This window comes from Oncorhynchus keta, chromosome 36 (assembly GCF_023373465.1).
Source record: "Oncorhynchus keta strain PuntledgeMale-10-30-2019 chromosome 36, Oket_V2, whole genome shotgun sequence".
NCBI lineage: Eukaryota > Metazoa > Chordata > Actinopteri > Salmoniformes > Salmonidae > Oncorhynchus > Oncorhynchus keta.
This window is the reverse complement of record NC_068456.1, coordinates 19241409-19302356: the sequence shown is the minus strand read 5'-3', so window position 1 is coordinate 19302356 and position 60948 is coordinate 19241409. Positions and strand designations below refer to the sequence as shown.

Here is a 60948-nt window from a genome sequence, read left to right as displayed (position 1 = left end):
ATCTGGATCACATTGGTTGACCATTCTCCTCCCTGTGAGGTCAGCCTACAGCCAGGGCCCCTGGCCCAACTGCCACACCAGGCCAGTATCACACCCTTATGGAGGCAGTACAACTAAATTAAAAAAAACAGCCCCACATCAACTTTGTCTTCCTCGTGAGTGTGTGTGTCATGGCAAAGCTCATACTCACTCAAATAAAATATTGTAAACCTAATCTCAGTCCGGATGCAGTCCATCACAGTGTGTGTAAATGAGAGAGATACAGAGAAAAAGAGAGAGAGAGTGCTTGAAAAAGATTGTCAATGAGAGACGTAAGCACTGCATGTTGATCCTTACACTTCCAACATTAAAATTATGATCATAAAACGCAGTTACAAGTCTTTATTATCTTCTTCGTAAATGTCATCGACAAACAAACCATAAAACTACAGTACTTAGGTAAGGAATTTAGAAAACAATAATTGCACAACTCGCCCAGAGCTGCTCTCCACATTGTTTTAGATTGCCATGGTGGGCCTCCATCTGAACAATCAGTCAGTATAAAACAACAAAACAGGCAGATCACAACAGGTCAACTGGCTTGTGTTTAACAGTAAACAGTAGTAGAAGCGTATAATAATATAAGTGTAATACACATGGATGAGGAATTACAACTCTGCTGAGATGCTCTATACAAGCGTTCCTTTCCAAGGCGGTCTTAACCTGGCTGGACGCATGGCGCCATAAAACCCTAAAGGCCACAGTTACTCCAAGGGGTGTGATTAAAAGCACACGTCCACATAAGGTCTATTGGTGATGGTAATGAGCACCAACTCATTGGTGGGGCTGGGGGGGGGTCAGGGGTCGATCTCCATGGGAGTGATGGTGATGATGGTGTCCTCGTTACCACGGCGAACCACCACCTGCAGCGTGGTGTCCTTCTTGATGATGGTGCTGACGTCAGTTGCAGAGGTGATCTGCTGGCCATTGATGGAGATGATCACATCATGCTCTTTCAGACCGCCACTAAGAAGAGAAGGTCACATCATAATGAGAACTACAGAAAGAAACATGCTGGATGGAGCGGTTAAGTATAATGCTGGGCGATATGGACAAAATATCAAATCAGAATATTTTTCACAGTAATTTATGTTTTTTAATAATAAAAGTTCTAAATATTCTTTATGAGTAGTTCATTACCCAAGACCCAAGAGTGGCAACATAAATTATATGTGATTTCAATTGGGTTCTCCAATCTAATTGTTTCATTACTGTTCAATCCAACTTCAAACCCCACAAATATTTTCAGCAGTTTAAATCCATTTCTTGCACTTTTGTCGTCATTTCCTCAATGTGCACGACATTTTTAAAATAGAAAAACTAAATGTACAATGTTTAAACCACATCAGGAGACCACTTTTAAAGTTGGAAAAAACATTAAACATGTTTTTGATTTTTGAGTTTAAATGGCTACTTGATTGATGCAAATAATCATGGTATAATTCTGTCCGGTAGGGATAGGCTACTTTGTAGCTAGTTAACCGTATTAAATGTTTTGGGGAAAGCCTTTCAATCCACCAGAAGACGGTTAGGTCTATCATTAGCACTGCTATATTTTTCCGGTTCCTTCATTGTTTGAAAGCTGGATGTTTAACTTCATAGTAACGTTAGCCTATAAACAAAAATCGCACCATAGAAAGGTGGAGGCAATTATTTTGTATGATTTATATGCGTTCTCCTGTTCTATTGGTTTTCTTTCATTGTCTAGCAGTCAATGGCATTATCCTAGTCATATTAGCAACCCATGATAGTTCTAATGGATTTCAGATTTACATCTCTGTCCATGAAACCACTTGCATGTGCGGTGTGCATTTTAGAACACTGTTTTCCTGCTATTTGTATTTTGGAACATTTGCAGATTGGCCTACCACTGTGAACCTTGCTGCAGTGAAAATGTGTAGAAATAATAGTTTATCAACATTTTAAGCGAAACATTCTGAAATATTCCATCAGACGTATTAATTCATATGGCCCATACGTACCTCTACTACACTACATTGATACGCACCGTGGTAAGAAGTGAGCGTATGGGTATAATGCGTACACCATTCCCTACAACACTGCTCTTAGTACTGTACATTTAGCAACCTAGCTAGCCAGCAAACTAGCATTTGGCATTGGCAGCTAACAAGCTTTATTTCAGCCACAACTTGCTAAGAAAAGACAAACATAAAAGTGTAATTATAGAATGCTTGTAGAAAGCAGCATGTCACCAACATCTGACCACGCAGAGTGAACAGCAAGAAAGTACTCGTGACTCCATGGTTGGGCAACTGCTCTCTCCTTGAGTGACAGGGGGTTCAAACCAAACATTGAAATACCGTTATAGAAGGTTACTGAAAACCCAAACTGGTCCATGCATCAATACCGGTATATAGTAGGCTATCGCATCTTTAGACCAATTGGAAAATAATATGTTAATTGTGGATAATCCTTTAAGAAAACCAATGGTCCAAACCTCATGTCTATCATAATCAGTTCAACCTTTATTGGTGTTTTTACCCTTGTAGGATTGTCAAAATTAAGGTGACTAAATGGGGGCCAGAGGAAAAAAAGTAGTAAATAATAAAAAAAATAATCAGGAAACTAGCATCGCGTCAGCTAGGCTGGATGCTGTGCGAGAATATATGGTGCTTTCAAGACAACTGGGAACTAGCTGAAATCATGATTTCAGTGATCTTCAGATCGGAAAGTCTGAGCCAGAGTTTCCAACTTGGAAATCCGAACTGGATGACCGTTCATAACTATTTTTCCCAGTCGGAGCTTGTTTATTTCTGAGTTCCCAGTTGTATTGAACGGTTTATATACTCGTCATATTTATTCTCAAAACCGGAGGACATATGCCACGTTCAAAACAACTGGGGACAACTGAGAACTCGGAAATCTCTGACTTCCGACTGCAGTGCTTTCAAGATAATGGGGAACAACTGGACAAACTAGCTCTGAAGGGGGAAAAATAGTTTGAACTGTCATCCAACTTGGAAAATCTGCATTGTTCTAGAGCTCTGACTTTCTGACCTGAAGACCACTGATGTCATGATTTGACTTCATTCTTTTCCGAGTTCTCAGTTGTCTTGAAATCACCATTAAAACAATATGGATAAGATAGATGTCGAATTTGAGACATGATGTAGTATTCTCATATTTTAGTATACACCGTTCATATTCATTTGAAGTTCCTGTTCTTTTTCAAAGACTTCTCACAAAACAAGTGCATCTCTGTGAAATGTAAATGGAGCACTGAGCGTCCCGCAAGCTCTTTATTTTCAAAGCCTTCTACATTTAATTCATCTTGTGTCATGCTAATTTTGCTATTTGCGACCTGCGGAAACAACTTGGAAGATGGCGACCACAAAATGTAAAATACTCAAATGCGTCGGCAAGAAAGCTGTGTCGCTCTGTCAACAAAGCTAGGTGCTTATTATGGGATGTATTAGGTTATGAAATCCGACTTTTTGGATATAATCGTAATGTTAGAGGAAGACCCCACTGAACGAATCCAAACATATTTGTCTTGGTAAAATGTATTACATAACATAAGGAAGGAAAATGTCATCACCAAAGCACATATTCAACCAATCAGAGCAGAGTTGGTGGACACCCTATATATAGTAAAATGCAATATACCACTCAGTCCTAGCTATAAGATAATCATTTTAAGGTAGACTCAATATTGGTCTTTATTGCACTGACAATCAGCTAAGAATGGATTCCATTGGCCTTGTTGCCTTCCACACATTCTATGATGCCTTACTTTATAGTGCTACAATGAACACAAATTGACCCCTTTCACGTATCCTTCATCAAGACCACAATAATTACAGTAAGTCAGGTGGAGACTGCTTTGTGCAACACACTCCCATAGACCAAACACACCCAGAATAGAAATCTAGTAAAACTAAATTGCACAAAGACTGGAGCGGTTACCAGAAGTGATATCAATGCCTCCAATTTGCACACAACTACTCTCTAATCACACATGTGAACAGTGGCCGCCACCACCACTTATAATACAGCCACACTTCCACATTCTCCCTCAGGAAAACACGACTAACACTTATACCTCCAATGAAACACAGAGAGTGTACTAGGGTTGGGTGAGTGGTCCCAGGAAAACCACAGCATAACCCTTGCTGCTTGAGGGAGGAAGGGGATGGCTGACCTCAGTGTCCCCCAACCCCCAACCCCTCTCTGGTAGAACTGTGGTCGGGAGGGGATTCTTGAGTGGGGGAACAAGAATTTTAAAGTGAGTCTCAGCAATGTTTTAGTAAGGGGGTTGTGTGTGTGTGTGTGTGTGTGTGCGCACATGAAAACTGGAGAGAGAGTGTGAATGTGAGTGAGTTTGTGTGGGGAGAGTTGGGCGTTGAGGGTCTATATAAATTTGAAACATGTGTACAGTCAGCGGAAGGAGCCAAAGCAAATATCCCTTAGCACAGAAAAAGTCAGACAACTTGTCCTCACACATAAGAAACCCCCACTGTTGGTGAGACAGAGTGAGTTTCTACTATCCCTGTTAGTTTGTACTTACGCCGCGGCCGGCGTTTTAGATATCACCTCCATGACGTACGCTCCAGAGGTGACATCGGGGAAGTCTTTGTGTCGAACCTTCAGCTCCTTGGTTAACCTACAGAGTGAAGGGGAAGAGGTGCTCCGTTTTAAGAAGAAGTCCTCTGTTTTCCGTATCAAACTGAAATGCAGTTCACCATGTCCAGTTCAAATACATTCTTTTTGACAGCTTTGAATAACTGCATTTTCCAGTTTAGTGTACACATTCAGTCTCAAATCTTTCTTTGCACTTATCGGGAGTTGACGGTCCTAGAGAGGAAAAGTACCATCTTTATCCATTTCATTGCAAGTATAACCAGTGACTAAGGATCTACTTACGCTGGGGTGAGTGTCATCATCCTCACACCAATGTATCTCTTCTTTGTCACAGCTCTTCCTACGGAAACACAATAAGAAGAAAACCACCAGGTTTGCAATGGGGTTTACCTTTTGACTTGGAAAATGTTTGAGTGATTCTGAACCTAGGCCATGGGTTAAGATTAGTTATAAAGGGGCTTGAATCAAAACGTCTGGAAGTGTTTATGGTTATCCTCAAAACATGTGGATAAGAGTGTTGACAGGACCTTACACTAAGGGGACATATTTAATGTTACACACAGGATGACCATAGGGATTTAACGTCCTACCCCGGGACAGTCTGTCGTAGGATTCAGTCAGGAACTCTTGGATCTTGTCGGAGGGGATGGCGAATGAGATACCAGCCGTCACTTTCAGAGTGTTGATCCCGATCACCTCACCATCCTTCAATAACACAGTCAATAATAAAGTCATTCATGTAGTGTCTGAACCAGACTGACCAGAATCACTCATGATCAAACAAAGTGACATATTAATAACACCGTAACTGTAGGGGGGTGCGTACTGGCGGCAGAGATGTCAGGCGCAGGAGAGCAGAAACTGATTTACAACGGTGCAGTTTAATAAACAAAACCACCGTAAACAGAACAATAAATCAATGGGTAAACAAAACTCGTTTACACACCAGCAGTGTACAAGCACTACAATAAACAATTCCGGACAAGGACATGGGAACAGAGGGTTAAATACACAACATGTAATGATGGAATTGAAACCAGGTGTGTGGGAAGACAAGACAAAACATATGGAAAATGAAAGGTGGATCGGCGATGGCTAGAAGACAGGTGACGTCGAACGCCGCCCGAACAAAGAGAGCGACCGACTTTGGCGGAAGTCGTGACAGTAACATGCAATCACACAGTTGCATACAGTCTCCAAATATTATGTGCCATCATTCAGACACATTATCTGCTGTCTATTAGACATGTACAAAAACTGTTTAGCTGTCAATAAACAAACAGTATTCTCACCAGATTCACCAGAGGGCCTCCTGAATTACCATACTGTAAACAGAAAAGAAGATTACTTCAGTTCTCAGTTCACAATCCTTTGTGATGTGTGTGTATGTGCGTGCATGTGTTCACAGACTCACGTTGATAATAGCATCTGTCTGAATGTATTCCATTTCAGAGTTGCGTAGGCCCAGCTCCTTGCCCCCTCGTTGGGTTGTGCTGACTATCCCTGTGGTAACTGTGTTCTGTAGGGAGAAGGGGCTTCCGATGGCCACCACAAACTCCCCAGGCCTCAGGTCTGACGAACGCCCCAACATCAGCACAGGAAGCTTGATCTGTAGAGGGGACAGGTTAGGGGGAGATATTTAATAGGTACACATCCCTCAGTAACATTGATAAGCAGCAGCACTAGAAACTGTGGGCCGTAAAGCTATCCTTCCCCACATACATACCATTAGAGGCTCCTCAGAGGAGGAATGGAAGGACCATCCTCAGTGAATGCCATAAAAACGTCAATAGTAAAACATTGAAGTTATCCTTTTTAGATAAAACTGTACTAAATATATTAATTTCACCAAATAGTCTATAGTAGCCTCAATAGCACTGTAATGAGTGCGCTGAGAGTCAGGAAGCAAGTACAGGGAGTGAGTGTTTTAGTAAATAAATAAAACAGTAAACATGAAACACAAACAATGCACCGACATGAAATAGAGTCAATAACACCTGAGGAAAGAACCAAGGGGAGTGACAGATATAGGGAAGATAATCAAGGAGGTGATGGAGTCCAGGTGAGTGTCATGAGACAGAGTCAATAACACCTGAGGAAAGAACCAAGGGGAGTGACAGATATAGGGAAGATAATCAAGGAGGTGATGGAGTCCAGGTGAGTGTCATGAGACAGAGTCAATAACACCTGAGGAAAGAACCAAGGGGAGTGACAGATATAGGGAAGATAATCAAGGAGGTGATGGAGTCCAGGTGAGTGTCATGAGACAGAGTCAATAACACCTGAGGAAAGAACCAAGGGGAGTGACAGATATAGGGAAGATAATCAAGGAGGTGATGGAGTCCAGGTGAGTGTCATGAGACAGAGTCAATAACACCTGAGGAAAGAACCAAGGGGAGTGACAGATATAGGGAAGATAATCAAGGAGGTGATGGAGTCCAGGTGAGTGTCATGAGGCGCTGGTGCGCTTGCCGATGGTGACAGGTGTACGGGATAATCAGCAGCGGGCTAATGACCTAGAGGCTGGAGAGGTAGTATATGTGACAAGCACTCTATAGGGTAGCACCATGGTATAGCCGGAGGACAGCTAGCTTCCGTCCTCCTCTTGGTACATTGACTTCAATACAAAACCTAGGAGGATGAAACATAAAACTTTGGGGCAAAAAAAAGGACAACAAGTTAGTTGCTTTGCCAAATCTTATACAGTATTACTTTCGTGCCTTGTTGTAAACATGATGGGATGCATGCTTTTGAATATTTTTATTCTGTACAGGCGTCCTTATTTTCAGTCTGTCAATTTGGTTAGTATTGTGGAGTAACTACAATGTTTTTTTTATCCATCCTCATATCACAGTGCATCTCTTTTATTAGTGGCCACTGGCTAGTACCTCATAAAACAGTACAAATCCATTCACGTTAAACTCTTCAACGACTGAGACGCCATGGTAAGGAAACCATGAGCCAGAAACAGTGCCTAGACAGACAGAGGGTATATTTATCCATCCACAGTTTCCCTGTCTGCATGAAATCATCTCCCTTCTGTCCAGTCATAGCCAATGAGTGTATGGTCATAGCCTACGCGTCGCCACATCAAGTTGAGTGTGTGGTTCCCAACACACCACCCAACAAACTCCCGACAACAGCACAATCTTGAGACCTTTCCCGGTTGTTCCCCTGTATCCATTTTGTTTACCCTGGGTTATAAATAGAGTCACAGTGTGTAAGCTAAGGTAACTGAGACTGACTGGCCAACAAGCCAAAGATACACACAGACAAAAGTCTCTGTATGCAAACACAGAAACAAGTCCTGTAATCAACTACCCAGGGATATTCATAGTGGAGTGCCGTCATAAAATATGATAACACTACATTTTCCTTTCCAATATGGTGTACACACTTGGTTATTACATGGTGATTGTCAACTCTGCGGAGTGACGACACAACATAAGGGCCACTTTTGACTGCTGACCGTTGCCAACAATAGCGGAATAGGTCTTTATACAGTATTAAATCCATCTAACACTATAAGACGCCATTTTAGCTTTTTGGGTTGCGGGAACTGAGTGCAAACTTGACCCCTGAGGTGTAGCCTAGGTATTAATAGAAGATGACAGTTAGAAGATGAAAGTGCATAACCCCATCACCCCTCCCTCTAATTTCTTTCATCCAGACTTGACACCAGAATAGCAGTCTGTGAACTGCTATCCAGTCTGGACTCCCCACCCTCACACACCTCACACACACACCCTCACACACACACACACACACACACACACACACACACACACACACACACACACACACACACACACACACACACACACACACACACACACACACCACCCCGTACCTTGACCCCACCGAGTTAAAGGGATAAGCAGATGGAGGGAGGAAGTGAGAGAAGTCAGCCCGATTTGAATCCCTAACACTGAGACGGTCCACCAACCGCTTGCTGTGGTGATACTGGTAATAACAGCATGATCATTATAAAATCGTCCTGTCGCTTATTGAAATGTTTCAGCCCAGTGAATAATGAAAAACACAACTTGACACACACCTGCACATATCCATCTGCTTACACACAATGTGGCCACTGATTTGTGGGTGGTACTTGTGGTATTTGTGGGTGTACACACATTAACTCATACACTGTGGATGCCAAGGCTAGCTGATATGAGCCCTTGAGGGTGGGAGTGTCTAGGTGTGAATAGGAATATAACAAACATCAAATGGCATGACTATTCATGTGTGAGGACTGTCAGTCTAGCTATCACCTACTAACCACTTGTACTCAGCTACTTTTTGATACCGAGTCGAATACTGTATATGTAATTTTGGTGGTTTTGACTTTCTCTTGACCATAAGTGACTCACCAGGTTATTTTGGACCATGGGCTGGCCTTAAGGCATTAACACTCATCCAGAGTTCTATACTTACTTTTTCCACTGGTGGCACTGTTGCACCAAACTTTTTCAGTTGGTGTCACCAGCACATGATTTGGTCTGACATTTTTTTCAAAATTACAAACAATGAGAATTGACATTTACATTACATTTAAGTCATTTAGCAGACGCTCTTATCCAGAGCGACTTACAAATTGGTGCATTCAAATGACAGCTTTGGCTGTTTGGAATCACTTAAAAACCCATTGCTTTTATGACTTGATCCCAGGTGCAAACTTGTTTTTTGTCAAGCCTCACGCTTTGATGGACTGTCGCTAATAAATTCAAAGGCGTATGCAAACCTGAGAAAAAAGGGTTACATTTACATCAACCCGAACAAAAAAACAACTGTAAACAGCACAGAGGCATGCCAGTGAAACACACACACCCTCTGTTTGGTGATTAAACCTATAACCACTTCTAGAGTCTTTGCTGTGATCACTACTGTGCTTTTCTTATAGGGGACTTCAAGGCAATACGCAAATTGTAGTGTATTCAAGGTTTTAAAAAATATTTCTAAAGTTACTAATTTCCGCTTAAAAATGTCAGGACTTGATTTGCGGTAACAAAACATTTATCTAATAATGTATCAACCCCTACAAAATGTATTATAATCCACATAATAATTCACATTTCCTTTTACTGTAGGATTATTTTCCTGCTGTGAGAAGCAGGGTCAAATTAAGACAGCGCATCTGTAGGTATTATATTAACTTTTTAGTCCTATGCTACCATGCATACATATCATGGGGCCACTATCAAATGGTGTGACCGTGTGTGGGTGAATGCAACTTTGGCTACACATAAACTTTGTCCCAAGGGATGTGCCTCAGTGGATAAAGAGGGGCTTGATCCAACATGATAATACCTGCAGAACCATCAGCTCTGGGGATCAATATGGTGCACATGTTGTTGTAAATGCCACAGCCAACACAACAGCAAACACATGGTCGTAAGATCCCTCTGTGTTCCCAGCATGATTTACAGACACCCTGGAAGACTGGATGGCATCTCACCAACGGGCGGCTAGACACCACACGCCTTTAATCTGTGGGCCATGCAGATCTGATAAGATGCGGTTCTGGATATATGGGTCTCTCTTCCACTGCATCGCTGGCCTGGGAAACCATCTACAAACTAGGCCTTGTCTGGAGCATCGAATAAAAGAGCAAGGCCAGTCTGCTTCCCTTGGCCCTCGTCCCGATACGCTGCTTCCGCAAGCATGGAAGCAATTGTGGGAGAGCGAGTGAAATGAAGGATGAGACGAGGATGTGATTAATTTTCCCTCTGCTTCTTCCTGAAGGATGCCACTCTTTCCACTGAGAAACAGAGCATGTCCTGGATGTCTCCTTAACAGGGACCAATAAGAGCCGTGGTCGGTCTAGCCAGCACTAGTCATCCTACCACCCTTTAGGAGGTGGACGACCTGGGGAGCATACAGACCAACATTGTGCTTGAGTACTGAGACACATATACTCACTGTATTTATTGATGAGGATGTGGTGTCTTTATTTGGTTGGGTGTGTTTAACTGTCCTCAGTCTGTTGACATGACTTCCATGAACAAAATCATCTCAAATATTCTAAACTGAGGACACCGACAGTGCGCTACTTTGCACCACAGACAGTTGAGGAAGTGAGTGAGGGAGTGGATAGGGTTAACAAGCTGCTCTTTCCCCCGCATGATGACTTCTAGCTTTATCTTCCCAGCGTCACATCACACAGCCATTTCATTAGCCTATTAGATCACTTAGCTTTGCAGACATATGGATCCGTTTTCCAGGCCACATTCCCTCTGTCTTTGTCTGCCTCTCCATCACATTCTCTCTCTGTCAGAAATGAATGTAGCATTTTTCCCCTTTCCCCTTCCCATCCTCTGAAGTCCCAACTTCTGCAGACAGACTCATGTAGCTGCAGACGTGTAATGTCTTCCCCAGAGACGAAGGTACACCACACAAGAACGGACCGACCCAGCCTCCAATAAACTCTGCTTCGCATGAAGCACCGAGGGGGAAGAGAGGGTATTCTACATTCAGTCAACTTTCAAAGCTCACAGTCATAAACATGTGATTGATTCTCTCTCAGTGTGCTGATATGAAATACAAAGTTTGACAGAAGTCACCCGTACTCATGACGCACACTTGAGGCAAGAGAGGGACAGATGGAGGGAGAGTGAGGAAAAGAGGGAAATAAATACATACTTAAAAGAGTACAGACCTGAAGCCCTGAGGCTGGAACTGTGACAACTTACTGTATTTTTCATACAAATGAGGAAATTCAAACTTTTCCTTTATTTTGGCCTTTAATTATCTCCCTCTCTCTTTCATCCTCTAATTACTCTCTCACTGACACTTTCCATCTCTAGTCGACTCTTTCCCTCACATCCACCCTCCCCTGCCGTACCCACTGTCTCATTAGCTGGGGTATCATGAGTCAGACCTCCTCCCCTCTCCCACTAGCCCATAGCCTCTGTCCTGTCCCACTGTGGGGGTTAGTCGTGGAACTGGGACTGTGCCCACTGGGCAGACTGGGTAGACACTTTCTCACACAGGAGAGAAAACTGGGGCAAAGATTTCAACAGCTGTCTTAGCTATGTAGCCAGAGTGGGGCACGGGGTATATGGTCAATCTACAGTCAGGTACTGGGCTGTCATGGTCAACCAGTAGTTGGATGGTAGTCTTACCACAGGGCACAAATCATTCAACTTTTCAGTGTCTTGAAACAGTTTTTTGAGAAGTAATGATGCTGTATTTTCCATCCAAAATCTTTTCTTCAGACGTCCATGGATCACTGCTTTGGGTCTGATATCACCTTCCAGTTGTGTAGTATGTGTATTGAATGTAGACCAGAGTGTATAGCACAGTAGTCTTCCAGGGCCAGTTTGGGGAGCCACTGTAGGCCGCATAAAAGAAAACATAACCTTGTGCTTGTCTTGGCGTTTTGGACGATACTGTGTGCAGCCCTGTCCTTGTCGTGAGTGTCTTTTCAGCTGTGCATTGAAGCGAGGGAATGCTCTGCGAGCCATTCTGCGGTGCAGTTACTCCTAGCCTGTGGCTTTGACTGGGTGCCAGACATTCCTTCATATGGCTGTCGAATATGATTAATGTGGGATGTGTATCCCACTAGTCCACAAAGCAACAATCTCTCTATGTTACTGTACGCTGCCTCTGCAAAAACCTTGCATGGCCTGCCTTCATGCCATTTATGAGCAGAACTTTTGCTATCAAAACTATTTGCTCATTGGAGCATGACATGGGTTTTCATCTGCTGGTAATGAGTCTTTGCAGAATGTATTCCAAGTTTATTTCAGAGAATCGTTTCCTAATGACTGTTGTCTCTGAAGTATTTTTATCTGAATGCCATTGCCAACATTAACTATGTGTTGAATGCCAGCGTTTACAAGGACCACTTCGTTGCACATGCTGCACCTCTCAAACAAGCTGTGTTATCAAGCTGAACAACAACTTTCTACCAATAACATCTTCCTTCATCTTGTAATTCTGACTCCGCTGATGTTTAATAGGGAATAATATTAAGTCATTGTTATTGTTCAATTGTTGCTCACATTTGCTAGTGGTGTCGAGATTTGCAGTTGTAAGATATTGGAAAGTACTGCACCAAGATGGCTGCTGTTGGCCTGAAAGGCTGTACTTAAAATCCAATCTGCCTCCTGGGAGTTGAAACTCTCAATGTCATTCCCACTCACGCTCATAGGCAGGGATTAAATAGCATGGGAGCTACTGTGTAAAGTCACACTCCTCAAACCCTCTTATTTATGCCACTTATAATATTCCATAAAGTTTCAATTTGAAGGAATATTGTGAAGATTGGCAGTTACTAACCTCAATTCCGGCTTTAACTTTGACTCATCTTGCCCTGGGCTCTTTCTTCAATTCCGGGCTGCCCATGAGAAAATGTCGGCAACAAAACAGGCAGGAGAGGGGGAGTCCAGGCGAGGTTAAGACAAAGGGAAAACCGGCCACCTCTTCTCTCCATTCTATTGGCCAATGACTTGGTAATAAGATGGACATCCGATTGTGATTTTGCTATCAATGTGAAGCTCGTAACTGCAATATTCTCTGCTTTTCTGAAACATGGCGTTCAGACAAGATGCCCCCCATGGCTATCCAACTCAATGGATTCTCCATTCACCGAGCGGACATGACAATGAATTCAGGGACATCGAGAGGGAGAGGATTATAACTCTTCACCAACAGCAAATGGTATGCTGAAGTTTCGACCCATTGTTCACCCGTCTTGGAATACCTTATGGTCAAATGCTGACCCTTCTGCCTTCTGAGAGCTTTTCAGCTGTTAGCATGACTGCTGTATATATTCCACCTCAGGACAAGAAATACAACGAGCTGGCGCTTAACAAACTGTACCGGAGCAATAAGTCTAACACCAACAGGCTCCTGAACAGCTTCTATCCCAAATCAAATCAAAATCAAATCAAATGTTATTTGTCACATACACATGGTTAGCAGATGTTAATGCGAGTGTAGCGAAATGCTTGTGCTTCTAGTTCCGACAATGCAGTGATAACCAACAAGTAATCTAACTAACAATTCCAAAACTACTGTCTTATACACAGTGTAAGGGGATAAAGAATATGTACATAAGGATATATGAATTGGTGATGGTACAGAGCAGCATACAGTAGATGGTATCGAGTACAGTATATACATATGAGATGAGTATGTAGATGAGTATGTAGACAAAGTAAACAAAGTGGCATAGTTAAAGTGGCTAGTGATACATGTATTACATAAGGATGCAGTCGATGATGTAGAGTACAGTATATACGTATGCATATGAGATGAATAATGTAGGGTAAGTAACATTATATACGGTAGCATTGTTTAAAGTGGCTAGTGATATATTTACATCATTTCCCATCAAGCCATAAGACCGCTAAATAGCTAACAAAATGGCAACAGGGACTGTCTGCATTTATCCTTTCATTTATTTTTTATTTTTTATTTTTGTACTCACTCACACACAATCACATTGACACTCACACACTTAATTTGCTCACACACATAACATACACACACATTCATACTGTCTCTACACAAGCACACACACTCACATATAATCATAGTATACGCTGCTGCAACTGTTTATCATATACCCTGATGGCTAGCCACCTTACCCCTATATCTACCCCTACCACTCCAGTATACCTGCAAATTGTTAATATGGTATTGGCACTGACCCACTGTTTCATATAAAGACTGCGCCGAAGAACATGGCTGACGTTCTACATTCTCCCAACCAATTGTGCAATTTCGTTATTTTTTGTGGCGTTTTGTTTAACTTTGAAAAAAACTTAGTGTACATAATGTTGCTGCTAACGTCTCTTATGACCGAAAATAACTTCTGGACATCAGAATATCGATTACTCACTGCAGACTGAAAGAAACTTTTTCCTTTAATGAGTCCGTGGAGAAGGATATCGTGCTTTCACTGGAACAGGCCCAGGTCCCCGCCTTTTGCGTGAAGAAAAGACGCCCGGAAAGGGGACGCAGAAGCCAGAGGCGAGCAAGTAAACTCCCACTGCCTTCCATTCTCCTTGCTAATGTGCAATCATTAGAAAATAAAATTGATGACCTACTATTAAGATTATCCTACCAACGGGACATTAAAAACTGTAACATCGTATGTCTCACCAAGACGTGGCTAAACGAAGAAATGGACAATATAGAGCGAGCAGGATTTTCTATGCACCGGCAGAACAGAGACGCTACCTCTGGTAAGACAAGGGGTGGAGGTGTGTGTCTTTTTGTCAATAACAGCTGGTGCGCTATGTCTAATATTAAATAAGTATCGAGGTGTTGCTCACCTGAGGTAGAGTACCTTATGATAAGCTGTCGACCACACTATCTACCAAGAGAGTTCTCATCTGTATTATTCGTAGCCATCTATTTACCACCACAAAGTGGAGCTAGCACTAAGACCGCTCTCAACAAACTCTATAAGGCCATAAGCAAAGACGAAAATGCTCACCCAGAAGTGGCGCTCCTAGCGGCCCGGGGACTTTAATGCAGGAAAACTTAAATCAGTTTTACCATTTATTTTACCAGCATGTCACATGTGCAACCAGGGGGAAAAAAATCCTAGACCACCTTTACTCCACACACAGAGATGCATACAAAGCTCTCCCCGCCCTCCATTTGGCAAATCTGACCATAATTATATCCTCCTGATTCTTGCTTACAAGCAAAAACTAAAGCAGGAAGTACCAGTGACTCGCTTAATACGGAAGTGGTCAGATGACACGGATGCTACACTACAGGATTGTTGCTAGCACAGACTGGAATATGTTCCGGGATTCATCCAATGGCATTGTAGTTGCATATTCCTGATTTCCCTGAAAAGTTGCATATCGTGGGGACTATTCGAGGCAAGTGTAGTACACCCTGTGGCGTACTGCACTACCTTTGAATAGTCCCCGCGATATGCACCTTTTCAGGGAAATCAGGAACCAATACACACAGTCATTTAGGAAAGCAAAGCTTAGCTTTTTCAAACCTAAATTTACATCCTGCAGCACTAATTTAAAAAAGTTTTGGGACACTGTAAAGTCCATGGAGAATAAGAGTACCTCCTCCCAGCTGCCCATTGCACTTAGACTGGGAAACACTGTTACCACTGATAAATCCACAATAATCGAGAATTTCATTAAGCATTTCTCTACGGCTGGACATGCTTTCCACCTGGCTACCCCAACCCCGGCCAACAACTCTGCACCCCCCACAGCAACTGGTCCTAAACAATATCATAACCACCATTGATAAAAGACAGTACTGTGCAGCTGTCTTCATTGACCTGGTCAAGGCTTTCAACTCTGTCAATCACCGTATTCTTATCAGCAGACTCAACAGCCTTGGTTTCTCTAATGACTGCCTCACCTGGTTCACTAACTACTTCTCAGATATAGTTCAGTGTGTCAAATCGGAGGGCCTGTTATCCAGACCTCTGGCAGTCTCTATGGGGGTGCCACAGAGTTCATTTCTCGGGCCGACTCTTTTCTCTGTATATATCAATGATGTCGCTCTTGCTGCGGGTGATTCTTTGATCCACCTCTACGCAGACGACACCATTCTGTATACTTCTGGCCCTTCTTTGGACACTGTGTTAACTAACCTCCAAACAAGCTTCAACGCCATACAACACTCCTTCAGTGGCCTCCAACTGCACTTAAAAGCTAGATAAACTAAATGCATGCTCTTCAATCGATCGCTGCCCGCATCCGCCCAAAAAACTAGCATCACTGATTGGGATGGTTCTGACTTAGAATATGTGGACAACTATAAATACAGTTGAACTCTGAAGTTAACATACACACCACAGCATGATGCTGCCACCCCTGTGTTTCACGGTTGCGATGGTGTTCTTCGGCTTGCAAGCCTCCCCCTTTTTCCTCCAAACTTAAAGATGGTCATTGTGCCCAAACAGTTCTATTTTTGTTTCATCAGATCAGAGGAGATTTCTCCAAAATGTATGATCTTTGTCCCCATGTGTAGTTGCAAACCGTAGTCTGGCTGTTTTATGGTGGTTTTGGAGCCGTTTCTTCTTCCTTGCTGAGCTGCCTTTCAGGTTATGTTGAACAGGCAGTATGACGACTGTGTGGTCCCATGGTGTTTATACTTGCGTACTATTGTTTGTACAGATGAATGTGGTACCTTTAGGTGTTTGTAAATTGCTCCCAAGGATGAACCAGACATGTGGAGGTCTACAATTTTCTTTTCTGAGGTCTTGGCTGACTTCTTTTGATTTTCCCATGATGTCAAGCAAAGAGGCACTGAGTTTGAAGGTAGGCCTTGAAACACATCCACAGGTACACCTCCAATTGACTCAAATGGTGTCAATTAGCCTATCAGAAGCTTCTAAAGCCATGCCATCATTTTCTGGAATTTCCCAAGCTGTTTAACAGCACAGTCAACTTAGTGTATGTAAACTTCTGACCCACTGGAATTGTGATATAGTGAATTTTAATTGAAATAATCTGTCTGTAAACAATTGTTGGAAAAATGACTTGTGTCATGCACAAAGTAGATGTCCTAACCGACTTGCCAAAACTATAGTTTGTTAACAAGAAATTTGTGGAATGGTTGAATAACGAGTTTTCATGACAGTGTATGTAAACTTCCGACTTCAACTGTACCTCGGTGTCTGGCTAGAATGTAAACTCTCCTTCCAGACTCACATTAAGCATCTCTGTAAATAGCCCATCCAACCAACTACCTACCTCATCCCCATATTTGTTTTTGTTTTTCTGCTCTTTTGCACACCAGTATTTCTACTTGCACATCCTCATCTGCACATATATCACTCCAGTGTAAATTCCTAAATTGTAATTGCTTCCCCACTATTTGCCTATTTATTGCCTTACCTCCTTACTTCATTTGCACAGGCTGTATTCAGATTTTTCTATTGTATTATTGACTGTACGTTTGTTTATCCCATGTGTAACTCTGTGTTGTTGTTTTTGTCGCACTGCTCTGCTTTATCTTGGACAGGTTGCAGTTGTAAATGAGAACTTGTTCTCAACAAGTAACCTGCCGAAATGATTACCGCCCCGTGGCACACACGTCAGTAGCCATGAAGTGCTTTGTGAAAGGCTGGTCATGGCTCACATCAACAGTATCCTCCCGGACACTCTAGACCCACTCCAATTCGCATACCGCCCCAACAGATCCACAGATGATGCAATCTCAATCGCACTCCACACCTCCCTTTCTCACCTGTACAAAAGGAACACCTATGTGAGAATTCTGTTCATCGACTACAGCTCAGCATTCAACACCATAGTGCCCACGAAGCTCATCACTAAGCTAAGGACTCTGGGACTAAACACCTCTCTCTGCATCTGGATCCTTGACTTCCTCACGGGCCGCCCCCAGGTGGTAAGAGTAGGCAACAACACGTCTGCCACGCTGATCTTTAACACTGGGGCCCCTCAGGGGTGTGTACTTAGTCCCCTTTTGCATTCCCTGTTCACCCACGACTGCGTGGCCGTACACAACTCCAACACCATTATTACGTTTGCTGATGACACAACGATGAGACAGCCTATAGGGAGGAGGTCAGAGAACTGGCAGTGTGGTGCCAGGACAACAATCTCTCCATCAATGTGAGCAAGACAAAGGAGCTGATCGTAAGGCGCTACAAATGTTAGTGTGAAAGGCCCAGTACATCACTGGGGCCAAGTTTCCTGCCATCCAGGACCTATATAATAGGCAGTGTCAGAGGAAAGCCCATAAAATTGTCACTCTCCAGTCATCCAAGTTAGACTGTTTTCTCTGCAACCGCATGGTAAGCGGTACCAAAGTGTTAAGTCTAGGACCAAAAGACTCCACAACAGCTTCTACCCCCAAGCCATTAGACTGCTGAACACTTCATAAAAATCGCCACGGGACAATTTACATTGACAATAAATAATACAACCTGAAACTTGATCTTTGTTATGTAATGGGTACCACACAACACAGGCGAACTACCACATTTTTGCAACTGTTTAAGTGTAAAATTCTTCCCTATGACAGTCTATTAATGGGTTAAGTTGATCGAATAAAGTAATTTGTACTAAATTCTGAAATGTTGAGCTATGTCTGTGACCTCTGGTGTCCCCTCTTACCGGTGAGTCGATCTTGAGGAGTGCGATGTCGGACTTCTCATCCATGTCTTTGATATTGGCGTCGTAGGTGGCGCCACTCTTCAGCTCCACCTTTACTCGATGTTTATTGGCCACAACATGGGCGTTGGTCACAATCTGTCCATCCTCTGACACCACAAACCCTGAGCCACTGGACACTGCCACCTCCCGCTTAGAATATGTCATCCTGAGAGAGAGGGAGAGAGGGAGAAAGATATGCAGAAAGGGAGAGAAAGAGAGAGAGATACATTTATAGAGAGAAAGGGAGTGATTCATAGAAATAGGGAGGAGAAGGTAGATGGAGAGATGAAGAGAGGGAAAGAGGATGCAAGGCAGAAAGAGAAGTATGTTAAAAGGGAGGGTTTTAACTTAAATGTTTTACCAACTAGTGTGGTCTCACATCCAGGTGGGTTGTAAAATTAAACTCTGGTATGTGTCTACAGATATTCAAGGACGAACACATACACATACACACACAGCTGTGTTTTCGTGAAATTTCTGGACGTTTTGGAGTGTAAAAGTTTCACCATTAAAAATTATATTTTCCCTAACCCTAAACCTAACCCTAAACCTAACCCTAAACCTAACCCTAAACATAACCCTAAACATAACCCTAATCCCAAAACCTTAAATCTAACCCTTCAATTTAAAATTGCATTTGAACAAATTCAGGACCTGAAAAAAGTTATTGTTTTCCTACCTTTTCAGGACATTAAGGTGAAGTGTTAGGACATTAAGGTGAAGTGTTAGGACATTAAGGTGAAGTGTTAGGACATTAAGGTGAAGTGTTAGGACATTAAGGTGAAGTGTTAGGACATTAAGGTGAAGTGTTAGGACATTAAGGTGAAGTGTTAGGACATTAAGGTGAAGTGTTAGGACATTAAGGTGAAGTGTTAGGACATTGGGGTGAAGTGTTAGGACATTAAGGTGAAGTGTTAGGACATTAAGGTGAAGTGTTAGGACATTAAGGTGAAGTGTTAGGACATTAAGGTGAAGTGTTAGGACATTAAGGTGAAGTGTTAGGACATTAAGGTGAAGTGTTAGGACATTAAGGTGAAGTGTTAGGACATTAAGGTGAAGTGTTAGGACATTAAGGTGAAGTGTTAGGACATTAGGGTGAAGTGTTAGGACATTAAGGTGAAGTGTTAGGACATTAAGGTGAAGTGTTAGGACATTAAGGTGAAGTGTTAGGACATTAAGGTGAAGTGTTAGGACATTAAGGTGAAGTGTTAGGACATTGGGGTGAAGTGTTAGGACATTAAGGTGAAGTGTTAGGACATTAAGGTGAAGTGTTAGGTGTTACATTAAGGTGAAGTGTTAGGACATTAAAGTGTTAGGACATTAAGGTGTTTAGGACATTAAGGTGAAGTGTTAGGACATTAAGGTGAAGTGTTAGGACATTAAGGTGAAGTGTTAGGACATTAAGGTGAAGTGTTAGGACATTAAGGTGAAGTGTTAGGACATTAAGGTGAAGTGTTAGGACATTAAGGTGAAGTGTTAGGACATTAAGGTGAAGTGTTAGGACATTAAGGTGAAGTGTTAGGACATTAAGGTGAAGTGTTAGGACATTAAGGTGAAGTGTTAGGACATTAAGGTGAAGTGTTAGGACATTGGGGTGAAGTGTTAGGACATTAAGGTGAAGTGTTAGGACATTAAGGTGAAGTGTTAGGACATTAAGGTGAAGTGTTAGGACATTGGGGTGAAGTGTTAGGACATTAAGGTGAAGTGTTAGGACATTAAGTGTGAAGTGTGTTAGGACATTAAGGTGAAGTGTTAGGACATTGGGGTGAAGTGTTAGGACATTAAGGTGAAGTGTTAGGACATTAAGGTGAAGTGTTAGGACATTAAGGTGAAGTGTTAGGACATTAAGGTGAAGTGTTAGGACATTAAGGTGAAGTGTTAGGACATTAGGTGAAGTGTTAGGACATTAAGGTGAAGTGTTAGGACATTAAGGTGAAGTGTTAGGACATTAAGGTGAAGTGTTAGGACATTAAGGTGAAGTGTTAGGACATTAAGGTGAAGTGTTAGGACATTAAGGTAGGTGAAGTGTTAGGACATTACATTGTTAGGACATTAAGGTGAAGTGTTAGGACATTAAGGTGAAGTGTTAGGACATTAAGGTGAAGTGTTAGGACATTAAGGTGAAGTGTTAGGACATTAAGGTGAAGTGTTAGGACATTGAGGTGAAGTGTTAGGACATTAAGGTGAAGTGTTAGGACTTTGGGGTCCTGATAATGTAGGAAAACAAGTACACACACACACACACACACACACACACACACACACACACACACACACACACACACACACACACACACACACACACACACACACACACACACACACACACACACACACACACACACACACACACACACACAGGTGCCGCTCTTACTTGCGATAGAGTTCAATGTGAACCACGGCTGGGGCGATCCTCTCCACCACGTCAGCAATAAAGTTGTATTTGTGTCTCAGACTGTTTGGGTTGTCCAGGGCTAGAAACACATCAACAGAGACAGGACGTTGGGATAAAAAAAAAAAGAACTAAAAAACAACCACAAACACAAATACAACAAAATGATGTAACAGCAATGCAAGAATAAGCCCAGTATATGAAACTGGTCCCAAAGAGAAATGGAAAAGATGACAGTCCATTTGTGGCATAGACAGAGTCTTCCCCGTGCTTCTGTCTCTGTCTGTAAGTGCCTTTGACTCTTCTGTAAGAAGATAAGTCACAAAATGTTGATGACTGACCATGTAATTACATCATACTGAGGCATACAAGTATTTTCCCAGGCTGTGAATTACAGTAAGTCTTCTCTGAAGATTATCATAGACATTTGGCTTTTTAAAGATAAGATAATCATGTTTCATCTCCTTCATCTTTCCACACCCCTCAAGTAATTAATAATAAGGGCACGTTTAAAATAAAGAAAGAAAGCACCATAGAGGTTTTGTCATACAATCCAAAACCTTGCTGTAGTTTGCAAAGGTTGTTTAGTTCAATTATATTACATGGGAAAGAGATGTTCATAAGCCTAGCAGATGGGTTGTGAAAAAAAAAACTTCCTGCTTGAGGCACAGTTAAACCAACACAAGAGTAGAATGAGCACAGTCTTGGCATAGTGTAATCCTACTTAATTATATGTTGAGAATAACCCATTTCTTTCCTGTGTAAGAAGGGAAATTCCATCATAGCATCCATATTCTCAGGATGGCTGTAATTTGCCCCAAGATATGGGGATAGTATGATGGCATATGTCCCTGGTTCAAATGTTTAAGATATGAGTGCATTGGTCTGCGGGCCTGCTCCGGTATCTAGACCTGAGATCAATCTGAAGTATCTAAAGAGGTCATCTTTACCACTTGACCTCTTCATTGTGCAATGTTATGATGATACTTGGCACGCCCTCTTGACACAGACAGACTGATTTGTTTCCACAGACACATCATTGCATTGGAAATTTAGGAGAATGGGCTTTGGCCAGTTGATGACGAAATCTTTCTTGCTGATTTGGGAAAATCACAAAGCAGATGTAGTCAGTGTGTGGTTCTTCCATAGCAGTGCAGGTTACTATTGCCAGTGTTGCCTCGTCTGTAGACCGTGACAGGATATTTCTTAATGAGACATTCTGTCTGAGGAGCTGGGGCTCAGATCAGGTCAACGACTGCTGGGATGAAGTCGACCGCTGGACAAATAGAAAAGCATATGGACCAAGGATGAGAGCATCTACTTAAACCTCAACTCCCTCCAAAATCCTGAATATCATTGGAATGCCTTTGAAAAGGAGCTTTAATAACTATCGGTTTTTACTGTTCTGAAATGATGGAGGACTGTATGTTGAGTCGACCCACAGTTCCATATGCATAAGCCTTACAGAACTACATACATACAGTATGTTGAGTCGACCCACAGTTACATATGCATAAGCCTTACAGAACTACATACATACAGTATGTTGAGTCGACCCACAGTTACTGTCTGCCAGAAATTGACAGAGTAAAATAAATACAAATTAAAGATATCCTATGTACCCACACGCACACACACACACAGTTAAACCGAGATAATGGCTTTTTGATTGAAGTGTTCTGACCCGAGGCAGGCATGCTTCACTACAGACTGAGAGAGAGGAGAGAGAGGGGGACCAGGGGAGACACTCTTAAACAGCTATACAAGCTATACATAGGTTTAGGGTATTCAAGCATCAGGCTTCAGGTCTCATTTTTAATTGAACAATGTCATATTGATGAAATAAATCTAAACTTAAATTCTACAGAGGCAAAGCAAAGCCTAGCCTGTCAGGGTGTAGATGTAGCCTGTCTATTGCGGCTCTCTGAAAGGTAGTCCTTGTTGTCCTATCAGTTACCTTCTTCTGGCCTGGCTGTCTGGCTGTCTGGCTGTGCTCCTGTAGCCTTCAACTTCACCTCCTCAGAGGTGGGGGAACCAGACGAAAGAGTGGAGGGGGATGGGGGTAGTATAGTTATCCTAAATGGTTCTGTAGTGCCACATCTTCTCTCGACTTGTCTCGTTACGTCTATGCAACATATAGCAACGCACAAAACCACTCATAAGCTCATACGGCAGGTAGCTCAGTGGTTAAGAGAATTGGGACTGTAGGCTAACCGTAAGGTCACTGGTTCGACTCCCCGAGCTGACGGGGGAAAAAAATCTGTCGATGTGCCCTTGAGCAAGGCACTTAACCCTATTTGCTCCTGTATGTCACTCTGGATAAGGGCATCTATTAAATGACTCAAATGTAAAAAATATAATGAAACAATGCGCTTGTCATGCTGTCCATGGGCCAGCTCAGTAACCTCCTGTCAAAGAGACATTCCACCCCTGGCATTCCATCCCTCTATTAGACACACTGTGTCCATCTCCCTATAATTCCCATATGTCTGCTATACAAACTCACTGACCTCTCCAAGAAAAGAACCCTGATTCTTGTATCAAGCAGTCCCCAACACACACGGGTCTGCTTGCCTGTCCACACTGTTGCTGCTTTATGAGTTTTTCCATAAGGAAGCTGCTCTTCCTTTCCCCCATCCTACGGGCAGAGGGATTGGGTTGCAGTGTCAGTGGGGTTGTATTCCCTCTGCGGTATTACTGTAGTCCAGGTCCCTTGCTGCAAGGCTGTGGTGCAGCAAATGCATTGGTTAGCTCCACTGAATACACACTCACTAAGTCTTTGAAAGGGTCCCCTAAGTCACATGAAACATATTCCCTGAGCTGTGTGAACATACACGGAAAAGCCCAATCCCAATTCAATCCCTAGACTATTGTTTCGTGACAACTTTACTGATGAATTTAAAGTGCCAAGAGAGGAAGGGGAGAGGGAGAGAGAAAGAAAGAAAACAGAGCGCTGAAAGGAAGAGTGGCAAGTGAGAGGCAGAGACGAGAAGGCAGGGAGAAAATACTCATGTACAGCATACTGTACATGATCCACCAAGCATAATCACAGACACTTTTCAGTCTCTAACTGTACACCAACACAGCTTGCCAATGTAAAGCTAGCAAGCCCCAATCACTCACTAGCGCTATGCATTATGTTGCTGTTCCTTTGGGTGTGTATTGAAATTAAATGCATGAAAAGGTTGTTCTCAACATCCTAAAGTCAACATGTTTATTCTCTTACCTCTTGTAAAATATCAATACATCTCAAACGTGTTTCTGCAGGCCATATATGCTATTCTGTGACTAAATTAGTTCATTAAGAAAACACACAACGGGCCAGCAAGATTTGACCTGAATCGTCTGCCAGCTCAAACAACTTGCATAATCGCCAACTTCAGAAAACAGATTCAAATGACATCATGCACCAGTGTAATTTAATGTGTTTGCTTTAAGAGAGGCCATTGAGGCCAGTGGTCCGGAGCCTCTCTTTACTTTGCCAGGGGCCTTCATGTAGCTTGGCACAGAGCTGCACTCTGTTTTCTTAGGCTGTCTGGAGCTGGAGAGGAGCTGGATCAAATGTTTGCATCCCAAATGTTAGCAAAATCACTGAGGAGACACTCTCTGACATAACTTTGGCATGCCTTGTGTGTCCTTGTGTTGGAAAAGGTAAACATGTGGTGATATTAACAATGGATAGTCTACTGTCATACACATACTGTACATTATGTGCCTGCACACGTACATTAACTGTCTGACAATGAATCATCTAGAACCCAAAAGGGTTCTTCAGCTGTCTCCATAGGAGAACCCTTTGAATAACCCTTTTGAGTTCCAAGTATATCCTTTTCCACAGAGGGTTCTACCTGAAACCAAAAAGGGTTCTCCTATGGGGACAGCCGAAGAACCCTTTTGAACCAACTAAGAACTAAACACATGGGGTCTGATTCCGACGTAGGAAATGCGACGTAGGAAACGCCTTTCCTACACACTCCTTTCCTTGTCACTTCTCAGTAGTTGGAATTCAGACTAACATGAAAATGTGTGAAGGACTTTGCAGACGTGATTCCATTCCGCACGCTGAATAAATGTAATTCAATCGCTGAAAACCCTCCCACTCGCTGGACAAGAGATTTGAATTCAATGCGGTTTTCAGTACATTTATCTTAAGCCTTTAAATACAGTGTACCTTTTAATTAGAATTTTGTCGACAGGTTTAATAGAATATATCGAGAGAACAGGTTCAGAATATTAGCAATCATTGAAAGAAAGCTATCTACAGTATATGCATATGAGTCTTTGTTTCACACCAATTGGTAGCTTTAAAAATACTCTGATCTTGTAGATTATTTAGGGTTAGGAAAGTATTTATGAATCATAAAAAAACAGGCTTGGAGAGCCTTTGGCATGAAAGAAAAAAACGGTGTTTTGATCCATTCCGAAAATTGCCACACTCAGTTCTTTAACCCACGGTAATGTTGGAAGATAAGTGTACATAGAATTATAATAGGGAGAATACTGCACAGAGGAAGCAAATTAAGGTAAACTAAACAATGGAATTATATGGAATGATAATGTAGGCCATACCAACTGAAGGGAACTAAAAGTACATTGGCAGTTGAATATGTGTTATTACGCCTACTGACAGACAATACTGATAGAGGCTCATATTTAACATGATAGATATAGGAAATAGAAAAAGTCGGAGTAACTCATAATTAAAAGATTCGAGAGTACCCATCCCTGCAAGTTAAAAGGTTGTACAATTTAAATTCTGCATAATGGCACGGCATTTCATAAACTTTACTGTGGGAAAGTTGATATGTGAATATGCTTCAGTTTGCTCTCATATGACTTTTTTCACACTAAGATTGAATCATACTACACTGGCTCCGACGCTCGTCGGATGTGGCAGGGCTTGCTAACCATTACAGACTACAAATGGAAGCACAGCTGCGTGCTGCCCAGTGACACGAGCATACCAGGCGAGCTAAATCACTTCTATGCTCGCTTCGAGGCAAGCAACACTGAGGCATGCATGAGAGCATCAGCTGTTCTGGACAACTGTGTGATCACACTCTCCGTAGCAGACGTAAGACCTTTAAACAGGTCAACATACATGTGTGCTCCGGGCATGTGCTGACCAACTGGCAGGTGTCTTCACTGACATTTTCAACATGTCCCTGATTGAGTCTGTAATACCAACATGTTTCAAGCAGACCACCATAGTCCCTGTGCCCAAGAACACAAAGGCAACTAAATGACTACAGATCTGTAGCCCTCACGTCCTTAGCCATGAAGTGCTTTGAAAGGCTGGTAATGGCTCACATCAACATCATTATCCCAGAAACCCTAGACTCAGTCCAATTTGCATACCGCCCAAACAGATACACAGATGATGTAATCTCGATTGCACTCCACACTGCCCTTTCCCACCTGGACAAAAGGAACACCTATATGAGAATGCTATTCATTTACTACAGCTCAGCGTTCAATACCATAGTACCCTCAAAGCTGATCACTAAGATAAGGAACCTGGGACTAAACACCTCCCTCTGCAACTGGATCCTGGACTTTCTGACGAACAGCCCCCAGGTGGTGAGGGTAGGTAGCAACACATCTGCCACGTTGATCCTCAACACTGGAGCTCCCCAGGGGTACGTGCTCAGTCCCCTCCTGTACTCCCTGTTCACCCACAACTGCCAGGCAGGCACGACTCCAACACCATCATTAAGTTTGCAGACGACACAACAGTGGTAGGACTGATCAACGACAACAACGAGACAGCCTATAGGGAGGAGGTCAGAGACCTGGCCGGGTGGTGCCAGAATAACAACCTGTCCCTCAATGTAACCAAGACTGAAGAGATGATTGTGGACTACAGGAAAAGGAGCACCAAGCATGCCCCCATTCTCATCGACGATGCTGTAGTGAAGCAGGTTGAGAGCTTCAAGTTCCTTGGTGTCAATGTCAACAACAAATTAGAATCGTCCAAACACAGCAAGACAGTCGTGAAGAGGGCACGACAAAGCTTATTCCCCCTCAGGAAACTAAAAAGATTTGGCATGGGTCTTGAGATCCTCAAAAGGTTCAATAGCTGCAACATCGAGAGCAACCTGACTTGTTGCATCACTGCCTGGTACGGCAATTGCTTGGCCTCTGACCGCAAGGTACTTCAGAAGGTGGTGCGTACGGCCCAGTACATCACTGGGGCAAAGCTGCCTGCCTTCCAAGACCTCTACACCAGGCGGTGTCAGAGGAAGGCCCTAAAAATTGTCAAGGACCCCAGCCACCCCAGTCATAGACTGTTCTCTCTACTAGCGCATGGCAAGCGGTAGCCGGAGTGCCCAGTCTAGGACAAAAAGGCTTCTCAACAGTTTTTACCCCCAAGCCATAAGACTCCTGAACAGGTCATCAAATGGTTACCCGGACTATCTGCATTGTGTGCCTCCCCCCCAACCCCTCTTTCTACACTGCTGCTACTCTGTTATATGCATAGTCCCTTATACATTCATGTACATCCTACCTCAATTGGCCTGACCAACCAGTGCTCCCGCACATTGGCTAACCGGGCTATCTGCATTGTGTCCCTCCATCTGCCAACCCCTCTTTTTATGCTAGTGCTACTTTCTGTTCATCATATATGCATAGTCACTTTAACCATACCTACATGCACATACTACCTCAATAAGCCTGACTAACCGGTATGTCGCCTTGCTACTGTTATTTTCAAATGTTTTTTTACTGTTGTTTTATTTCTTTACTTACTTACACACACACACCTTTTTGTTCGCACTATTGGTTAGAGCCTGTACATAAACATTTCACTGTTAGGTCTACCTACACTTGTCATATTCGGCGCACGTGACAAATAAACTTTGTTATTATTTATATCAGAAAAAAATAAAGTAGATTTTCCACTTGGAACCGGTAGGTTGACTTATTCATGGTTTCCTTCGAGTGTGAAGGTGGTGGAATTAAGTCATGGTCAGAATACAGCATATTTGTAGATACCTCTGCATCACCTTCATTTAGTCTAAACTACATGACCAAAAGTATGTGGACACCTGCTCGTCAAACATCTCATTCCAAAATTATAGGCATTAATATGGAGTTAATATGGAGTCCCCCATTGCTGTTATAACAGTCTCCAATCTTTTGGGAAGGCCTTCCACTAGATGTTGGAACATTGCTGCAGGGACTTGCTTCCATGCAGTCAAAATAACATTAGTGAGGTTAGACATGATTAGGGCTGGCTCGTAGTTGGTGTTCCAATTCATCCCAAAGGTGGTCGATGGGGTTGAGGTCAGGGTTCTGTGCAGGCCAGTCAAGTTTTTCCACACCGATCTCGACAAACAATTTCTGTATGGACCTTGCTTCCTGTACGGGGGCATTGTCATGTTGAAATAGGAAAGGACCTTCCAAAAACTGTTACCACAAAGTTGGAAGCACAGAATCGTCTAGAATGTCATTGTATGATGTAGCATTAAGATTTCCCTTCACTGGCACTAAGGAGCCTAGCCCGAACCATGAAAAACAGCCCCAGACCATTATTCCTCCTCCACCAAACTTTACAGTTGGCACTATGCATTGGGGCATGTAACGTTCACTTTGCATCCGCCAATCCCAGATTTGTCTGTTGGACTGCCAGATAGTGAAGTGTGATTCATCACTCCAGAAAACACATTTCCACTGCTCTAGATTCCAATGGCGGTGAGCTTTACACCACTCTAGCCGACACTTGGCATTGCGCATGGTGATCTTAGGCTTGTGTGCGGCTGCTTGGCCAAGGAAACCCATTTCATGAAGGTCCTGACGAACAGTTCTTGAGCTGATGTGGCTTCCAGAGACAGTTTGGAACTCGGTAGTGAGTGTTGTAACCGAGGATAAACATTTTTTTCACGCCACATGCTTCAGCACTTGGCTGTCCCGTTCTGTGAGCTTGTGTGGCCTGCCACTTCGCAGCTGAGCCATTGATGCTCCTAGATGTTTCCACTTCACAATAACAGCACTTACAGTTGACTAGGGCAGTTCTAGAATGCCAGAAATCTGACATGTTGGAAAGGTGGCATCCTATGATGGTACAACTGTAACGGCTTTCTTGTGGAGAAGGAGAGTCGGACCAAAATGCAGCGTGATGATGATTCATGATATTTTAATGAAGGAAAAAACTATACATGAAGAAACTACAAAATAATGAAATGAGAAAACTGAAACAGCCCTATCTGGTGCAAACACAAAGACAGGAACAATCACCCACAAAACACTTAAAGAATATGGCTGCCTAAATATGGTTCCCAATCAGAGACAACGATAAACACCTGCCTCTGATTGAGAACCACTCCAGACAGCCATAGACTTTGCTAGATACCCCCACTAATCCACACACCCAATACCTAACAAAACCCCAAGTCAAAACACACTACAATAAACCCATGTCACACCCCGACCTGACCAAATAAATAAAGACAAACACAATATACTTCGACCAGGGCGTGACAGCAACGTTGAAAATCACGAGCTCTTCAGTAAGGCCATTCTTCTGTCAATGTTTGTCTATGGAGATTACATGACGGTGTGCTCGATTTTATACACCTGTCTGCAATGGGTGTGGCTGAAATAGCCAAATCCACTAATTTGAAGGGGTGTCCACATACATGATATATATAAAAGTATCTCTACCCACAATGAATAGCAGGTGAATAGAACACTATAAAGGGCATTCCATTCCATTTCGGGTCGGAATCGGGCCCTTGGAGCACATCAAACACACAAACACAGTTAAAGATCACTGGTTCATCTCTCTACCACCTGTAGGTGAGTTGTGAGTGTGATGGTTGTCTTTGTACCCTCCTCAGAGACACAATGCACGTGCAATTAGAAAGTTGAGGGAAATAGAAACCACTTAAAAGGCCGCCACAAATCTATTAATGTTATGATATTTCATAAGGAAAAAAATGTCTGGGATGGATAGATGGTCTGGTTTATGTTGTGTCCCACTGACTCTGATAACAAGTGTCTCCGTTTGCAGGTCAGCTGCACTGGCTGAAACTGAGGACTCACAGAGTGGAGTCCAAATAAATAAATAATAATAATACATTATCCATGGTGAAGTCAGCAACAATGACCTATTGCATTAATTATGCTACTTTAGATCAATTATTTTGGAGGGTTATTCCCATGTGACTGTACGCATACCAGAGCTAATCCATACCGTTAATAACAAGTTAATAGAATTAGTGACTTAGTTCAAACAAGTTAAACTAAGCAAGGATTACTGCTTTTCATGAGTGAATGAACAAAAACAAAAACCAGCGCATTTCAATGGTAGCCTTTGTTTTACTGTCAAAGGACACTTGATGTTTGTGCCCGTGGGATGCATAACCAGCTGCCACATCTGGATGTTGTTGCCCACCAGACTGTCACACACGGATTCCTTTCTGTTGAGAATTCATGACTCTAAATATCAGCAAGGCTGAATCTTATTTGATATAGATTGAATGGAACAATTATGCGTAATCGAGTTATGCTCACTGATTTAAAGTTAGGAAGCCACCAGTAATAATGATTATGAAACACACACAAACAGCACAATCAAGAAGGTGAAATGAAAATTATATGTATAATATTCTTCAAAGCCTTTACCTTTCCCACAAGCTCCCCGTTGAATGAACAGAACAGGTGGCTGCTGAAGTTTCAGTGCCCGGTTGCTGACTCTCTTGAGCTCGCAGATGTTACGGTAAGATACACCGTCGCTACCACATACAGGGTCCGTGGTTTTGCAGGCGCAAACGCCGCTCTTCCCTCTTCTTCTGACAGTGGCAGAGTACCCCACTCCGCCGGACACCGAACACTCCAACCCCTCTCCGCACACCGGGTCTCCAAGCTTTCCATGGCCGCCGCACGCTTCGCCCTCTCCAGAGGCACACACGGGGCAGCAGTTACAGTGGTCCAGGACTTGTCCTGCTAAGCACTCCGCTGGCATACGGGGACACATCGCCTTGTGACAACGACTGGGACAGCTGATAACGTACCTATTGGAGATCTGTGCTTCAGCAAGTAGGGATGCCAAGCAAACGGTTACGCACAATATTGACCAAAACATGGTGGTTTACTGTGAAACGCAGTTTCAAAATATGGGAAAGTAAACAAAAAGTGTCCAGGCTTCTCTAAACTTGCAGTACTTTGGTACATGTGAGCTGAGGAGTGTAGAGCAGAGCAGTTGATGTAAGGGATTAAGAGAAGCTCCACTTCCACTGTGCACCAATAAGCAACTGAGTTTTTTTAGCTGGCACTGCATTTATATAAAAGCCTACTCAATTCCACATGACCCGGCACACTTTCTAGGCAATAACAATACGTATTTATATGGTTGGTGTGTGTGTGTCACGTGCTAAAGGGAAGCGTTTTGGTATGTATTCATCCCTTTTTTCATTAGGCCTATTTGAATTAATTATATTTTGAAATATACGAAATTTAGAATATGCTACACATTTGGAATAGGCCTATCCTGGATCAAAATGTGGTTTTATGGGAAGCCATTGCATGTTTTATTAAAAACAATGCAACTGCATTTGCATCTGAGCTGAATAAATCACAATTAAAAAATATATCTGAATTGAAAAAAAATGTTAATGACACAAAAAGCAAACACTTTCTTCAGACCAGGTAGTGACTACTCTTTTCAACCTAGTCTGAGAGCATTTCGTATTATTCTGTACGTAAATCCGAGAACCTCTCTTTAGTATAATATGTGACGTTTCGTATGCTATGCAGTAATTTGAGGATGTCCATCGCCCATTTCGTATTATATGTTACGAATTAGATTCGAATTTGCAACCTATGGGACATATGGGATTTGACTCCAATTTCAATCAGATTATTAAAATACTATATGCCAATACCTCGCCATAGTAATAACAGGCAATACCTGCTCTGTTCCTTTGAGAATCATTCGAAGTAGCAGGTAACGTGATCTCATCTCACCTTCGCTACTTTTATTGTCGATGGAGCCCCTGACACACGCAAAAAAAATAGACCAATATCTCTAAATTCTAAGGATCACGTCACGTCACGCTGTGTACGAAAGAGTCAGGAGATGGCGTTTGACTAGGCCCCCTCCTCGACACAAACCCACTGAAATTTTTGATAAAGTAAGATATTGTCGTGTATAATATAAAAAAAAATTAAAAACGTAACTTAAATGCATGATTAGTCTGGCCGAGTTGGTTATAACAGTATTCAGCTAAAGCGACGTTATTAATATTATATTTGTATGTTTGTGAAACAGCCAAATTAGTTTTGACAAATGATTTATGATTTACTTTATCTAGACAATGTACTGCAATCCCTCCTTAAAGCTTTAAAAATCATGGACAAATTCTTCATCTCCATCTCAAGTTGTAAAATAAATCTAACCAAATCTTCCCTACTGCCGCTCAAGACCCCGATGAGGACTCCATCTCTCCTTATGAAATCCCAATCGTTTCCCATTGTAAATATCTGGGAATAGATATACAGTATTTCCTTCCTTCCTAAAATCATTGGCAGAAACTTTAACAGAACACTCAAATCAATTCAATATCCCAGTTGCTTTAACTGGCAGAATATCTATTGTAAAAATTAATATACTGCCACAGCTGAATTTCTGTAGCTCAATGCTTCCCTTGTCTCCCCCTTCTGGCTATTGTGATAAAAACCATAGTGCAGTTTCAAAATGTACATGGCAAGGTAAGTGATTCCAGATCAAATTAACAAACTTGCAAAGAGGGAAAGACGTAGGACTATCCATACCAAACTTAAAACTGTATTTCCAGGCACTAGCATTAAGTCCACCCCCTGGCTGAGTATATAGATACATATGGTGTCTCATATTGCCCTGGAAGAGGTGGTCTTCACTGATATACCTTAAACAATGTAAACTACGCTTTGGTCCTATTATTGCTCACACAATTTCTATGGCATGCCCATACTCCAAAATGTCACTATAACGCCTTGCGATCTGGGGGGCGACCTTTTGCATCAACCCAATGGTCGAAATGTTGAATCCTTCTCTTGCCAAATCATGGACAGTAATGGTTTGAGAACATTCCAAGATTTGAAAGACACTTACACTTATTTAGAACTTAGGGCAGCTGCGCTGGCCTATGGAGCACCTAGGGAAATCCAACGACCGAACCATTCAATGATGGGATTTAGAAATAAAGTATCTGGGCTCCCGAAAGGACTGATCTATATAATACACTGAACAAAAATATAAACACAACATGTAAAGTGTTGGTCCCATGTTTCATGAGCTGAAATAAAAGATCCCAGAAATGTTCCATATGCACAAAAAGCTTTTTTTCTTTTTTTTCTCTCATATTTTGTGTACAAATTTGTTTACATCCCTGTTAGTGAGCATTCATCCTTTACCAAGATAATCTATGTACCTGACAGGTGTGGCATATCAAGAAGCTGATTAAACAGCATGATCATTACACAGATGCACCATGTGCTGGAGACAAATAAAGGCCCCTCTAAAATGTTTAGTTTTGTCACACAACACAATGCCACGGATGTCTCAAGTTTTGAAGGAGTGTGCCATTGGCATGCTGACTGCAGGAATGTCCACCAGAGCTGTTGTCAGATAATTGAACGTTAATTTCTCTACCATAAGCCGCCTCCAATGTCATTTTTTAAAATTTGGCAGTACATCCAGTTGGCCTTACAACCACAGACTATGTGTCACCACGCCAGCCCAGGACCTCCACATGTTGCATGTTGTGTTTATACTTTTGGAAAGCTGATATTCTGAGCAAGCCATGAAAAGTACTTGAACAGAATATGGAATAATATGACCTTGGAATCCCATAGTCCGAACCATCAACATAGACATTTAAAGTTTGTTTGCAGACTCTATTTATACGAAGGAAATGTTTTACGGTGAAATTGGCCCCAACTTCCAACTACTCACCGTGTCTCCTAAATCAGGTAGGCACATTCCTCCATATGATGCAGGAGTGCCCTGCAGTTAAATGCTTCTGGTGACAAATTACAAAGTAAATATTCAATGTATTGCATCTATTATGTTACTTAACATTGACACCTTAGCTCTTTAAATATCTCAAACAATCAGAGATGATTACTGATGGCATGCAGCACAGCCACAAAACTGATGTTGGCTCTTAGATGGCAATCACCTCACTCTCTCCCAATGTGCCAGTGAGTACAGGTACTGTTAGAAGTTATAACGTTAGAATTATCGACAGCGAGACTGAAAGGTGCTGGTCAAGAAACATTTGAGGCCTGGACGAATATACTTGACTCTGTAAAGAATAATCTCAGCTAAAGCCCAACACCTACATCACATGCAAAAAAATATACAGTATACACTGAGTGTACATTATGAACACCTGCTCTTTCCATGGCATAAACTCACCAGGTGAAAGCTCTGATCCCTTATTGATGTCACCTGTTAGACTCTGTATGTATTTCTTACATGTTTAATTGTAAAGTGGCAGCCTACAGGTCCATGTTTTATAGACGTGTCACAAAAAATAACAAATACAAATGTGGTCCTGAAAACATTTGCCTTTATATTATATCTTTAAACATTTAAATGTAGCTGTTCAGAGAATCCATTCACGTATGTGTGTGCCATCGTAACATTGCTCACGATGAACTAATATGATAATTCCCCAATCAATAGGAAGCTATACATATAGACTGCCTACAGCAGGAGAAATCACAGGAGAGGTCATGAAGCATGTAGAATTCTGGATTCTGGATTTTCAGTCCTAAACATGCTGTTTTTTTACTGTTCCCTATATGACTTAGTCACTCTTGGCAACTTACTCAACTCATATAATCGGGCTACAAAAATAACAGAGAGGGTGGGTGTGAGGCGTTCTAGGATTGCTGTGGGTTATAAGCCATTTATAAAATAATTAGTTATCATAATCTTATTTTAAAAAGTAAACAATTTGCCCATTCATTAATAATTTCATGTGCGGTCAGAAACGAAACAATCAACAGAAACCAATATTAGATGAATGATGAATCATTACCAATTTTGTAAGCAAAGCTAACGTTCAAAGCTTTTTCATTCAACCAACATTGTTCATAAGATCATTAGCAAACTGTTTTTTGTGTGGTATTCTAACAGAAAGCTTAAAACTGTTTTCTGAAGTTGTACAAATTAAAGACTAAACAAATTGCTCTCATTAGAAGAAATATTGGCCAATTTCTAGCATGAAAAGCATGTATTCCAATGTTATAGCTCGTGGCTTATATACTGTAGTGTAGCGAACAACAAATCTCTGTCAAGTTGGATGCCTGTGGTGGGCTGTAAAAGATCCAGTAAACAGTGGACCAATGAATCACTGCCATAAACTATGATTGGTTATGGGCCAGGGATATTTTAATGACTATGGTTTAATGAGGTGGTTGGACCAATACTCAGGGCCCAGGCATTGAGATGGAGGTTGCCTAAGGCCCCTTGTGGTGCTATGGGGTTTGTCTAACATGCTCCTCCCATAACCAAAGGGGTACTTAGTGAGGAAATCACAGGGATGGAGAGGGTCCTGTTTTCATAATGGTTTTCACTTTGTCTTGCATTGAAAGGGTGAGGGTATGTGGAACAATAGTGACACTGGAGTTCATGAAGTTTGGTGTTATAAACACTCTTCCCAATTTGAATGTATAGCTTTGGAGGACAATATTATGTTGTGAAAATAACATGGCAACCTTTAAGGTCAACATCAACCCATTAAAACATATTCAGATGAAAACAACCCGCTTTAGGTTACACCCTAATAAGTTAAAGAAGACGAGATTTGTCTTGCTAACTTGGACCCATTGTTGATGTGAGCTGTATGATTCCGAATGAGCACATGCAGAGGTCTCTCTTGGGCCAAACAGCCACTATATTAGTCAAATCAAATTTTATTGGTCAAATGCACATATTTAGCAGATGTTATAAGGGGCATTGATTAAAATATAGTAGAATAGAATAGTGTATACATATGAGATGAGTAAAGCAGTATGTAAACATTATTAAAGTGATTAGTGTTCCATTACTAAAGTGACAGGTGATTCCATGTCTATGTATATAGAGCAGCAGCCTCTAAGGTGCAGGGTTGCGTAACCGGGTGGTAGCCTGCTAGTGATGGCTATTTAACAGTCTTGACGGCCTTGAGATAGAAGCTGTTTTTCAGTTTCTCAGGCCCCGCTTTGATGCACTTGTACTGACCTCACCTTCTGGATGATAACGGGGTGAACAGGCCGTGGCTTGGGTGGTTGATGTCCTTGATAATCTTTTTGGCTTTCCTGTGACATCGGGTGCTGTAGGTGTCCTGGAGGGCAGGCAGTGTACCCACGGTGATGCTTTGGGAAGACCGCACCACCCTCTGGAGAGCCCTGTGTTTGCGAGCAGTGCAGTTGCGGTACTAGGCAGTGATACAGCCCGACAATAAGCTCTCGGTTGTGCATCTGTAAAAGTTTCTGAGGGTCTTAGGGGCCAAGCCACATTTATTCAGCCTCCTGAAGTTGAAGAGGCGCTGTTGCGCCTTCTTCACCACACAGGAAGCGGCGCAGGTCCTAATCCAGGCACTTGTCATCTCCCGTCTTGATTACTGCAACTCGCTGTTGGCTGGGCTCCCTGCCTGTGCCATTAAACCCCTACAACTCATCCAGATCTGGTGTTCAGTTCTCTCACGATCCTCCGCTCTCTCCACTGGCTGTTGAAGCTCGCATCCGCTACAAGACCATGGTGCTTGCCTAAGCTGTGAGGGGAACGGCACCTCAGTACCTCCAGGCTCTGATCAGGCCCTACACCCAAACAAGGGCACTGCGTTCATCCACCTCTGGCCTGCTCGCCTCCCTACCACTGAGGAAGTACAGTTCCCGCTCAGCCCAGTCAAAACTGTTCGCTGCTCTGGCCCCCAATGGTGGAACAAACTCCCTCACGACGCCAGGACAGCGGAGTCAATCACCACCTTCCGGAGACACCTGAAACCCCACCTCTTCAAGGAATACCTAGGATAGGGTAAGTAATCCTTCTCACCCCCCCCCCCCCTAAAAAGATTTAGATGCACTATTGTAAAGTGGCTGTTCCACTGGATGTCATAAGGTGTATGCACCAATTTGTAAGTCGCTCTGGATAAGAGCGTCTGCTAAATGACTTAAATGTAAATGTAAATGTAATGTCTGTGTGGATGGACCATTTCAGATCGTCAGTGATGTGTACGCCGAGGAACTTGAAGCTTTCCACATTCTCTACTGCGGCCGTCGATGTGGGGAGGAGCAGTCTCCCTCTGCTGTTTCCTGAGGTCAGCGATCAGCGCCTTCGTTTTGTTTACATTGAGGTTATTTTCCTGGCACCACTCCTTCAGGGCCATTACCGTGTAGGCTTTCTCCTCATTGTTGGTAATCAGGCATACTACTGTTGTGTCGTCTGCAAACTTGCAGGCCACGCAGTCATGGGTGAGCAGGGAGTACAGGATGGGGCTGAACAAACACCTTTGTGGGGCCTCTGTGTTGAGGATCAGCAAAGTGGAGGTGTTGTTTCCTACCTTCACGACTTGGGGGCGGCCCGTCAGGAAGTCCATGACAGTGTGCAGTGCAATGTCGATTGCATCGTCTGTGGATCTATTGGCGCGGTAAGCAAATTGAAGTGTGTCTATGGTGTCAGGTAAGGTAGAGGTGATATGATCCTTAACTAGCCTCTCAAAGCACTTCATGATGACAGAAGTGAGTGCTATGGGGCGATAGTCATTTAGTTCCGTTACCTTTGCTTTCTTGGGTACAGGAACAATAGTGGACATCTTGAAGCAAGTGGGGACAGCAGATTGGGATAGGGAGAGATTGAATATGTCCGTAAACACTCCAGCCAGCTGGTCTGCGCATGCTCTGAGGATGCGGCTAAAGACGCTGTCTGGGCTGGCAGACTTGCGAGGGTTAACACGCTTAAATGTCTTACTCACGTCAGCCACGGAGAACGAGAGCCCACAGTCCTTGGGAGCGGGCCATATCGGTGGCACTGTGTTATCCTCAAAGCGGGCGAAGGCGTTTAGCTTGTCTGGGAGCAAGATGTTGCTGTTTTTTTCCCTTTGTAATCCGTGAATGTCTGTTGTCCCTGCCAACAGTGCCGATTTTAGCATGTAAATCTTGGTGGGGTAAAAAAATAAATATGTGGCATGCAAGGCCACTACACTACACAACACTAAACAATACATTATTACACTATAACGGTGACAAACAGTGCCCACAAACTGTAAAGCTGTCCCAACAGCAGTCCCAACATCTTACCACTGCTACAGCTGGCTATCAGCAGAGTCTTGTCTGGCAGCGAAACAGTTCATTCATCCTCATTTAATGCCTTTAAAAAAACATACCTGATTTGGCTGACTTGCTTAAACAAATGTTGGTTTCTACTGACAATTGAAATGTACAAACTATGGCATACGGGGACAACAAGCGGATAAGAGGCAATCGGTAATTTCGATTAAGACAATGAGCAAGTTAGGATGGACGTAGTCAATATAACTATTTGTTCAGCACTTTTGAAATGTACAATGAATTCAGAACATGGGTGTTCTCCCTGTACACCAAGTCAAAACCACGGGATAAATAAAGCAGACAATGAAAGCTCTTACAATATTCGATGATTACATTTTTCTAAAACAGGTTATAGGCTACATGTACACCACCAAGAACAGCAGGCGAAATTAAGGGGAAAATAGACCAAATTATTAGGATGAGGCACATGGGCTAATAACAGCTTACTACACAACATACACTTTGTATTACTTTCTTAGCTACAGTATACATATCTCCCTGGCATATTACATAATTTATGCAGCAGCATATAAGACATTTTTGGAGCCACCTTGTTGTGCTGTGCTCACTTGAACAGGAAGGTGGAGCGGCGGTCCTTCCTGACGGTCCTTCTTGGGTACATTTTGTCATCAACGTCTGGCATTCTCTGGATTTATGGTGCTTTCAAGACACCTGGGAACTCTGAAAAAAGGTTGAATCATGGTGACATCATTGATCTAGAAAGATGCCCGAGTTCCCGATTTACAATTCCGAGTTGGATGACTGTTCAAAACTTATTTTCTCAGTCTGAGCTAGTTTTCCCCCCCGAGTTCCCAGTTGTCTTGACTCACTGAAGTCCGAGACTTCTCAGTTCCGAGTTGAATTGCTACTCCACTTTGTCTCTACTGACGTTTTGCCTGTTTGATTGCCATGCCTGGAGGGTATAACTACACTGTTTGTATTCAACCATATTCCCAGTCACCTTGCCATGGTTAAATGTGGTGGTTCGCGCTTTCAGTTTTGTGCGAATGCTGCCATCTATCCACCATTTCTGGTTTGGTTGGGTTTTAATAGACACCGTGGGAACAACAGCCCCTATACACTTCCTGACGAACCCAAGTCACCGTGTCCGTGTAAACGTCAATGTTATTCTCCGAGGGTACCCGGAACATATCCCAGTCCATGTGATCAAAACAATGCTGAAGCATGGACTCCGATTGGAGTCTCTCAGAAGCCCAACAAAAGTCACTGTTGCAGGCCAATGAAAGCATAAACAGACTGGGCTACCTCATCCACTTCCTACTGGCCCCGAGTCAATCCAGATGTAGTCGTTTCTGTTTTCCACAAGCAACCGTATGGCATCATCATTGGTCACTGTGAGCCTCCATTCGACTAAACACAACTCATACCACCACACCCTGTTCAGACTTGACAGGTCAATGATTGGACACACAAATAATGCTGACTGACCATCATTACCAAAGTTCAGTCTGTATAGGAGGGAGTCAAATGTAGTGGCATTTCTACACTGGGAAGAAAGTTAACCGTGTACATTTCACCACCAGGGGGCATAGTGGTCATACAATTAAGTGTGAGGCTACTTAAGAGCAGTTCAACCATTTCTTAGTATTTAGCAGTTTATTCCAGTTTTTTATGCATTCATAGAATTGTCTGCTTTATCTGGACTTCGTCCTTGATTTTATCTCAAAATGTGTTAATGACTAGTGGGAGTTGTATGAGCAGCTGCTGATCTTGATTGAACTGATTTGCAATAATTAAATCAACACATGAACATTATCAAAGTATTTCTTTCAAGTCATCCATGTAGAAATAGCAACACAATTCAAATCTAGTACACAAGACAAAAAGGATTAGAATAACATTTTATTTTTATAGAATTTATGGCACTTTAGCAGCTATATGGTTTTGGCAAAACCACTACTGAGAGCTATTGAAATAAAGACCTTTGAGTAGTATTGTTGGGTTAACCTCTACCTGGCACTACAGGCACAGGGAAGTTCAAACGGAAATATACATCTTACCACATCATTTTACAACATAAACCAATGTTATCACACGCACAAAACAGCAGCTGTCATTGTCATAACTGAACAAATAGGGCAGCAGTCATTAAAATGGTTGAAGCCACTGTACAGTACACAGGTCTGAAGAGGTCAGGCAGGTTTGGTGACCAGTATTTATTTAAACATCATCTCTGCAAGACACTCTGGCCATCCCTTCCCTAGTAGTGACTGCTGTTGACTTTGGTCCCGTACTGAAGCCACCTCACTCTGTCGTTCAACTCACTCCCCCACTAAGCTCCTATTGGTACAAGTCCGAAGATAACCCCAAAACAGTACGCTGCAGGATTAGGCAAACATCCATGGATCGTTGCATGAAATGAGTGCCTTTTGCTTCCCTTTGATATGTTAAGTAAAAATTGTGCACCAACAACACATTTAAGTCTGTTATATTAAATGAAGTAGCCTTTAATATAGACAACACAAAAAATTAAATAAATCAGATTTTTTTGCATCTGTATAAAGACTTGCTAAAGTTGAAAATGTGCTCTTTATGACAGAATGCTAATTAAGGTGATTTTTAAAATTATTTTTTTACCACTTTATACTTCTCAAAAAGGCACCGAATTGGGGGAATGACCCACATGGCTTGCTTTGGAGCTGCACAGTCCTCTCGTACCAGTCCAGTGTGTGCCAACAACTTGTGGGATTGTAAAATCAGATGACGAAAATGTCTGTGAGAATAATTTGGGTCATACACCATACAGTAAAGTAAAACAATAAAGACAACGTTCAATAAGAACAACAGTGAATGTATGAAATGACCAGGCATGATTATTTCTGGAGCTTGACAACTATTCCCTCAGACAATATAGCTTGCTCCCTTAAAATATACACTCACTAGCACACAAATTGTTGAATTAATCTTTGTGTGTAGTCAGGAGTTGCAGGTAAAACTCTTCATTACATTTTAAATCTAAATGTGTAGGTGAACATTAACATTTGATCTGAGGTGGGAGAAAATTACAAATGGCGTGTCTTTGGCATAGAGCTCAGTGTGAATCCCACCCTCCCCACACACACACACACCTGATTGCATGACTTTATGCATGTGTACACAGGCCTCAACTTGAACTGAGCAGATGACTAACAATGAAACACCGGGAGAGAACGCAACCCCTCTGTCCCTGAGTGACTTTCAACTCTAATATCTGACCAGGGTTGACTAGTTGGGTTAGGTAACGAGATGGATGGAGGTCAGACATATTATACAGTCATTCACTTTGGCATGGAGTCCAGTTTCTGCTTTCTGCCATTTCTATCCAGATGACTTCTGGTCAGTTTGGTGGAGGAGACCAGCAACCCCCTGGTTCTGCTTCTCTCCGTTATTCAAAAGCACTCCTCTCATTTCCTCCATTATCACTGTTGTCACACAATATCTCCTAGTTTGTTGGTAGGGGTCAGACTTCACTGACTGGCAGGTCGGTAGGGTCCAAGTCAAGGAGGGGGTTCTGGTGGGTAGCCCTCAAAGGTGCTGCACCGTCTCCATGGCGACTCAAGGCGGCAGCGTAGCCTAGTGGTTAGAGCGTTGGACTAGTAACCGGAAGGTTGTGAGTTCAAACCCCCGAGCTGACAAGGTACAAATCTGTCGTTCTGCCCCTGAACAGGCAGTTAACCCACTGTTCCCAGGCCGTCATTGAAAATAAGAATGTGTTCTTAACTGACTTGCCTGGTTAAATAAAGGTAAAATTAAAATAAAAAAATTAAAGTGTGGTGGCAGCAGTCACTTGGACAGGCGTGTCTCCTGCAGTGACAGTCGGGCGTGGCTGGGTCGTGGCAGGAGGCTCATGAAATGCTCGCTGTCCCACGCCAGGCTCCGGGCGTGCGCCGCCCGCGACAGCAGGGCACTCTGGGTAGGGTGGCACTGCAGATATGGGCGAGCGAGGGACGGGGGGCCCCGGGTGGCTGCTGTAGAATGTGGAAGAGGAGGAACAGCCACAGTACTCCTGCTGAGAGAGGACAGAGGGGTGTGTCCCACAGAATCACAGTCAGACAGGCACCAAGGGTGGTGACGAAAATCTAATTTGGAAAACAGTTGTGAATAGAGTCAGTGGCAGACTTGTGGTGTAGCGGCTGATGCAGCAGCGGTGGTACTAGTAGCAGACAGTAGAAGTGCTGGTAAAGCTGTGACGGTGGTAGTGCAAGCAGTAGTAGTAGCAGTAGTGCTTGTTTTTTTAAAGTTAGTATTTCACTGTCATTTCACTCTCTGTAAAAACAAGAGGGGGTGAGGAATAAAGAAAGACCATGTCAGTGGCCAGTTGGTGATGTTGTTACAGATCTGCCCCTTTAAAAAAATATATATATTACATTTTCGCCTAAAATGACATACCCAAATCTAACTGCCTGTAGGTCAGACCCTGAAGCAAGGATACGCAAATGCTTGGTACCATTTGAAAGGAAACACTGAAGTTTGTGGAAATGTGAAAGGAATGTAGGAGAATAACACAATAGATCTGGTAAAAGATAATGTTCTAGACTGATCCAATGAACCATTTAATTTCTGTTTAAAAAATTGTATCAAGACTGCCCATGTGCTTAATTTCTTTATTATTAACTTTATGTTCAAAATTGTGCACTCCTCAAACAATGGCATGGTATTATTTCACTGTAATAGCTACTGTAAATTGGACAGTGCAGTTAGATTAACAAGAATTTAAGCCTTCTGCCAATATCAGGTATGTCAATGTCCTGGGAAATGTACAACCTCATGGTATTAGAGGGAGCAAGCCAATTAGCACTTATTAGATGTTAACCCAATCTATTCACCCAGCAAAAACAGTTTGTGACCATAAATAAAAGAATGCCCGATTGCCCATGCTGGCATTTCAAATCCCCCCAATCAGTTCAAAATGATATGTAAAACATCAAAGTCATCATAATTCTGTACCATTAATTCAAACATGCAGCCGGAAAGAGAACATGTAAAAATGTGCAAAACTACGAAATAACATATGGAATCATGTAGTAACCAAAGAACCTGTTAAACAATTAAATATATTTTATATTTAATATTCTTCAAATAGCCACCCTTTGCCTTGATGACAGCTTTGCACACTCTTGGAATTCTCTCAAACAGCTTCACCTGGAATGCTTCTCCAACAGTCTTGAAGGAGTTCCCACATATGCTGAGCACTTGTTGGCTGCTTTTCCTTCAATCTGCGGTCCAACTCATCCCAAACCATCTCAATTGGGTTAAGGTTAGGTGATTGTGGAGGCCAGGTCATCTGATGCAGCACTCTCCTTCTTGGTCAAATAGCCCTTACACAGCCTGGAGGTGTGTTGGGTCCTTGTCCTGTTGAAAAACAAATGATAGTCCCACTATGCCCAAACCAGATGGGATGGCGTATTGCTGCAGAATGCTGTGGTTACCATGCTGGTTAAGCGTGCCTTGAATTCTAAATAAATCACTGACAGTGTCACCAGCAAAACACCCCCACACCACCTCCTCCATGTTTCATGGTGGGAATCACACATGCGGAGATCATCACCTACTCTGCGTCTCACAAAGACAGAGGTCGGAACCAAAAATCTCAAATTTGGACATGTCACACCAAAGGACAGATTTCCACCGGTCTAACGTCCATTGCTCATGTTTCTAGGCCCAAGCAAGTCTCTTCTTCTTATTGGTGTCCTTTAGTAGTGGTTTCTTTGCAACAATTAGACCATGAAGGACTGATTCACAGTCTCCTCTGAACAGTTGATGTTGAGATGTGTCTGTTACTTGAACTCTGTGAAGCATTTAGAGGTACCTACCTGCAGCAGAGGTAACTCTGGGTCTTCCTTTCCTGTGGTGGTCCTCATGAGAGCGTTTCATCATAGTGCATGATGATTTTTGCGACTGCACTTGAAGAAACTTCAAAGTTCTTGACATTTTCCAGATTGACTAAACTTCATGTCTAAAAGTAACGGACTGTTGTTTCTCTTTGCTTATTTGAGCTGTTTGTTACATAATATGGACTTGGTCTTTTACAAAATAGGGCTATCTTCTGTATACCACCCCAACCTTCTCACAACAAAACTGATTGGCTCAAACGCATTAAGAAGGAAAGGAATTCTAGGGTTGCTACGATGAAGAATCTCAAAAAGAAAATATATTTGGATTTGTTTAACACTTTGTTGGTTACTACATGATTCCATGTGTGTTATTTTATACTTTTGATGTCTTCACTATTATTCTACAATGTTGAAAATAGTAAAAATAAAGAAAAACCCTGGAATGAATAGGTGTGTCCACACTTTTGACTGGTACTGAAAGAGCAGTTTAATTACATGACTTGAAGCAGACCATTCAACAGAAACACCTACACCATAACGGCCTGTGTGAGAGCAAACAAAGGGCTACGTGATTCTTCAGGTATGCTAGGTCGGTTAGTTCATGAGCTTCCAAGTGTACATATACAGTGGATGTCATCATACAAAACATACACAACACAAACATAAACAGCTAAAACAGTTATTTATGTGAAGATGATAGTGGTTTAGCTCCCAAAGATAGATAAATAAAGTTTGAAGTTAACTGGGTTAACTCTATGCAGGAGACTGCAGAGACACAGTTAGAGAAAGAGAGACAAGGAGAGTGTGAGAGCACATATGATGTGATATAGACAGAAACAAGAAACAGGTCTGTACAACATTTTTTACACAACACTGCAGCACATCTTAGCGAGGTAGCGTCCCAATTCTCATGAAGTGTGCATTCATACACTCCCTCCCTACGACGCATTTAAAAAGAATTGGGTGTTTCCACCATATTGTCCTTTACTTTTAAATCCATCAGGGGAAGTGAAAAAGTGCACACTAAGGTAAGATTCAAATCAGGCTGGCTCCAATATACACCCCTTGGACAATTAGAGCAACTTACAGGAGCAATTAGGGTTAAGGTGCCTTGCTCAAGGGCAAAGACAAATCTTTCACCTCGTCGGCTCCTAGCGACCTTTCGATTACTGGCCCAATGCTCTAAACCGCTAGGCTACCAGCGGTTAAGAGCGGGATGTGTGGGTGTGGAAGCGAATGGGAGACCGTGACTAGCTGCAGAGGTCCAGGGAAGTTAAAGGGATACTGGGAGACTGGTTCTACTTACTCAGAGTCAGATGAACTCTTGGATACCATGTTTATGTCTCTGTGTGCTGTTAGCAATGCTAGTTAGCATTGTGAGCCAATGCTAACTAGCATTAGTTGTAATGACAAAGTCTACAGGTACGGTAGCATTGCGAAACTACCACTAATGTCCCTAACACAGCACACAGAGATCTAAAAATGTATCAACAAGTCATCGGACTCTAAATTTCGCAGTATCCCTTTAAGCTACATTAAGTCAAGGGAATGAGTTTATGGGACTAACCCCAGAGCTGAGGTAGAGCATGAACAGGATGACAGGAAAAGCAAAGAAGCATAGGTAGAGGAGAGAAGGTCTGAGTTGGAGTTACAGAATGGGCAGTGGGGTGGAGAGGTTAGAGCCCACACAGGGAGGTCATTTACAGTTTGTTTTTTAGGGAGGCAGAGTGGTGACTCTTCAGTCCACTCCATGACATCAAAGACCAAAGGTTAGTGAAAAACAATAGTACAGAGAAGGAGCTTTGGGGAACAGGAGCTGACATACGTGCTGCACTCCCCGATTCGGGCCGTATACCTCTGTATACAGGGGTTCGACAGCCGTCTGGCTTGCCGCATCTGCAACAACACAGTGGACAGCTGGATTAGAGCAGGTTGGGAAGGGCCAGGCTTGCCCACAGTACAGGGGGAAAAGAGAGGGAGTGGAAGAGAAAAGAGGAGATGTGGCGACTGCACTACCCATACTATGCCAGGGGGGTTAACACCTACAGTAGAAGGGGGACCAACCTCTACCCTCTGTAGTGAGTACAGAAAGTGACACATACTTTACACTCCTCCCTGCATCCTCACTGTTTGTGTGTGTTGGGCTGCCATAAACACGTGACACAAATAGAGAACAGATCAATGTGTTTCTACTAAGGACCAGACAGACGGGAGACTGAAGAGCCAGAGGACATGCAGTAGCCCTATAATCCCAGTGACGTGGTGGGTGGTTACGTACTGTGGCTGCAGATCTCCCAGGTCCCCGCAGGGCTACGATGGCCCCAGAGACAGCCTTGATCCAGCTGTGCATCTCCTCTGGACTGTCAGCCTGCAGGGAGAGAGGAGACAGGGGACAAAAGGGGCAGATTGTAAAGGGGGAAAGTCAGAGGTGAGAGAAATACATATACTGAGTGGGATATTTCTTAATATTAATCTAGACATATGTCATAGAAAAAATAAATATGTTTAATCTCTTCCCACCTGAATGTAAAAGGTCCTAGAAGTGGTGACAACCTCAAAGAGATTATCCCTCATCATGATGTCACTGGAAATACAAATATAAACAGTGATCAAAATTAAAGTTACATGCAATATATGTGGATGTAGAGGCTTCCTTCAACCATGACAATGCTGAGAGTTGTGCAGTACCTCTGTTTGCACTCCTGAACTTTGTGGACCTCCTTCAATGGAATAATTCTCAGAGGGTCCTTCTCCTGGAGAGAGAGGGGGGTCAAGAGGAAGATAAGTAATTACATTCTATTTTAAGAACCCCAAATTAATAACAAACTGTTTTAACGTGCTATAGCTCAGTTCTGGTGACTTTTTAAAAGGACATTCTACTCCAAAATGACGGAAATGCCGATGATCTAAAATATAATGTCCACCTCCAGAATCGAGCTAAAGAACATATTATTATTATTATTATTTTTTTGCCACCTTTATTTAACCAGGTAGGCAAGTTGAAAACATGTTCTCATTTACAATTGCGACCTGGCCAAGAAAGCAAAGCAGTTCGACACATACAACAACAGAGTTACACATGGAGTAAAACAAACATACAGTCAATAATACAATAGAAAAATAAGTCTATATACAATGTGAGCAAATGAGGTGAGATATAAGGGAGGTAACGGCAAAAAAAAGGCCATGGTGGCGGAGTAAATACAATATAGCAAGTAAAACACTGGAATAGTTGATTTGCAGTGGAAGAATGTGCAAAGTAGAAATACTGGTGCAAAGGAGCAAAATAAATAAATAAATACAGTAGGGGAAGAGGTAGTTGTTTGGGCTAAATTATAGGTGGGCTATGTGCAGGTGCAGTAATCTGTGAGCTGCTCTGACAGCTGGTGCTTAAAGCTAGTGAGGGAGATAAGCGTTTCCAGCCTCAGAGATTTTTGTAGTTCGTTCCAGTCATTGGCAGCAGAGAACTGGAAGGAGAGGCGGCCAAAGGAGCAATTGGTTTTGGGTTAAAGTATTTGTAAAAAAATATTATAACATAGGAGTGGGACCAACCTCTACCCTCTAACCTTAAGTTCATATAGTCAGGTATGCTATTAGCAATAAGCATTATCACCTGTAGCCCCACTAAATATAAATAAATAGGCTGAAGCATGGGGTTGCCTATCTGCATTTACACTGGGCTAATCATTAGTAGAGTCCTGCATCTGTTCGGATACCCATGTTCCCGTGAGTGAGCCATACATTTAAAACAAATTGCGCCGATCTGACCCATATTACGGGCGCAACAATTTGTCTTCCTATAGAGGATAACTGGGTCCGTATTTTACATTCAGAAAAATGTTGTTCATGGAACGAGTATTAAAAATAGCAAAATTGCACGGGGGGCTGGAGTGGGCTGGCTGGGCATTTGGGCAACGTTATTCAATTACTGAGGTCAACACCACGACATTCAGTCGCGAGAGGGGGAAGAGAGGGAGACATAACGTTCTGTGTGGATTTCCAGTGCTTAAGAATGGATTTCCCACCGCCTCGCTGTCCTTTTCCCCCGTAGGATTCCAAGTTGAAGAAGATTCGTTTTGAGCTCCTTACTAAGGGTTAGTATATCCCTGATAATGACCCTTTTCGTCCAGTGGAAAAACTGAAAACTATCTGTTACTGGCAGAGAGACGTGGAACTCTTTCTTATAGGTCTATTAACTCATTAACCGCCTGGTGATGTCACCAAGAAGGCCAAAACTCCATCCCACCAAAACAGCCTGAAATGTCAAGCAGTCTTTTCAAACAGCTCTTACACTAAAAGGGCATTATTGTAATTTTCACAATGTTATACCAAACTCAGTGTGGACATATACTTTTAAAAGATATATATAAAACAAAAAAATAAATGTTTGAGTACACTGGGCTTTAACCTCATCTGCCCATTCCTGCTATTTACAGGGTTACCGTGGAGACGGTGATGGATTTTTACTAAAACCAACCCCCCTCCCCACACACACCAATGTAGCTTCTCTTTCAACATTTTGCTACGTTACAGCCTTACTCTAAAATAAATTACACACAATAACCCTTAATGACAAAGCAAAAACAGTTCATTTGAAACTTTTGAAAATGTATTACAAATTAAAATCTAAAATATCACAAGTTTTCATAAACGATTGGAAATCTGTATTTTTGGGCGCCGATTTCCGCTAATTTTGTTATTATTTTTTATACCTTTTATTTAACTAGGCAAGTCAGTTAAGAACACATTCTTATTTTCAGTGCCTGCCTAGGAACTGTGGTTTAACTGCCTTGTTCAGGGGCAGAACGACAGATTTTCACCTTGTCAGCTCAGGGGTTCCAATCTTACAACCACAGTTAACTAGTCCAACGCTCTAACCATTGCACACCACGAGTAGCCTGCCTGTTAAGCGAATGAAGTAGAAGCCAAGGTAAATTGCTAGCTGGCATTAAACTTATCTTACAAAAAACAATCAATCATAATCACTAGTTATAACTACTGATCCAGTTTAGCAGGCAACCAGGTGAAATTGTGTCATTTCTCTTGCGTTCATTGCACGCAGAGTCAGGGTATATGCAACAGTTTGGGCTGCCTGGCTCATTGCGAACTAATTTGCTAGAATTTTACATAATTATGACATACATTGAAGGTTGTGCAATGTAACAAGAATATTTAGACTTAGGGATGCCACCCGTTAGATAAAATACCAAACGGTTCCGTATTTCACTGAAATAATAAACGTTTTGTTTTCGAAATGATAGTTTCCGGATTCGATCATATTAATGACCAAAGGTTCGTATTTCTGTGTTATTATGTTATAATTAAGTCTGATTTGATAGAGCAGTCTGACTGAGCAGCAGCAGGCCCGTAATCATTGATTCAAACAGCACTTTCGTGCGCTCTTCGCAAGCACAGCGCTGTTTATGACTTCAAGCCTATCAGCCTAATGGCTGGTGTAACCAATGTGAAATGGCTAGCTAGTTAGCTGGGTGTGTGCTAATACTGTTTCAAATGTCACTCGCTTTTAGATTTGGAGTAGTTATTCCCCTTGCGCTGCAAGGGCCGCGGCTTTTGTGGAGCGATCGGTAACAATGCTTCGAGTGTGGCTGTTGTCTATGTATTCCTGGTTCGAGCCCAGGTAGGGGCAAGGAGGGGGACGGAAGCTATACTGTTACACTGGCAATACTATAGTGCCTATAAGAACATCCAATAGTCAAAGGTATATGAAATACAAATGGTAGAGACAAATAGTCCTATAAATACTATATTAACTACAACCTAAAACCTCTTACCTTGGAATATTGAAGTCTCATGTTAAAAGGAACCACCAACTTTCATATGTTCTCATGTTCTGAGCAAGGAAATTAAACGTTAGCTTTTTTACATGGTGCACATTTTACATGGCACACATTTTTACATGGCACATATTACTTTCTTCTCCAACACTTTGTTTTTGCATTATTTAAACCAAATTGAACATGTTTCATTATTTATTTGAGGCTAAATTGATTTTATTGATGTTTTATATTAAGTTAAAATAAGTGTTAATTCAGTATAGTTGTAATTGTCATTATTACAAATGGAAGAATTTAAAAGGCCGATTAATCGGTAGCGGCTTTTTTTGGTCCTCCAATAATCGGTTTCGTTATTAAAAAATCATAATCGGTCGACCTCTACTTTACTCATTACTTTGTTGAAGCACCTTTGGCAGCGATTTCAGCGATGAGTCTTCTTGGGTATGACACTACAAGCTTGGCACACCAATATTTGGGGAGTTTCTCCCATTCTTCACTGCAGAGCCTCTCAAGCTCTGTCAGGTTGGATGGGGAGTGTCACTGCAGAGCTATTTTCAGGTCTCTCCAGAGATGTTCGATCGGGTTCAAGTCCGGGCTCTGGCTGGGCCACTCAGGACATTCAGAGACTTGTCCCTGAAGCCACTCCGTTGTCTTGGCGGTGTGCTTAGGGTTGTTGTCCTGTTGGAACGTAAAACCCTCACCCCAGTCTGAGGTCCTGAGAAGGTTTTAATCAAGGATCCCTCTGTACTTTGCTCCGTTCATCTTTGCCTCGATCCTGACTAGTCTCCTAGTCCTTGCCGCTGAAAAACATCCCCACAGCAGGATGCCGCCACCACGTTTCACCATAGGGATGGTGCCAGGTCTCCTCCAGACATGACACTCCAAGAGGCTGCCTGTGCCTTTTTACTGAGGAGTGGCTTCCGTCTGGTCACTCTCCCATAAAGACCTTATTGGTGGAGTGCTGCAGAGATGGTTGTCCTTCAGGAAGGTTATCCCATCACCACAGAGGACCATCGGGTTCTTGAGCACCTCCCTGACAAAGGCCCTCCTCCCCATTTGCTCAGTTTGGCCAGGTGGCCAACTCTAGGAAGAGTCTTGGTGGATCCAAACTTCTTCCATTTAAGAAGTATGGATACCACTGTGTTCTTTTTTTTTACCCCCCTTTTTCTCCACAATTTCGTGGTATCCAACTGTTTTTAGTAGCTACTATCTTGTCTCATCGCTACAACTCCCGTGCGGGATCGGGAGAGACGAAGGTTGAAAGTCATGCGTCCTCCGATTCACAACCCAACCAAGCCGCACCAATGTGTCGGATGAAACACTGTGCACCTGGCAACCTTGGTTAGCACGTACTGCGCCCGGCCCGCCACAGGAGTCGCTGGTGCGCGATGAGACAAGGATATCCGTACCGGCCAAGCCCTCCCGAACCCGGACGACGCTATGACAATTGTGCGTCGCACCACGGACCTCCCGGTCGCGGCCGGTTACGACAGAGCCTGGGCGCGAACCAAATCTCTGGTGGCACAGCTGGCGCTGCAGTACAGCGCCCTTAACCACTGTGCCACCCGGGAGGCCCCGCCACTGTGTTCTGGGGACATTTAATGCTGCAGGCATTTTTTGGTACCATTCCCCAGATCTGTGCCTCGACACAATCCTGTCTCGGAGCGCTACAGACAATTCCTTTGACCTCATGGCTTGGTTTTTGCTCAGACATGCACCGTCAACTGTGGGACCTTATATAGACAAGTGTGTGCCCTTCCAAATCATGTCCAATCAATTGAATTTACCACAGGTTGACTCCAATCAAGTTGTAGAAACATCTCAAGGATGATCAATGGAAACAGGATGCACCTGAGCTGAATTTCAAGTCACATAGCAAAGGGTCTGAATACCTTTTTTACATAAGTATGTTTTTTTTTTTTGTTATATAAATTTGCCATAATTTCTAAAAACCTGTTTTCGCTTTGTCATTGTGGGGCACTGTGTGTAGATTGATGAGGAAAATGTGTTATTTAATTCATTTTAGAATAAGGTTGTAACGTAACAAAATGGGTAAAAAGGGAAGGGGTCTGAATACTTTCCAAATGCATTGTATATTAGACTCTGGGAATTCCCTCCCTATGGCACTCTTAACTTGAATGCTCCTCGAGAGGAATATTTCTCTCACACACAAGCTGACTAGGTGAATAGATAAACTATTTTACAATGGGGTTGTCTGATTTTTCTAGTCATTATTTGTTTTGTTTGCAGAGGAAATGTAAATGTGGACTGTTTTAGCCACTTCAAAGTGCACCTTGGACAATTTTCTATTTTTTAAATATATTTTTTTAATAATAAAATGTAAGGCACGTCTTTTGGGCTCCTTTCTGTTGAGCAAAACCAACTTTCAAGGCCTTATTGATACAGTATTATTTGGAACGCAAAGAAGACAAGGGAGAAAGACTGTCGTTGGGCATTGTTGATGATAAATAGACACATGCTGGAGAAAAAATGGGCAAGCATGGAAGTTCTTCGTGGAGTGTGTGTGTAGTAGGGCACATAGACAAGGACATGCTAGGACATGTGTAGCAGAGGCACAAGATTCCAGGAACATGAGGTGGAGCATGCCAGGACAAGCGAGTGTGTGAGTCCTAAGTCATTCTAGTATGCTTTCCAGTGTTGATGAAAAGGACTTACCAGGTCTGATTTGAAGTAACTCATTGAGTTCTCCTCCAGTAAGAAATATCTCCTTTTCCAATTCCTCATCTGGGAAAAAAAGAGCATAAAAACACACATTCCTTCTTCATTCTACTGCCCCCCTACTGTAACACTCCAGACCTCAAACTAAGATCCCCCCTACTGTAACCCACTATAGTCCCCTGCACTCACCACAGCTCCCTGCTTCACACAATAGCCAGACTTGATTACAGTCTTGTCTTGGGTCGGCCTGCCCAGGAAGTATGGCAGCTGGTTGTGGGATCTCTGCAGCAACTCTCGCTCGGAACCCTCCTGGCCCTCGCCCCTTTCCTGCTTTTGGGTTTGGGGGGGGGGGATACACCTGAGTTGTGTAGTCCCCTAAAAATGGTCTGTAGATGCTCAAACTATCAACTGCAACTCCACTGAAAATGAACTACCTAGCGTTAGGGATAGATAGGGGGGCTAGCCTTGCCTACCTGCATCTGAGTTATGATGGGAACTCCCCCGATGATGTCAGTCCTGTAGGAGACCTGCTTCTTGGGTCCCAGGTTGTCCAGAAGGGCTTTCTGGGTCTCCACATTATGTTGGCCATCATAGGACTTTGGCACCTGCAAGAGAAAATGGTGTGAAAAACATTCCTAACATGTACAGGATACCTTGATTCCTCCTGTTTTACTACTTCTACTGATTACTCCTGCTTCTAGCTCTGTGGTCGAACCAGCGATCTTTCGGTTACTTGCCCAACGTTCTAACCGTTAGGCAACCTGCTGCCCAGAAAGGTCTCTCCTAACAATAACCATCCTGCCAGTCACCCTCTTGACTATCCCACACATGGGAAATCTTGAGATTTTACTAACTTTACTAGGAGTCTATGACTTCAGTCATTAACAGGAAGTCAATTTTCTAAAGAGGACTAGGCTATGTATTCTTGTGTGTGAAACAAGTCCTCAGCAATAAAAGACAGTGCAGCATTTAGTGAGAGACTCACAGTGATTTTGGTGGCCTTATTGAGAGCGTTCACCCAGTCCACCAGGTCCTGCTGATCATTGGCCTGGAGGAAGAATTTCCTCATGCCAGCGTTGATGACTGAGAAAGAGGAAGGGAAATACCAAGAAAGGGATGGAAGACATCAAAAATAGGCTTAATAGGGAGTGACACATTCAAAAGAGAAAAAAAATAGCACAAATATATATATATATATATATATATAAAATTGTATATATCTAATCTATATATATATATCTAATTGGGTCCCTGGTGACAATATAGAAGTTAAAAGACTGTAGCTTAATTAGAGCTGGTTGAGAGGAAATAGAGTGGATTGTCCAGCCTGCTCTCAGACTACACGTAACATAGCAAATGTAAATCCGGGACACTAAAATTAGTATGAGATTTTCCATTTGGTATGGTTACTTACATAAGACAGGTTACTTAAGGCAAATAATAGAAAATGCTCTGACCAGGTTGGATTGTATGCTGTTCCTAATAGGACAGGGGATAACAGGAGCATTGGGTCCATTATATGAGAGAGTGGAGAATTGCATCAAGGCAATCATCAGCCCAGTCTAATGACCTTCCACCAATGTTAACAAAAGGGGCTCAAGACTCTTACAAATTGCACACACCAATGACAAAGGGTTTTTAGGTCAAAGCCTGATTAGCTCTGAACCAGTGATTCTGGCACAGAGTGCTCCTGTCGCCATCTTTCATTATCTCTTAATTATTTTATCCCTCCCTTCACTTTCCCGCTTTCGCTTTCAGATCATTGGGTTAAATTACATTGCATTATAGCCTGGGTGATGGTGCAGCGAATAGATCTAAGCACTAGAACTTTGTGACACAATGGCCATCATTCTTTTTAGTTTCTATGAGTGTGGGTGTGCACGTGTGTTGCTTGCACCAGTGACCAAACAGACTCACACTAGCTAGTCAAACTTGTACATGCCATAGGTTATCATTCCATCTGGTCGTGCCGGTCTTGACCGCATCAAATCGATGTAATGAAGCTAGCTAAGATAACCAGCTATGTTAGCCAGCTAACTCGCTAGCTACCAAGGCGAAATTAGGCTATTTTGATGCACTTCCGTCCTTGTCTACAACTCCATTCAAAATCAATCCATTTTTGATTCTCGTAACTATTCGAATACCAACGTCCATTTGGATATTCGAATAACCATCCCTAAGTCCCACTTGTTCTGACCACACAAAAACCGCAGTGATGGAAAATGAAAGGAGACATCGTGACCATTGACTGAACATTAATGGTGTGGAATGAATGAGTGACTCAATGAGTGGGAGGTGATTAGTAAGAGGCTGTCATGCCATGGGCATTTTGTTAAACCTACTAACAACGAGATCATGGAAAAAGAAAGACGAGGTTATAAATCAATCCAAAAGTGACAGAATTGAAACAAGAAGAAACCAAAATCGTACCAATGTGGCATACACGGGTGTGTATGCCACATTACCACGTACAATTTACCCCACTATAAACTGTAAGTCTGGCTGAAGGGGTGTGTAGACCAAGGGTGGTGGGGGCTCTCAAAGGAAGTGAATAATAAGCTGGGAGGGCGATATCTAAGATCTGACTCACAGCTGCGATCACACACAAAACATGTGTGTTGTTGAGTCACACAGCTGGGCCGCAGCATCAGAGCCACACACACACACGGACAGGAATCCTAGCTTGCCACACGGACAGGAATCCTAGCTTGCCACTGATCCTTGTTTTACTGTAAGCCCATCTGGAAGTATGACAGCCTTTCCCAAATGACTTTTCCTGAAAACACCAATTAAGAGCTACTTTTAAAAGACATGGGAGTTAGGAAGGGGTGCGATGGTAATAAATGTGGAAATCAACAAAAACATGGCATGCAAACAGTGGTTTAAAAATACCCCAGACTTTTGAGAATGGGTTCCGATTCGGATGCCAGCATCCTGTCAAAACCCCAACACACACACACACAACGGTGTGGTGATGACGGGGTCGGTTCTGTCACATACACACTTGTGTTTCCTTCGTAGCCTAGTGGTTAGAGTGTTGGACTAGAAACCGGAAGGTTGCGAGTTCAAATCCCTCGGGTGACAAGGTACAAATCTGTCGTTCTGCCCCAGAACAGGCAGTTAACCCACTGTTCCCAGGCCGTTATTGAAAATAAGAATGTGTTCTTAACTGACTTGCCTGGTTAAATAAAGGTAAAATACAAATAAAATATTGAGGGCGAAGGGGAGAATGCTGACACACACACACACACACACACACACACACAGGCCAAAAAGAGATTGTATTTTAAAATAATAATTTCAAACCTTTTATTATATTGAGACATGATCACATAGGCCTATGTCTGTTTTTTTGTTCATGGGAGTACTTGGGAACAGAAAAAAATAAAATTGGTCCGTGGGCCGCCAGTTGACGCCCCCTGATGTACAGTACCCTGATCAGCTGCATGTGTCTTTTGGATAAACAGCTGAAGCTATGCAGGGTTGTCCGTAGCGTGGAGACAAGCCGCAGGAAAATCAAGCTGAGGTGATAGAGGTGAGAGAAGGGCAAGAAGGATGCATTCCTCCCTTAGGTTCAAGTCAATCTAAACAACCCAGCCTTGTGTACATGGTGGCATCTGTCAGGGCAGACCTTGAACTGGCTCTTTGAGATGTCACTGTCATGTCAATCCTGAAAAAAAGCTGGATTTATTGCTGAACAGAAACATGGACTCACCTACCCCCCAATATCATTAGTCATTTCAACTCATGCAAATGGGAAAAAGAGCCCATGGCCATATAAATAACGGAACATTTGGTGTTCACTAACATTCTAAATCTAGAAACTAAGTTTGCTGAAATCTGTATATCTATAGCTGTGGTTTAGTATGAGTTTAAAAATACTTTAGGTCATGAAAAAAGTTGAGCCAAGTTACAACCACTTCCCTATTAATTGAGCAGAGGAACTGAGAGGAAAGAGAATAGTTGTCCTCAATCTTACCGAAGCAATACTCTGCCTTGGGTCTCTGCTTAGTGGCGTCGCTGACCTACGAGGCAAGAGAAGTACAAAAACCTAAAATAATGAATTTAATATCCCTTTTTCAACAAGCACCTATAAAATCAATTATTTGCAAATTCTTCAGCAAATCTCTTACCTTGGAGATGTAGGTGAGTTTGAGTGAGCCAACACAGTCCGCACTGATGGGCAGGTTCTAATGGAAAAATGTGGGTGAGGAACTATTAGATACCATTGAATACTGTCCATTGTTGCAAACCCTGACCGTATAATATGTGGGGTGCTCTCATATTATGTATTTGGATTACTCTAAAGAAGAGCGACTTGGAGGGGACTGGATGGGGGTGAGAACTTGAGTAATCAATTCAAGGTTATTCCATTATTGTTAATCTAATACAAGAACAACATTTTTTAGCAGGTTCAATTTTTTAGCAGGTTCAATTTATAAGCACTAACAGAATTTCAAACTCTAAGATGTGTTTAATGTTTGTGGAGTGTCAGTGCAGTGGAAATATATTAAGTTATTTTCAGAACCACCAGTAATTGGAACAATGGCATACTGCTAACTTTTTTGCATTCAGCCCCGTTTCACACCAAAATACTCAAAATGATATGTATACGGAACAAAAATAAAATGTAACATGTAAAAGGTTGGCCCATGTTTCATGAGCTGAAACCAAAAAGATCCCTGAAATGTTCCATACGCACAAATAGCTTATTTCTCTCCAATTTTGTTTACATCCCAGTTAGTGAGCATTTCTCCTTTGCCAAGATAATACATCCACCTGACAGGGGTGGCATATAAAGAAGCTGATTAAACAGCATAATCATTACACAGGTGCACCTTGTGCTGGGGACAATAAAAAGCCACTCTAAATGTGCAGTTTTTTCACACAACGCAATGCCACATGTCTAAAGTTGAGGGAGAGTGAAATTGGCATGCTGACTGCAGGAATGTCCACCAGAGCTATTGCCAGCCAATTGAATGTTCCTTTCTCTACCATAATCTGCCTCCAACGTAATTTTTGAGAATTTGGCAGTACATCCAACCGGCCTCACAACCACGCCAGCCCAGGACCTCCACATCCGGTTTCTTCACCTGCGGGATCTTCTGAGACCAGCCACCCAGACAGCTGATGTACTGGAGGACTATTTCTGTCTCTATTTCTATCTCAAACTCCTTTTGTGGATAAAATAACAAATTCTGATTGGCTGGCCTGGCTCCCAAGTGGGTGGGCCTATGCCCTCCCAGGCCCACTCATGGCTGCACCCTTGCCCAGTCATGTGAAATCCATAGATTAAGGCCGAATGAATTCATTTTAATTGACTGATTTCCTTATATGCACTGTAACTCAGTAAAATCTTTGAAATTGTTGCGTTTATATTTTAATTCAGTAGAGAGAGAGTTGAGAAAGAGAGAGATTATTTCAAATGCCCATCCCTACAAGTAACATCCACAGACCTGGGTGATTCTCATGTTGAATCCAGTACCCTATTTTTCTCAATCCTAGTTATATTGGCAACCCATGCTCGTTGTTGCATCTTCAGAGCTCCCCTCTTTCTAAATTTCAAACATATTTTAATCTGTCACATGAAACCGCTTGTATGTGCAGTTCGCTTTTGACAACAGTATTACCTAGTCGATCTGTGCAAGAAAATAGCCTATTCCAAATAGACTCTGGGACAATAGATCCCATATTCATACAAGCAGTAGGCCATGGCAACATCAAAAAACAAACTTTAAAAAGCAAATGAGGCTGACACAACCAATCAGAACGTTTTACTGAAAATGTTGCTCAACTTATTTCTTCACATTATAAGAGCAGCAATGCGCACAAGGCAGTAGACTACACACGAATGTTCATTCCATAATGCAATTAGCGGGAAAACACTGTAGTCAAAACCAGACTGCACATACACGCGGTTTCATGTGACAAAGATTAACCTATAGACAGATATGCATGACCGGTCAAATGTATTTCTATTGACTGGTATTTCCATCAATGAATTGGCTACAAAGCATTATTTTGCAATGGGATTTTCCCCCCTCATAGCAGGACAATTGGTCAGGGGCAGTTTAATTGATCTGCTTTTCATTTTATTACCGGCTAATGGAAACCCTGGTACAAACTCTTGTCTGAGGACATGAGTCTCATTACGTAACACTTTTACAAGTTCCTGTAAAAAAAAACCAATCAGATTTTAAATAACATTGTATTCACCTATGAGGTATCATCTAGATTAGTAAATGATTTTATTCGCTTATATGCCTTCAGAATGGGGTTCTTATGTTCAAAACACTCATTAACGAAACGGCAAAGAAGCTCAAGTTCGGGAAAAAGTCTGATTTAAAGTTATAATAATGTTATTATTTTATTTGGTTTTATGTTTACCTCAGGTCTTTTCATTAGGGGAGCAATGTTGAAAAATATTTGAATTTGATTTGTGTATTACTTTTTTGGACTGCTGCAGTAATGACAATGTTGTGGAAATTGTGGTCAAATGCATATTATCTGATCAATAAACATAATTATGAAATAGATAAGAACATATGCTAATCTCAGTAGTGAAAAATGACAGTTTTGTGAGAATGACCCAGCTAATGCTAGCCATCGTACTGTGTTACCTGAGGGTTGTCCATGTACCACACCAGGCTGCCCGGTTGGGTGTCCAGGATGAAATAGCGACGCAGGAACTTCCCACTGCTCTCGTTTTCCTCGATGTCCAGGAAGCCACAGATCCGGTTCTGCCGATCCACGTAAGGCATCTCCCAGCCGGCACATTCCCTGGCCCAGGGGCCGGGAGAGAGGAGGGGAAGAGGGTAGATGGAGGACAGCCTGGAGGGAGGAGAGAGAGAGGGTACTGAAGGGTTGCGGTCTAGTGCTAGAAAGCCTTGCCTGCCTCTCTGCTACTCTGCTCTGCCCCTGGTACTGGCTACACTTGGGATCATGTGACAAACTTTAACCCCGCCTCCTTTATCCCTTTCCATCTAGCCTAATCAGTTTCCCTCGGTCACCCATTCTACCATCCCCCTCTTGCTCCTTTTTTCTCCTCCCTCCGGCTCTTCATTCACATCTGGTAAGCCTTTGCAGTCTTCCCAAGCCTTTCCTTCTTTTACCTCCACAAAATCAGAGCTGAGAATTATTAGCCCAGGTCTACTTAAGTTATTAATTAATTTCCTAGAAAGTAACCGGACTGAGAACACAATTTCATTTACAGTACAGTCCAGGAGCTGAGTCATCAACACAACAATCAAATACTCTGAGGAGCTGGGGTGAGCAATATTTAACCCAAAGACTAAGCAGCCAGCCAACTAACTCACTGACATCTCCTGGTGGATAAAATTGTATTACAGATATCAGCTCTCCAACTCAAAGACTAGTGAAAGATTAAGACATGCAGTTCAAAGTAAAAATTGTGGGGGCATAATACTGTATACATTGCTGTAATTTCTGATTGAAGTAATTGTAGTTATTAACAGAACTTTGAGTCCACGATAAAGGACCATCTTTCTCTCCCTACCTCTGCCTCAGATAAAGAGGCTGGGACATTATGAGCATTGTGTGGGAGGATAGGGGCAAAGCTGGGACAAAAGGCCTGCTTGTTGTGCATTGTGTAAAGGGCTGACGACATCAGGGCTAGCCCCCGCAGCCCCTGGAGTCATTCAGTAGACACACGCACAGACGCTTGACGAAACATTGTCAGGGCTGATCCTAAACATTGATTTTAAAGAGTGTATGAAGGAGAAGTTCAGACTAGCTGGAGATGAATCTTGGTCAACAGTGACTGGAGCATGTGTACGTCCACACTTACACAAGAGTGCATTAAGATTTTCAGGGGGAGATTTCTATAGTATTGCAACATGCGAAGCCTCTAAATCCAACTGACACTTTGACTGTAGGGCAACATAGAAATGAGGAAATTAGGCGTTCCATGTGTGACGAGAGAGAGATCAAAAACAGAGAAGAGGGGGGTAAGCAACAGACTACAGAACCACCATGTTAGAAAGGTCAAATAAGAGAAGGTCAAGGGGGGTGAAGCAGATCATGGGCTTGGTCCCAACTCAAACATCAGTGTCCACATTCATTCCTCGTATAATGCGAGAGAGTGGCTTTGTCCACCACTGGCAACCAACGGCTGAGCAATAAAACAGAACAAAAGGAGAGGTGTAGAGAGGGAGGGAGAAAGA

At 42.6% G+C, this 60948-nt stretch overlaps 2 protein-coding genes across 6 annotated transcripts in view; both read right to left on the bottom strand.

Annotated features, from left to right (window-relative positions):
- Positions 1–366: 366 nt before the first annotated feature.
- On the bottom strand, positions 367–31457 carry LOC118369762 (serine protease HTRA1A-like). The gene is made up of 9 exons (XM_035754432.1): positions 30784–31457; positions 21139–21238; positions 18726–18930; positions 6056–6250; positions 5934–5966; positions 5232–5346; positions 4924–4981; positions 4568–4663; positions 367–1005 (listed from the first exon to the last, which is right to left on the bottom strand). The coding sequence occupies exons 1-9, from the start codon at positions 31241–31243 to the stop codon at positions 837–839; spliced, it is 1431 nt and encodes a 476-aa protein (XP_035610325.1). The 5' UTR covers positions 31244–31457; the 3' UTR covers positions 367–836.
- An 8850-nt stretch (positions 31458–40307) lies between these two features.
- Positions 40308–60948, bottom strand: part of LOC118369761 (pleckstrin homology domain-containing family A member 1-like) — a 29607-nt gene continuing 8966 nt past the window's right edge. Inside the window, exons 2-13 of one of the 5 annotated variants that reach the window (XM_035754426.2) lie at positions 59386–59596; positions 56899–56955; positions 56745–56790; positions 53751–53848; positions 53239–53370; positions 52955–53095; positions 52763–52831; positions 46980–47044; positions 46812–46875; positions 46570–46659; positions 46117–46187; positions 40308–42466 (exon numbers count right to left, since the gene is read on the bottom strand). In XM_035754426.2, coding sequence (XP_035610319.1) covers positions 42241–42466; positions 46117–46187; positions 46570–46659; positions 46812–46875; positions 46980–47044; positions 52763–52831; positions 52955–53095; positions 53239–53370; positions 53751–53848; positions 56745–56790; positions 56899–56955; positions 59386–59526 — 1200 coding nt within the window. In that variant the 5' untranslated portion in view covers positions 59527–59596 and the 3' untranslated portion in view covers positions 40308–42240. The remainder of the gene's footprint in view (positions 42467–46116; positions 46188–46569; positions 46660–46811; positions 46876–46979; positions 47045–52762; positions 52832–52954; positions 53096–53238; positions 53371–53750; positions 53849–56744; positions 56791–56898; positions 56956–59385; positions 59597–60948) is intronic. The other 4 variants (XM_035754427.2, XM_035754428.2, XM_035754430.2 and 1 more) reach the window with 4 other exon arrangements.

What these genes read in the sequence shown, in the direction of transcription:
- LOC118369762 (XM_035754432.1), bottom strand. Translation starts at nt 31,243, where the DNA reads ATGTTTTGGTCAATATTGTGCGTAACCGTTTGCTTGGCATCCCTACTT. An exon ending in TCCTCAAGATCGACTCACCG is followed by an intron (nt 6,251 to 18,725) that starts GTAAGAGGGGAC and finishes TCCCCTCTACAG; the next exon opens with ATCAAGCTTCCTGTGCTGAT. An exon ending in TCTAAAACGCCGGCCGCGGC is followed by an intron (nt 1,006 to 4,567) that starts GTAAGTACAAAC and finishes TTCTCTTCTTAG; the next exon opens with TGGCGGTCTGAAAGAGCATG.